Here is a 60718-nt window from a genome sequence, read left to right on the forward strand (position 1 = left end):
ACTTATGATGAAGTATATTCCCTACTTCCTGACAAAAAGGGGATGAGGTCAAAGCACAAAAAGACATTGGACACAGTAATTGTGTGGATTTGTTTTGCCTGACTATGCTTAATTGCTATAAAGGTTTTGTTTTCTTTTTAATTTTGGGGGGATGCCTGGAAAAGAGTGGGAATTAGCAATAGTGATGCCAAAAAAGGATCCCTGAAACATTTTAAAAATGCACAGAGGAAAACATAAGACAGTTCAGAATGAAGCACAGAAAAGTAGGGCAATTTTGAAAATAACAAGTTAAATTTAACATCTACTTTAAAAGCATCACAAAATGCAGGTTCCTGGTTTCATGTACTATCTTGTTTTCTATATGTACAGGGAAAAGCTCATTTTTTCTGGCGTTTAAGCTCAAAAAAAAATTAAAAACAAGAGAAAAGAATGAGGTTTATTGAAATACAGAGTACTTATAAGCAATATGCAAAAATTCATAAGCATTATGGATTTGTAAAGCACAAAAAAGACTAATACATTTTACATATTAACAAAAAGAGAAGAAAATTAAAACTTGTTGCTAGAATCTCATTTTCGATAATGTAAACAAAAGCATGACAATGCTAGATGAGATGTAGACTGATGGTACAATCAAATAATTTGGTCTAGCATTTGCATATCAAATTTCTTTTTTAAAAGAGCATAGGCACACACATACAAAAAGTCCCAAGCTTCATGATGGTAAGAGAATCAGTTAAAAGTAAAATAATTAATTATTTTTAAAATGTCATTTATTGAACATGTTTTTTAAAAACATACCTGTAAAACTGTTACTACTAACAGCTGCTATAACTAAAAAGTTCTCTACTAAGAATCCTTATGATTAAATCAAAGTATACTATCTTAAAGGGCATTCAAAGGGGAAAACAATGTCTTTTGTTTTTTCCTTTAAAAGGTGGCCAATGTGGAATACTAGTTTTTTGTCCAGCCTGGATTTTTATAATTTTGCTTGTCAATATTCATTATGCTGTCTGGAGCTATAAAACCACTCTCAACACCATTATTTTGTATCATTATTTTAATGGCACTTAACCTGCTTAAAAAAAAAAAGATATTCTACAAACAAATCAGTAATTAAGGCTGCAAATCAACTAGGAGATATGCAAGTTGCAAATCTGAGATGACTTAAAATTTTCAACATTATTTTAGAGAGAACAGCCCTTCAAGAACACTTATACAAATAACTGGACCAAATCAGAGTTTTGACCATAATGAAGCACTTGTAAGAATATCAATTCAAATGAGTTCAGTTTTCTAAGCCAATTTCTTTGGGATGTCAATGTGTCATCACATACTATTATCTCTCACTTTTTTTTTTATCACTCAAAGTGTTAGCATAGTGCCTAGTATGATATGTTGAAAGCAACAACTTAAAACTTTTCTTTCTAAACTTTTCTTCTTGACTAAAATTTAGAAGGTTTCTTTAGAGCTGAATTTCTTCCTACATCAACACAACTCCTACTCCACCCCCCCCCAAAAGTCCAAATAGCATTTATGATTCAGTTAGGGTATGGGGGCAGAGGGGGCAGAAGAGGGCAGGAGGGAGACTATATCACATTAACTGCATTTGTCAAAGTTCCTGTAATGAAAGCACCACATGAAAACCTGTTATAATGATGATCTCTGACAGTAGGACTTTATTTTCACTATGATTTTCTCTGTAGTGACATAGCTATATTTTGAGGGTTATTTTTCATTATGAAAAACTCTGCATCTTGGACTAAGCTAGGCCCAGATCCTGAGCCTTATTTTGTATAGCACAGCTAAAAAAATACCTTAATACTGGCCATTCCTGGCAAAATCTCATTCTCCAGCCTTACTTATAGGTAATAGCAGATGATTGTTTATAGAGAAGTAGAGGACACAGTCTTGACTGTTTTGTCTCTTTCTCTGTAAATTTTTATTGTAGGGTTGCTAAAGAAAATTGGAAAAGTGAGGCTGGCCCTTGTAGAGAAAAACATACACACATCCTTCTACATGAGATTAGCCCAGGAAACATAGTAGTTGCTGAGTTTTGTTTTTGTTTTGAGAAAAGGAGTCACAATTATAGAAGAAATATGCTCTGAAAACCTCTGATACAATTATTTTCAAATTTTTATTTCCAAGGATAATTTGTGAGGTACTTACTTTGTTTACCACTGCTTTAGAACAATATAATCCAAAGACTATATACTGGCAGATCCCAAGGCCTATTCTCTGTAATCTGTATGTTTATCATGAATAAGTCAAGTTTTGTTTCTGACCCAATATAATAGTTTACTTATGATATCACTCATTAACTGTCTTTATCAATAACAGCTCAATTCACCTAATTAATTCTGGTGAACTAATGGGTTTTGGTAGTATATAGTGAGTATGACATTAAAAGGGTCAAATGGTATCCCAGAGTTGGATCTGAGGATGAGAGAAACTGTACCTTAGATTCTAAAACTCTTTCAAGTTCTCTTAACTGGTGATTAAAAGACAGTAGCCCTGTACCCTATCTATATTCACCTAAAAAAAAATCTCTAGATTAACAGGAGATTTGCACTCAGAGAAAAAAAGTTGCTGTGATACCAGAAAAATCTGTCTCACATAGATTAAATCATTCCCATCCACCATGGACCATTTCTGATTTTAAAACTGTGATCCTCCAATTCAATTTACTGATCATTATGGTGACAATACTCAATTAAGTTCCTATGAAAGTGACAGCATTTGATTTCAGCTCAAAAGAGGAAATTCAAGCTGGCCAAGTAATCAAAGTTTTAATATCCTGCGTTTTGATATACGTATGATTCTTGTTAACTATATAACCATTTAAAATTTTCCTTGGGGGTAGGAGAAAGAAGCAAGGGGCTTCATGGGCCATATGTAAACTAAATTCAAATTCAGAAGGGTAATAATATCCAGCAATCATTGAAGTCTGTGAAAAGTTACCCCCAATTAACTTTTAATTAGCTCAAACACCTATCTATTCAAACCACCAAAACTCAATGTCTCCTCTAATCCAGAATCAAAACTGCAAAATGCATTTACGTCATCATGAAAATGATCCACTGGCTATTTTCTGTTATTAACTAAGCTTTACTGACTTCTACCATCAAAGTTTCCTCAAGTTGGTTTTCTAAGAGTACAATGGAAAAAAAAAAGCTAAGACTATTTCCTAAGCAGAGTAAAAAAAACATAGCATTTACTGCATTTAGAAGACTCAGGATCCAGATGTCAAATAATATTTACATGTAAGACTCAGATATGACTGTTAAGCATTCCTTTCATCAAGCCAAGGGTTCATCTCGGGTAACATGAAAATTTGTGTGGCTTCTTATTTCAACCAAATTACAAACATCATCTATCTACTAGTTGCAATTCACAAAAAGCAAATAAATATTTGTGTAGATGCCAAAAGGAAATCATATTCTCCATCAAAAAGGCACATTTCTTTCTTAAGATCAGTAAGGTATGAAATAAAGTACATACTAGTATTTTAAAACCCCAAATCAGTATACCTGCATCCTTCCTACCTATACAATGTCAATTTCATATACTTTATAAAGGCATTCAACAATGAGGTTTCTGAGGATAGGTAACTATATAAGTTGCTTCAAAAGCATCCTTTCCTTTCCCCACAGTTATTCCACCCTTGAGAAGGTGACTGTTCTTTTAACCTGAAAATTATAGCAGCTCACAAGAAGCTTGGTTAACTAATACTGTGAAGGTTTAAAGTTTTAATCCCTCTCCTCAAAAATTTTATTTGGGGGTGCTTAACTGCCATTTATCTGTTCAGTGAATTAGGTGAACTAGGAAGAGCTATTGCACAACTGCTAACAGTACAATTTCCATTCTTTGATGCATAAACTCTTTAAAAAGAAGAAATTTGGAAACCACTGGAGATTCACTTTTCTAACATATGGGCCATGAAACAACTGTTTACCTGCCATAAAGTACATGTTTCTGAGAAAAGGCCTGACCTGAATCATTCTTGGGGCTGAAATTAGGCTTTTAACACTAATGCGATTACTATACATGTATAACCTATATCAAATTTCTTGCCTTCTCGATGAGGAGGAAGAGCATTTGGAATTCCATTTTAAAAACTAATGTTGAAAACTGTTTTTACATGTAATTGGGGAAAAATAAAATACTAAATTAAAAAAAATTAATGCCATCTATTACAACTGTGAGTGAAAAGGCATCTCAAGTTAAATCTAGAAAACAAAAATCTTACAATTTTGGTTGAAAATAAAACAAAAACTAGACCTTCTTGCAACTTAAGTATGTGCTGTCATTTACAAATTGAAGTGTTTGTGTTAAGATACAAGAAGGGGCAGCAAACAAGCTAATGATTAACAACTACGTCTGAGTTGTTTGGGTGTTTTGTTAAAGGCTATGCTAAAAATATTCACCCATAAAAGTGCAAAATAAAAAGATTATTCTTAACTAAATTACAATCCTTACAATGGTGGCTAAAGGCAACATAATCAAAGTGGACCAAACCTGTGACCTGTCATCCAGCTATATACAGTAGTGTTCATGACAGAACTAGAATATTGTCACATATCTGATACCACTTGTCTGCAATAATTTTTTAAGTGTATTTCAAAATATACATTGAAGTCACATTACTGTGTAAGGCAAATATTTAGTGGAAATAAATGTAAATTTTATGATGTTTCATTTATAAAAGTATAGTTTTGCTTTATTACTATCAGAAAGCTAGACCAGTGAATGGCATTTCTTTAACTAAAACACATTTTATATTTTTTTTTAAAAAAGAAACATATGTTCTCTGAAGTTCCCACACTCTGAGATATTTTTTGTTCATTTAAAAATTGGTGACATTGAAGTAAAAGCATTTTCCAGTTTAAGATAAATGTGAAATCAAATAATTAACCATATATATATATGAACGGTCACAATACTTGCTCTGCATCTTTCAGGCCATTTTTGAGACTTCAACTACCATTTTTATAATACAACTATGAATAAAAACAGAAATTCATTACAAAATACAAATGTATTGGTCACAAGTAGGTAGAAAAAAGTAAGCTGTAATATATGTTCTCCATGTAAGCTCACAGTATCCATACTGAAGTATCCATACTGAATCTAAAATTAAAATAAGGTCACTAATATAGTAACTGAAGATAAGCCTTCAGCACTATGAAACAGAAGATATGGGATTAAGAGGAGAGCCCATTTGAGTAAGTACTTTATCCAACCATTGTAGAGGGCCATGAAGATGAATTTCAATCCAGCATGGAGTACTGGTAACATCTTGCCGGTGATATTCAGCTCCCCAGCCCTATAAAGATTAAGATAACTATATTAAATTCCTCCTCAGACTGTTACAACATAGTATGTTTTTGTTGAGATGTAATTTTAACTTTCTGATATACAAAATGTACTTTAAAAAAAACACTCCTGTAAAAGAGTGATGAAAATTATTACTTATGAATCTAAACAAGTGGCAGTTATAATAAATAAATCAACATGCTGTTCATACACATAATTGATTTTGGGGGGCAAGTCTTGTAATTTCAATGATGTAGGGGTACTCATAATGAGTAAATTCTCCTCACTAATGCAGATCAGCAACATTTTGCAATTTAAAATCTTAAGAGAGTTGAAAGGTATTATTAAAATAAAGACTAGAATTTAAGCCTTCAATAAATTACTCTAGGTAGAGCTATGACTCACTTAAAAAATGATCACTGCCCTTTAAGGGTGAAAGAAGCTATTTACTTAATTCCAATTCAGAAAGAATTTTGTTTTTTTCCTAACTTCCTCTAACCTTCCCTGTCTGGATCTATCCACTTGATGATATATGTAAATTGGAGGTGAGAACGCAAAGAAAATTAGCAGGCATGTTAAAATCATTTTCCTAGTTATCCTGTCTTCCTATAAAAAAGTAAAACATCCTTAACTAATATGCTATTATTAATAGAATAATACCAGCTATATGCATAGTGAAGGAACAATGGTCCACTCAGTCTTCAGAAAAGGGAAAACCAAAGCATGAAAGTATTTGGTAATTCTTCTCTGACTTTGTCCTCAGTGCAATGTAACAGCAGCATTAAAGTATTAATATGAAACAAAACCACTCTTCTCAGTTTTACTCATGAAACAACACTAATTTTGAAAAGCTTATATATTCATCTGAAAGCTCTCAGAACTGTGTCACTCTTAGAAAGCAGCTCTCAGCTACACAAAACAATTCTTAAGACAAAAGCCCACTTAAATAATATATTAATATTAAAATTACTGACAGCAAGATGGTCATTTTCCCATAGAGCTCCCAACTATACCTGGCCTCCTCAGTAGTTAAACTTAGAATTTTCTCTTTATAGTTTATGATCTGGAGCATAGCAATAAATTTGGGAATATCTTCTGCTGACATTTTATTTTATTTTTATTTTTATTTATTTATTTGTTTGTTTTTTAGAACAGGGATTGTTTAATTCTTTGAATTTGTATCCTCAGCACCTAGTATAGGGGACGCATAGCACATAGTCAATGCTCAATAACTACCTGCTGAAGCTCAGTTCAAATCCTACCTTCTTAAGCCTTTCCCTGTCCCTGTCTGTATCCCTCCCACTGAGATTACCTTTTCCTTCTACTCTATATAGCTTTATTATTCTTTTTTTATTAATTTATTTTGAATTATCAATAATCACTTCTATAAGCTTTTGAGTTTTAAATTTTTCTCCCCCTTCCCCTCCCTTTCTCCCCTAGACGGCATGCAATCTAATACAGGCTATACATATATTCCTATTAAAGACATTTTCACATTATTCTGCTGACATTTTAGAGACATTAAGTCATGTAAAAAGCAATACTCAGTATCTCAACTGCATTCATAGAATAATCAAATTTGTTATTTTTTTCCCATTAGAACTTACAGAAATCCAAATATTGAGGGGTGAAGCACCACATGGTAAATCAAATCAGGTCAAAACACAATCTACTCACCTTTACAAAGCTCATTCGAATTGTACACATTTTGGTGAGTTCATAGACTGCCTCAAATCCATGGTTGACAGACTGAGCCAAAAGCTGAGCAAACTCTTGATTGTTAAAAATCTTTAGGCTACAGCCACTAGGAATCTTACAAACAGTGGTAGGATGAAAGCCATGATGAAAGTTGCAGTTTCTACTCTGTACAAATATGCTGCTGTCACTCAGGCACTCGGCATAGACTTCCCCTCCAACATAATAAAGGTGAACCCCTTGCAAAGAAATTCATTAAAAATAAATATTTAAATAAATGTCAATTACTAAGATCACAAATATAATTTTTCTTTATGCAAGGTTTATATAACACATGCTCCAGGCAACCACTAGATGGCAATCTTGTGCCATTTATATAACAGGATGCGCTCTCTTGTCATACTCAAATGACAACCAAGTCAAATTTGTATCTATTCTGGTATTTTTGTTTCTCATATTTCTTTCTTTTTACCCTGAATAATCTTTAGAACGATGGAACAGAAGGCCTTTAGATGAGTCTTTAATGTTAGGTTCTATATAAACTACTTTTAAAACGGAATTTAGCAAAGCACTTCCCAATTATTTCTAATGGAAAAAATGTTATCTAAATTCAATAATTTTAGGATACACTTATATAATTTATTGAACAGATGTCCTAATTTGTTCTGGGGTAGATGTATATCAAAATTATTTCAGTCTCCAAAGGAACATGAATGAAAGGGTATGTTTCATAGGGCAAAGCTGCCATAACATTTAAGAAACTGCATATAATCCACATGAAAATCTACTCATGCTAATTCCAAATTTCATTCCATAAGCACGTGGATACATTACCCTTACTAGGCAGGAGAAGAAAATGATGCATGGAATTTCTTCTAAGTCTGAGCGACTAAGTAATACAGATAGAAATAAAAGTCCTTTTATTATGAAATTGATTTTTCTCCCACAACTGCTCTAACAGAGTAATGAATGTATTCTATAATATATTACTAGGTCCATCATCATATCTAACTAATATTTGAAACAAGACAGACAGCAGGAACTTTAAAACCAGTTGCCCCAACCAAAAACACTCAAAAGCTCTGAATATAAATAAAAACTCACTGGTAAGATAAGAACACAGGTCTCAAGTCAGGAAGACCAGGATTCAAATTCTACCTGATATAATAAGTTAAAAAAAAAGCTAGAAAAGCTTTGTGATCATAGTCACTTACCTACCCTAGTCCTCAGTTTCTTCCTTTAAAAAATGAATGGATTAGATTCTATGACTTCTAAAGCCACGTCTAGCTCTAAATCTATGACCTATGAACTATTAAGGAGGCAGTCTGGATTTCACATTGAATGACCTGGGTTCAAAAATCCTGGCTCTGTTACATGATTCTGGACAAGTTATTTCTATTCTCTGGACCTCAATTTCTTCCACTGTAAAAAATTAAGAGTTTTGAAGCAGATGATCACAAAAATCACAAATCATATTACCTTTTCCAATATGCCGCCTGGTGTTTTCAATTGTTGAGTTACGATTAACATTTGACAATAGACCTAAGCAGAATCTACTTTTGTTGTTGGACGGATCTGTAAATCCATCAACTAAAACACTTGTTGAAGATGCATGAAAAGCTTCTCCAACTCGATTATTTAATTCATAATAGACAATGGAACACCAGTGCTTGGGCTCTTCATAAGCAACAGGTTGGACATCTGTAAATGAATCACACGCAAGGAAATAATCAATATCTCACAACAAAAATTCTGTCATTTTTACTGTGGTTTCAACGCATAAAAATGAAACTTTTTTAAACTTTACTTTTTATTATCAGTTCCAAATCTCCAAATCATCTTTTTGCCTCAACCCGCTCGAGAAGGCAAGAAATATGATATGCATTAGATAAAAAAAGCAAAATAAAGAGAAAAAATTATGCTTCAATCTGAAACCATTAATTCTCTCTCTGGAGAAGGACAGCATTTTTCATCATGAATTCTTTGAAATGGTTTGGATTATTGAATTGATCAGTTGTTCAGTCTTTCATAGTTGATTATCTTTACAATATGGCTATAATTGTGTAAATTAAATCTTCCCAGGCTTTTCTGAAATCATCCCTTTCATCATTTCTTACATTACAATGTATTCCATCACTTTAATATTCCATAACTTGTTCAACCAATATCCAATTGATGGCATGCCCTCAATTTCCAATTCTTTGCCACCACAAGAGCTGCTAAAATATTTTTGTACATATATACATCCTTTTCCTTTTATCCTTTTGGGGCATAGGTCTATTAAGTATTGCTGGGTCAAAGGGAGTTTAATGGCCCTTTGGGCATGGTTCCAAATTGCTCTCCAAAATGGGCAGAGCAGTTCACAACTCCACTAACAGCACATTAATGTCCCTATTTCCTCACATCCCCACCATCATTTGTCATTTTCCCTTCCTGTCATCTTAGCCAATCTGATGGGTATGAGGTAGTACCTCACTTATTTTCACCTGCATTTTTGTAATTATTAGTGATTTAGAGCATTTTTATCAAGCTAGTGACAGCTTGGATTTCTTCCTCTGAAAACTGTGTCCATATCCTTTAAACCTGTATCTATCAATTGAAGCTAAACTTTTATCAGAGAAACTTGCTATAAACATATATCCCACAGTTTCCTGCTTTTTTTTTTTCTTTCTTTCTAATTTTGGCTACACTGGTTTTGTTTATAGAATATAATCAAAATTATTCAATTTACTACTTGTGAACCTATCTTTTGTGTGGTCAAGAACTTTTCCCCTCTCCACGGATCTGACAGGTAATTATTTCCAGGCTCATCTAGTTTGCTTATGATATAAACATTTTTTATTTAAATCATGTACCCATTTTAAGCTTTTCTTGGTATATGGTATGAAATTTTGGTTTATGCCTGGTTTCTGTCAGACTACTTTTCCCAATAGTTTTTGTGAAAAAACTATTTGTGAGTTCTTGTCCCAGGAGCTGGGATCTTTGCATTTATCAATCACTAGGTCACTGTATTTGCTTGCTTGTATACTGTGTACCTAATCTATTCCATTCTATTTCCTATCCAGTACCAAACTGTGACAACTACAGCTTTATATTATAGTCTGAGATCTGGTACTGGTAGGCCATCTTCCTTCACATTTTTGTTTCACTGAATCCCTTGCTATTCTTGAATTTTCGTTCTTCCAGATGTACTTTCTATTATATTTTTCTAGTTCTATATACTTTGGTAGTTTGAATGTTATGAAATTGAATAAATTTAGGTAGTAATGTCATTATAATGACTCAGTCTACCCATGAGCAATTAATATTTCTCTAATTACTTAGATCTGTCTTTATTTGATGGAAAAGTGTTTTGTAATTATATTCATATAGTTCCTGTGTTTGTCTTGGCAGGTAGACTCCCAAACATTTCATACTACATGCAGCTATTTTAAATGTAATCTTCTTTCTATTTCTTCCCCCTGCTGGGTTTTGTTGGTAATGTACATCATCATATCATTTGCAAAAAGTGACAGCTGTGTTTCCTCATTGCCTAGGCTTATTCCTTCAAATATTTTTATTGTCTTAATGCTATAGATAGCATTTCTAGATAGCACGATACTGAATAATAATGTTGACAATAGACAGCTTTATTTTACTCTTGATCTTACTGAAAAGGTTTCTAGTTTATCCCCATTACAAATAATATTTGCTCTTGATTTTAGATAAATATTTTAAGAAAAGTTCCATTTAATTCTATGCTTTCTAGTGTTGTTGTTTTTTATAGGAATGAGTATTGTATTTTATAAAAAATTTTCTGCATCTATCAATATTAGTCACATTAATAATTTTAGTGGTTTTTGTTATTGATGTGGTCAATTACGCTTATAGTTTTCCTAATACTGAATCATCCCTGTGCGTTTTCGGTATAAATCCAACCTGGTCTTAGTATATGATCTTTGTGACGTATTGCTGTAATCCCCTTGCTAGCATTTTATTTAAATGTTTTGCATCAACATTCATTATGGAAACTGGTCTATAGTTCTCTTTCTCTGCTTTTGCCTTCCCTGGTTTAGGTTATCAAAACCAGATTTGTGTCAAAGAAATTTGGCAGGACTCCTTTACCTATTTTTTTTCAAAGAGTTTAATAGCATTGGAATTAATTGTTCTTTAACTGTTTGGTAGAATTTACTTGTAAATACATCTGGTTCTGAATTTTTTTTTTCCTTAAAGCTCATCTATAGATCTGGTTCAATTTCTTTTTCTAAGATAGAGATGTTTAAGTATTCTATTTCCTCTTCTGTTAATCTGGGCAATTTATATTTTTGTAAATATTGCTCCATTTCAAAAAAGGAAACTTTCAAACATTTTCCCTAATCTAAACATGTTGGAAATTAGCAAAAGGAGAGTAAAGTATGTTAAAGCCCTATGATTGTATACCTAAAACATGAGGAAGAAGTCTCTCATACTTCTTGAATACCAAGTGAATATTAAATATAAACAAGAGAAGCAAATACAGGAAATATACATAGTACAAATAATTTATTTCTAACAAATATATTCTAACACATTTATTCTAACAAATATAATAAAATATAAATTATAAAAATATAATATACAAAGAAAACACAAAATATAATTATAATAAATATATAATAACTTGGCAGAAGTACCAAGTACAAATTCTATGTTGAGAATCAAACTGAAAACATGGATATTTTATGAAAATGTCTGCCACTTCCATTATGCCTTTTGACCAAATGTCATATTTTTCCCTCTATTATTTCATATTTGAAAGTTTTATTTAAGCTACAACTTTCTAGACCTGAGTAAAAACTTTTTGTCTTGATGCCAATTTTATACATACAAATAAAAGTATAAAAGAGACAACTAAAAGGTGACCACCTGACTAAAACAGGAACAAGCAACTGAGAGCATGTCGGTCAAAGGGCAGAGTAGCTCTAAAGCCAAAGGTAGTAAAATAACTTTCTGACACTAAAGCCAGATTCTTCTCTTTGCTCAGCTGGACATATTCCAGGGCCCACCAGATGACTAGTCATAGCCACTCTCACTGGACAAGGACAGTAAGTACCGACACACACTGTGTGTCACCAGAGATAGTTCATGTGAGCAAGTAAACCAGGGAGAGCTCTAAGTGGGTCCCAGAGTGTGAAATCCAGTCAAGTCCCTGTTATCCCAGCAGAAACTGAGCAAAGAAGGAATACAGTAGGAACTCCTATGCAACTGAAAGGAGAGGGCAGACACAGGTAATATTATAACCTCAAGTATAACGAAGGAAGCAGACAGCTGCATCCTAAGGCCACCAAAGTATGGGCAGGAGTTTCAAGAAGGTACTATTGGCACTTACTGCTTGTTTGATGTGTTCTGGTTATGGACTCAAACCTAAAGTGTATTGAATTACACACATACACACACACACACACACACACACACACACACACACACACGGGTGAAAAAGAACATTAAAGAGCTATATGTTTATTTTTACCTCTGTTGGATATATTCGGCATAATCTGAGGAATCATATTATTGCTTGTATCCATAGACTGAGAATTATCTTGACCCATCTGGTCATCAGGAGGCATATAAGCAGGAGGGGGAGTATCAGCTATAAGTAAAGAAAATAAAATTAATGAAGCATTCACAAAGGACAGCTAAAGTTTTGGGCTTTCTCTAAGTTATCAAGAAAGTATATAAAAATAAACTTCATGGAAAATGCTCAGTTTATTTTTACAGGGAAATCTTACTAAATTATAATTTTTAAACAGAAATATCAGGAATTAAAGTCAATATAAAATCATAAATGAATCTGTATATGGATTCCTAGCAAAAAGGGAACATTTCACAGTGCAAAAATGGGCATAATATAAGACAAAAATGGTAAAACCTTAACAGAAACTGAAGAGATTAAGAAGAGGTATCAAGAATACACAAAAGAAGCAAACAAGAAAGATCTTAACATCACTGACAACCATGATGGTGTGGTTATTGATCTAGAGCCAGACATCCTGGAGCATGAAGTCAAGCAGGCCTTAGGAAGAACTGCTAACAGTGAGGCTAGTGAAGGTAATGGAATTCCAGCTGAGCTATTTAAAATCCTAAAAGATGATGTTAAAGTGGTGCACTCAATAAGCCAGCAAATTTGGAAAACTCAACAGTGGCCACTGGATTGGAAAAGATTAGTTTATGTCTCAATCTTAAAAAAAAGGGCAATGCCAAAGAATCTTCAAATTGCCAAACAATTGTGCTCATTTCACATGCCAGCAATATTATGCTTAAGATTCTACAAGCTAGGCTTCAGCAATATGTGAACCTCCAAGAATTATCAGAAAAGCAGGCTGGTTTTCAGAAGGGCAGAGGAACTGGAGACCATATGGCCAACAATAGATGGATTATGAAGAAAGAAAGGAAGTTGCAGAAAAGCACCTATTTCAGCTTCATTTACTACACTAAAGCCTTTGACTATGTGGATCACAACAAAATATGGCAAATCCTCAAAGATATGGGAGTAACAGATCATCATACTTGTCTCCTGAGGAACCTGTATGAGGGTCAAGAAGCGACAGTTAAAACTGAACATGGAACAACTGATTGATTTAAGAATGGAAAAAGAGTACAAAGCTGTATATTGTCACCTTATTTATTTAACTTCTGTGCAGAGTACATCATGTGAAATGCGAGGCTAGAATTAAGGTTGCCAGCAGAAATATCAATAATCTCAGATATGCAGATGATACCATGGCTGAAGGTGAAGAGGAATCAAGAAGGCTCTTGAAGGTGAAAGAGAAGAGTGTAAAAGCTGGCTTGAAGCTCAACACTCATCAAAAAACTAAGATCTTGGCAACTGATCCCATCATTTCCTGGCAAACAGAGGGAGAAAAAATGGAAGCAGTGTCAGATTGTATATTCTTAGGCTCAAAGATCACTGCAGACAGTAACTGCAGCCATGAAATTAAAAGATTCTTGCTCCTTGGAAGGAAATCTATGGCAAATCTGGACAGCATATTAAAAACCAGAGATGTCACCTTGCCAACAGAGGTCTATATAGTCAAAGATATGGTTTTTCCAGTAGCAAAATATAGCTGTGAGAGTTGGACTATAAGGAAAGCCAAGCACCGCAGAACTGATCCTTTCAAGTTGGGGTGCTGGAGAAAACTTTTTTTTTTCTTTCTGATGAGGCAATTGGGGTTAAGTGACTTGTCCAGGGTCACACAGCTAGTGAATATCAAGTGCCTGAATCCAGATTTAAACTCAGGTCCTCCTGACTCCAGGGCCTGTGCCCTGTCCACTGCACCACCTAGCTGCCCCTGGAGAAGACTTTTAAGAGTCCCTTGAGCAGCAAAGAAATCAAATCAGTTAATACTTAAAGAAATTAATTCAGACTATTCACTAGAAGGTAAGATATTGAAGCTGAAGCTTAAATACTTTGGCCACATAATGAGAAGACAGGACTCACTGGGAAAGACTCTGATGTTGGGAAAGACTGAAGGCAAAAGAAAATGGGATGGCAGAGGATGAGACAGATAGTGTCATGGAAACAATGAACATAAACTTGAACAGACTTCAAGAGATAGTGAAGGATAGAAAGGCCATGGGGTCACGAAGAGTTAGACACAACTGAACGACTGAACAACAACAATCTTTGCCGTAGATAAGATCATGAGCAAAAGATTCTTTTATTTTGCAAGTTTTTCTCCTACTTATTTGCTCATAATACTTAGAACTACAGTCTTTTGCAAGTTAATTTTGAAGAATAGAGATTACCCCACTGTGAATATACTTCCACAGGGACAGACTGAAATGCTAAAAATGACTACCAAAAACATTAAGTAACCTAAAACTTACATTATTCAAATTTGCCCATAAAACTGTGCTACCAGCCCAATTCACTTAGGAGTTCAAATATTTCACTGTAAGAAAGCCGAAGAAATACTAAGGAAGTTCAGTCACAGTTCACTTCTTACCTATAGTTAATAACTGAATTGTTGTCAACATGTAAAAGATCTCAGTTTTAAAAATTTGTCAGTTTAAAGAAAATCAGCATAATGAAACTACTTAATACCAATGGCATCTTAAACCAAAAGTTTGCTTATGTGAGGAAGAAACTGTATAAAATGTTTTCATATAGCTAAATCCATTTAAGAATTTAACAAAAATTTTATTTTTATATGGAAAAAATTATATTTTAAAACATGTACATAAATATTTCTAAGACATACCCCTCACAACCACAAAAGTCACAGGTAACTTGAGGGATAGGAGAAAAATTACTTCAGGGTTCAACTACTGATTAGACTTGTGCCAAGGAACCATTATCCTTTATACTCAATTTCACTGACAGGATACCTACTGTCACTTTATCCATACTTTTGTTATAATTCAGTCATTTCATTCATGTCTGACTCTTCACTACCCCATCTGGGGTTTTCTTGGCAAAGATACTGGAGTGGTTTTCCATTTCCTTCTCTAGCTCCTTTTACAGATAAGCAAAAGGCAAACAGGGCTAAGTGACTTGCCCAGGGTCACACAGCCAGTAAGTGTCTGAGATCAGGTTTGAGCTCAGGAAGATGAGTCTTCCTGACTCCAGGCACAACACCACTTAGCTTCCCATAATGAACACTTATGTTATCTGATGTTTCATTAAAATGACAGGGCATAAGCCCTTAGATAAAATCTGTCACTTTGGATCTGAAGACCACAATCTCATCCTAGCCACCAGTCATACAGAATTCTCCTTCTGTATTAATATCAAAAGCTATTCACTAAGATCTCAAAATGCTTTGGAACCATCAAAACATTCTCTCTTTTAGCACTGTGCCGAGCACACAGTAAGTACTCAAATACTTTATCATTCATTCATTCTTCAATCGCTTTCCCCTCTTGCCCCCAATTTAGAAATAAAGGACACTAACTATTTGGATTTCCGTAATGAAAGTTAAAAAAGAATTTAGGATCCTCCTCTGTGCAACATAAAAATAAGTGTGCACTTTAAAGATAGTTTATTACAATACAGCAATTTTGATGTGACATTATTTTAGTTTAAATGCAAGGCTAACTATATATCATATACCCCCAAAACCTGATTTTCCTTTTGACTTGTGAGATTAGAATCATGTCAGTTATTAGCAATTAAGGAACGTTTAACAAACAAAAAGTCACCATAGGTAGGGTCAAGTGAAGGTTTCTGCAGAATGGGAGAGATCTGGTTATATTTATAGGCAGACAAAAAGGGGTCAATAGATAAAAGAGTATGAAATTTAGGGACAGAGAGAAGATGACTCAAGGGACAAGTTCCTGGAAAAGATAGCAGGGATAGGATCAAGGGCATAAGTAAAGGGGTTTATGTTTTTAAGAAAAGCCACACAGCATAATTCTCAAAGTAAAAAAGGATTCACTCCTCCTAAGTGAAAGAGAATTAAGAAAATATCCACAGCAATGATGAAAGGCTCACTTTTCCCTGTGATTCAGGTACAGAGTAAAAGATAAGGTCTGGATGACAGTTATAAAAGCCACAAGCAGCACTATTTACCACACACCTAATCTACACAAGACACTAGTAATGTTTACTAAACAAACATTTACCTTCCTTGGAAAAATGTTAGTAGTTCTCACAAATCATTCAGAATCTAAACCCAAGTACTGTATTCACAGCTGAAAGGTCTTCATCTTTCATCTCAGAGAAGGCATATGTTACATGTTAACAATGTAAAGCAAACAAACCTAAGCCATTAGCTAGAGACATAGCCATATTTTTTTTTTCCCTATTTCCAAACTCTTTTTCACTTGTCTGGCTATTATGTTACTGGTATCTCCACTGTACCCTGTCTACAACAAAAATAGATTATTAGCCTCCTCCAACTTCTACATACTAAGAAATATCCTTTAAGTGCAGTGACTTGCATATGCACTACAACATTCTGTTATCTATGGTATTCTCAATTTGAATGCAGCATTTATACTCATTGCAGACTTCAAAACTGTTTGGGGTAATTGGAAAAAACACTGGACTCAGATGAGACAGGCTTTTTTTTTTTACTTACTACTTGTATAACTTTGGACAAATCACCTTACCTTTCTGGTCCTCACTTGCATCACCTGCAACATAAGCCAGGCCTAGGTTATGGCTGTTCTTTACTTTCTCTCCTAATTCAAAATGTTATGTCCTATTTGCCTCTGTTTGTTTCTTGGTCATATTCCTAATTAGTTCAATCATTTTTTCAGCTGTGTCCAATTCTTTGTGATCCCCATTTAGGTTTTTTTCTTGGTGGAGTGGTTTGCCATTTTTTCCTCCCGCTTATTTTACAGAAGAGGAAACTGAGGCAAACAGGGTTAAGTGACTCACCCAGGGTCACACAGCTAGTATGTGTCTGAGGCCAGGTTTGAGCTCAGGAAGATGAATCTTCCTGACTTCAGACCTGGTGCTCTATCCATCAAGCCACCTAACTGCCTACACATTCCTAATACATGAATCCAAATGCCGCTTGTTCTTAATTTTAAGGTCACAATTCTGCCTGGTGTATCCTATGTCTCCCTATGGCCACATCCATACATTTCCGAACCTTCCTCACCTGCAAGGTAATTACTACTTATCCATATCAATCTATAAAACTGGGTATGGACCTTAAATTTGTCATTTTTATTCATATGTACTCAAATGTTTAAGATGCCATAGACATTAGACATAATCTGACATTACAGAAAAGAATATTGGGAACATCAGAAACCAGAGGCTACAAGAGATTAAATTACATAAAGAAAAAAATGTGAACTGGTAATTCATATATTATTTATTACTAACTCTTAAATATCTTATTGAAACATTCTAAGTGAAAGGTATAAATTCATTATCGAAGTATCTCACTTTCATGTTTTGAAATTTTCGTACAAGTAGAAAAGTTCAGTGCAATCATCTGAAATCCTGGTGGAATGGCATGATAATAATACTCATACAGTACCCACCATGTGCCAGGTACTGCGCTAAGCACTTCACGGTTATGATTTCTTTTGAATTTTCACAACAACTCTGGGAGGCAGGTGCTACTACTGTCCCCGTTTTACAAATGAGGATATCATGCTTAACTGAACATTTGGTTTCAACTCTTGCTGCTAAAATCTCATGACACATTATTATTCTGCTTTCCTGCTTTGACAAGTAGAATATATACTAAATATAAGCTTTCTATCTCAATTATCTTGTTGCCCACAGGCCCAGCCTTTATTTACCAGATCAAAGTGTAGACAGGGCTAACCAACCCTGACTGAAACAGATAATCAGGGATTTATAAGAAAAAACAACTTGAGAGTTTGTTCTTGTTTTCCATTGTTTTCTCCCATGAAAGGAAGGCAGTGACAAAAAAAATTCACCTAAATGGAGGTTCTAGACCAGGGGTGGGGAACGGCCTTGAGGCCACACGTGGTCTTTTAGGTCATTGGGTACTACTTTTTGCTTGAATACAAGTTTTACAGAACAAATCCTCAAAGGCCACACTTGAGGACCTAGGACTGGCCACCCCAGTTCTAGTCATTTGACTTTGCTATCAGTCTATACCTGCCTATTAACTCATAACTAGCAAACAATATACAAGTGACCTTTCAAATAATCTAGAAATTAGTGTCTCACTATTCAAAGCAAATTATTTTACCAACTACTAAAAATAGAAAACTGCTGCTTTTTAAAGCCAAATTTGAACTCTATGATGCTTATTATAAAAAACCCCTAATAGGAATACCAAAGATCAAATATTTTTATGACCACTTTTTAAAAGGCAGTGATCATAACATGTTAAATTTATTATATATACTTGTACATTCTTAAAGAAAAAAGCAGGCTGTAAGAGATTCATAATTTTACATGAAACTCTTTTTTCTACTTTACTTTGTTTATGGAAATATTGTGTCTGTCTCTCCCTGACACATCCCTCTCCTCCCCTCAGTGAGTTTTTTAAATTCAGAATTTTTTTTAAAGGCAAGAGTCAAATTTAATCTTTCTTAAATGAAAACAGATCATTTCAAAAAATAAAGTTAATTCTAGCATCCTCAGGTTATATAAGTTCTATCTGTAGGATGATCTGAGATTTAGAGAGATCAAATAAAATTAATTCTTACCTGGAAGTTGAAATGGACTTCCTGGTCCAGAACTGGCAGGAGAGTTGGGATATGTGCTGCTAGCTGGAGAAGGAGGATAAGGGCTATTCGGTGATAAGGGGAAAGGAGTGTTGTTGGGCTGCTGGAAAGAATCTGGAAATGTAGCATTCTGTGGCATATGTGGTTCATTGTGGCTTAGATTCCTGAACTGAACCAAAAGGCTGTGTTGCGGATTGAATTCACTATGTCGAGGCACTAATACTGGAGGTAAGACTGGAACAGAACAAAAGATAGTGTCAAAAATGTAAAATAAATACTCAACACATTACCATTGTGACTAATTAAATATTTGCAAAGGTTAAGGATTTAGAAACATATACGTTAAAAACTCCTGTCTTTTGAGAGGTATGCCTTACAGAATTAATTCAAGCCTGGGTTGAATCTAGCATCCAACAATTACTAGCTAAGTGACTATAACAAGTCCCTTTATCTAAGTCTCAGTTTCTCATTTGAAAAATGAGGATGATATTTATCTCTCTGATTGAGCTGTCAAGGTCAAATGAGATAAGGTAGGCACAATTCTTTGGAAACTATAAAGGGCTATATATTTCGGCTATTATTAACTTATTGTTCATATCTGCCATTTTTAAACTTATTCTTTTCAAAGACATGACTTCATCTTATTATTAAAGGCCCTGCCCACCCCATGTGAATCATGGAAAATTAGGAATTTAGCAGTACACTAAGTGAAAAATACCAGAAAAAACAATTAACTAGATAGAGTAAGAGCCAGTTTATAAACTAGAAATACAAGAAATAATACTGGACTAATTAGTCACTATATCTCTAGCAAATTCACTACATTAAATTAAATAAAATGAAATGTAGCTCTCTCCTAATTTTCCCCCTTCAGGGAAAAAAAAAACATACCTGGACTTTCCACTCTCTTATAGTGGTATGGATTGATACAAACTTCCTTTTGCTTAGATCCAAAGGGAAATTCACAAATATCCAATGGCTTCAGTTCATGATGACTCTGTAAATCAGGCCAACGCCAGACACGACAGTAAATAACATGGGGTAGGCCTTTTCTGTGAGAAACCTGCAGTCTTCCATCTAAAGATCTAGGAATAGTAACACACTTGCTGGGCTGCCCAGGGCTACTCAGTGCTTTTTCCAGTTCTTCCATAGCACCCTTTTTCTTTTTTAACTTTTTTACCAAAGCATCAACTGCTTTTTCTGCCCATTTTTCCTCTTCATCACCTTGTTTCCAGCCCAATAATCGCTTTACAGCAGGGCTAGTAAAAGAGAACAAACTGGCCATTGACGTCATTTGATATATATCTTCAAGAAACTTTCTTACCACTAAATGTCAATGTATATTTGAAGCAATTATCACAAATGATAAACAATGTACTATCTTTCTACAGAAGAACCAATTAACCAATGATGGGAAAACACTGATTTATCTTCAGGAAGGTTCAGCATTTCTTGCATCTGGTGTATCCTAAAGAAAAAATAAATGATAAATATTTAATGAATTTCTTTAAAAATCTGCAAGTACAAGTTATTTTTGATGCGAAACACAGAAACCATAACTGGTTTTTTTTTAAAGATTAAAAAAAAACCCAAGAAGTTTCCTAATTCAATACAATTTATTTTTTTTTTACTCTTAAAAATTATTTCTAACATTCATTTTTCTAAAAATTTGAACTCCAAATTCTCTTGCTCCCTCCCATCCCTCCTCCACCCATTGTGAAGGTAAGACGTGTGATATACATGTGAAACAATACAAAATGTATTTCCATATCAACCATGTTGCCAGAAAAATAAAGTTTAAAAATTATGCTTTAATTTGCAGTCAAAATTCCATCAGTTCTTTCTCTGGAGGTGGATAGCACCTCTGTATTAGTTCTTTTTTTTGTTTTGTTTTTGGCTGTATGCATTCCTGACCTTAAGAGCCATATCAGATTGCTAGTCAGAAGATATACCATGAGGGAAATCTACATCTTCCTTAAGGTCACTATAACCTTAAAATGTTCTAAAACTTTTAAATTTCTTCAGGACAAAATGCATGTTTTTAAATGCAAAGAGTGGTCTTTAAACTATAAATTATAGCAGATAACATACATTTTAGCTATCATCTTTTCCTTTCTTAAAATTTAATATTTTGTTTTAACACAACAAACTGTTCCTTATCTGAACACCCCTAACAAAATACACTACCTGAAAAATCTAAACAGAAATGAGGGGTTTATTCTTTTATTTTGATAGTATGCCACTAACTCTGACCACAGTACTTGATCAGTCTTGTTGCTTCTCCATGTATCCCCCACATTTTAGTATCAAGAGATACAAATGCTTTAAACTCACGTCCCTCCAAAAAACTGAGCGCATTTTGCTATCTCAGATACAGACAAATCTCAAGAAATACAGTTTTTAAACTGCCTGTAATTTTACAGCCTCCTATTTTATTCTTTAGCACAATGAAAAATGTTGAACTACTACAGGTTAGGCATTCTGGGAAATATTTAGCATACAGACTTTAGATAACAGAATCTTTTAAGCTTAGCTTATTAGGCCATTTTGCCTTAATTAAAATGACTTACAATGTGCCATTTTCTGTGTTTAATAATCAGTCTAGTAATTTATTAACAAATAATATAAGATTTTTAAAAAGTAGCCTATACAAACATACTACAAAAACCAACTTTAGAATACGGACACCAACAGAGAATAAAGAAAAGTCCTGTTTTACAACAATCGTAGAATTTATACTTTAAAGTATGTGAATGTAATCCTTTAAACTCTTCTGTAAAGGATCTACCAACAGGCTAGAAGTTTTCCTCTAGACTGGGATTTCTTAACTTTCTTGTGTATTTCATGGACCCCTTTGTTAATATGGTGAAACTTATGTACTCTCTGGTCAGAATTATGCCTTTAAATGAATAAAAAAATATATATAAGATTACAAAGATTACCAATTATACTGAAATGTACTGGTTAAGAATCCCTGCTCTATGTCTTCTGACAATTTGTAGGTACCATTGCAGCATCGAAAAGGTCCACTTATCCTCTCATTCTTGATACACGATTAGTCCATCTACATTTCCGATGACATCTGAAAGGTACTCAACTTGCCAGTCATCCTAACTTTATCTTGCCCCTGAACTCCCTTGACTCAGGAAGAGAGAATGAGGCTGATGGCTTTGTGCAACTCTGCCTCACTTAAATACAATTCATGTGCCAGTCAAGACGTCACCCAGAGACGTCACTGGTTATCTTAGAAAACACAGGATGAACAACAAGGACCTCTTCCACATGATAGAAGCTCTATCATTAGTATATAATGAATGAGAAAAACATAGTGACAAATACTATTATGCATTCAGTCATTCCGAATGAATTTCTATTTTATAAATTATAAGAGGGACCAGACCTCAATATTCCACACCGGGAATCTAACAACCTAAGGATTTCAGACAGTAACAGTGCTGCCCCAACTGAACCTCAGACAACTCAATAGGAGCGAGATAAACTGGAACCACAGGCAAAGGCCTGTGGCCCAAAAGGGACCTCATACACACTGAGCACCTAAAGGATCTGGGCCTCAGATGTAAGGTCCAACACAGAAAGAAAACTAGCACATGTTCTTCACATCTTCTGGATGTGCCTCATTCCCCAGAATCTTGGGATACAGTTACTGAGTTAGTGCCACTCATGAACTTGGTCCAGGCCATCAGGACTATATAAGACCTCTGTCTGAGGCTCTAGGCTGTGTGTCTTCAAGCCAGGTGTTTGTAAATATCCTAATTACAAAGGGGATGCTAGGGACTAGGGCCTTGGGAAAGCACTAGGGCCTCAGGTTTAACCCACCTTTAAAAATCCTTACCCTGTCACCCCCTCAAGCAATCACCTTCTCCCATTAAATACCACCGTACACCCAGAAAGAATAGTGTATCTAAGATGTATACCACCCAATTTCTTCTCAATCCCTTGCAACCTGACTTCCAACCCTATTCCCCAACTCAAACTGTTCTCTTAAATGAGGAATCATGGTACGGTAGAAAGAGGGGTGGACTAAGAGTCACCCTAAGCTTAAATACTGTCTTTGCTATTAATCATCTATAGTTGTTGGTTTAATCTTAGACAGTTCAATCTGAGCTTTGGTGTCCTCACCTGTGAAAGAACTAACCCAGGGGTGGGGAACCTGCGGCCTTGAGACTACATGTGGCCTTCTAGGTCCTCGGGTGTGGCCTTTTGACTGAGTCTAAGTTTTACAGAACAAATCCTTCTATTAAGGGGATTTGTTCTGTGAAGTTTGGATCTTCTAATGAGGGAATGAGTCTAATGAGGGAAACAACATGCAAACTACTAAGTACAAACAAGCTATATAAGGGACAAACTGAAGATCATCTCAGAGGGAACTCACTAAGGATCTTTAGGTGGGACCTGAAGAGAGCTAGGAAAACCAGGAGACAAAGATGAGGAAGGGATAATTCCAGACATGGAGGACAACAAGTGAAAATGCCTCAAGTCAGGAGATAGAATATCTCGTTTGAAGGGGTAGGGTGGAGAGATGGAGGGGTGGAGTAAAGTCTAGAAAAGCAGGAAGGGACCAAATTATGAAGGGCTTTGAATAGCAAACATATGATTTTATATTTGATCTTAGAAGTGACAGTCACTAAACAGAAGAGTGACACGGTCAAATCAATTTCATAGTTGAGTGGAGGATGGACTGCAGTGGGAAAATACTTGAGGCAGCGAGACCAACAAGTAGGTTACTACAGTCACCTAGGTGATGAAGTGATAAGGGCCTGAACCTGGGAGATGGCAGTGTCAGAAGAGAGAGGGGGTCCTATATAAGATATTATGAATATTATGAATCAACAGTACTTGGTGACAGATCTTTCAAATCAAATCATTTTTAATAATATCAGTAAGACGTTATATTCTCTATACTTTTTAGTCAACTTTATTTGCATTACATCTCCATGAAAGCAGATGAAACTCTTTGACGACTATGGCTAGGTGACTACTCAAAGCCTCTCCAAGTGTAGTAAGAACTACCAGAGCTCATACTGTCCTAGTTTTGAAAACCCAGAGACACCATTACACCACAACAAGGTACATACATTTTATGATTATTAACCAAGGTTTTGCAATATTGGCAAAGACTCTATAGCCTGTTTGTGGTCAACAAGAGTCTCACACTTTCATATCAGGGCAACCATGTATAAGTAATTGGACTTTATACACATCAGTCAGGCCAGAGTAAGATGGGTGATTGCCTGAAAGAACTGTATTGCTTGAAGCAAGGTATCCAACCCAGTAGTAGTATATCCAGTGAAACACAGTGGTCCAGGGACAGGACCTTGGGAGATGGTGACTCTTTGGTGAAGCAGGGGCCAACAAATGTGCTCAGAATAGCCTTTGTAGATCAGCAGCCTGCTATAATAGATAAGATTAGAACCTTTTATCTACAGGTAGTTGCTTCTACCTTGAGCAGTTGATCTCAGGCAAGAATGATGCAGCCAGTAATTAGTCCGGAGGACATTACAGTATTGGGAAAGAGATCATTGATCTGATGTTGGAACATATCCATAAGCCAGAACAGTACATAGGATTCTAGAGTTTCCTAATATTTCATACCTTTAGGAAGGCACTGATGCAGGATTCATCTCATAATCAAATCAATGGAGAGTTGCTCCATTAGCAGTGGCAAGAAGTTCAATAAGTATTTATTAAGCACCTACTATTTGCCAAGGACTGTGCTGAGTGATGAAGATACAAATAAGAAAAGGACAGTCCCTGCTCTCAAAAAGCTTACAATCTAATGGGGGAAGACAATACAAAAGGAGGCAAGAAAGCGAGGGCACCAACAGGCTTGGGGAAATCTTGTTCTGTGGAGTTTAAACCAGGGAGAGCAGCAGATGCTAAGTGGAGTGAGCTCAAAGTCCAATTTCTGCCCTCTATGAAGGAAGGCCTTGGAAAGTGTTTGGTACTCCACCTTCCAGCCTTTCAATCAGAAGTAAACAATGAGGAGATTTATGATATCTGTAAATGAAACATGGACATCAACTGCCCAACGTGAACCAAATTCAATTGGTTCACCAATCCGACACCTATTCATCTGTAATGTCTGCCCAGAAGACTCATCACAAAAACAACCTGGGCTGACTCTGACCCCTTCAACTATACTATGAAATGTGACCCATATATCATGGCAGGTACACAGCCTGTTGCACATCACTTAAACGGTGGTGACTTGGTATCAAGAGATGTTAATATGACAATTGCCACAGTAAAGAACAAGTGAACCAATTTGTAGACTGGTGTCCCACTGGCTTTAAAATTAGTTATCAATCATTAGACTCCAATTGCACCACCTAGAGATCAGGAGACAGGGGAAGAGAGGAGGTAATGAGGGAAAACAGGAGAACCTGGACAAAGTACACTTGGCAGAATGCATGCTCAGTAAGGTTTTAAAGCTTAAGCCCACATAGATCCTAAATTTGACTTATGCATGTCATTTGTGTACTGGTATGCAGATGTTGGGGGTTGGGTGAAGGGGAGGAAATGAGGGATAAATCAGATCAGAATTGTGAGGCAGAAATATAGGCGGACTGAAAGGTGATGAAGTAAGGAATTCTAGATAGAGACCCAGCAACTAGCTTTTTTATCTTTCACTTTTCTATCTTTCCTTTTCCAACTCAATAAATATCCTTCTTCATCTACAAAAATTAGAAAAGACAACCAAACCATACTCACTTTTATATCTTAACTAGAGCCAAAATAGAGGTAAAGTAAAATAGCAAAATGAATCTACAATTCCAGAGGCATAATGGGTATTTGCCTAGAAAATTAATCACAATACATATACAAAAATACATTTAAACTGTTTTGCTTAACTTTTTAAAAAACCAAAATTTACACATTCTGATATTTTTTCAAATAATCATATTAATTTTAAGAAAATCTCAGTTTTCTCTTCTGCAGTTCACAAAATGAAAAAAATGAGGAAGTTTATTTTTTTTCTAAATTCCCAACCAGTTCTTAAGTTATAAAGAACTGGTTTAATAGAAATCATTAATAATTAAAGACACTGGCACTATTAAAAGAGGGTTTGTAAGGCACTTTATGTACATTATCAATCAACAAGCATTTTATTAGCTACCTATTACGTGACAGGCACTAGGTTGGGGCTAGGGATAAAAATACAATAAATTATACCATCTCTACCCTGAAAGATATGTAAGGTAGATCCTTTAAGTATTAACCTCATTATACAGATAAGAAAAATGAAACTCAAGAGGTTAATTTGCTTGTAGGCACATAGCTTGTTAGTATCAAAGGCAGGATTCAAAGTGAGGTCTTTCTGACTTCAAATTCAGGGCTATCTGTATTTATTATGGTTTCACTGCCAGATACTTGAATGACTAACACTAGTGTACTAATAAGACTTATTTGAAAACATTATCATATATTTTTTAAGTCTCAGAATGTAATTGTTGGTGATTAAAGTCAGATAGTGGAGTATTATCATTCTTTAAATATTCTATATTTACTATTTATAAATGCTGTACATAGGTTACCAGTTTTCTGGCACAAATTCTGATACACTAAAAAACCACCACCATGACAAACTGCAATGACCATGACTGATTAAGAAAGCCTACAGAACTTTGGAGTTATAAATAAAAATAAGCAAAGTGCCAATTAAGAGAGCGCTCCAGTTGATCTAAAGTTAGATAAATCTGACTACTACTTCTCTCCCTCTCACTAGGTAAGACAAAAGACACAGCTACTAGATTCTCACATTAATGAAACAGCAGAAGTTAGTAATTTACACTGTTACAAAATATCGAGAAAACAATAAACTATAGATAGGAAAAATTTTCTTGGTGGGGCTGGAGAATGTGTGGGGTGGTGCAGACCTGACATTTAAAAATATTAACTTTGAAGCAGTGAGAAGAACACTTATCTCATTGTAGTATGGAGATAAAGTCTTAAATAACTGGGAAATATTAGGTAAATGTATATAGATTTGATCATAAAAACACAAAATAACAAATACATCAAAATGAAAAAATTACACTGATTATGCCTAAATAAAAAGTATATACCTTTGCAAATATCAATGACTAAACCAAGATCAAAGGGGTCATAAAGGAATTTATTATTAATGACAATGGCGGCTGACAATTGTATTTTAAATTTACAAAGAGCTTTACATATTTTTTCATGATATCTGTGATTTTATTGGGGTTATCACTTTGAACCCCTATCTTCCTGACTCTGAAGCCATTATCATCTCATGCTGAGACAAGTCTCTTAAATTTTTACTTGTCCTTCCTAACAACCCTGTGGGGTAGGTATTACAAGTATTGTAATCCTTGTTCTACAGATATAGAAGTAATTCAGAGAAATTAAGTAAAATGTTAAGGTTCTTGAAAGCAGGAACTTTATACCTTTTTTTTGTCTTTGTACCCCTAAGAAACTAGCATAGTGCCTTTTCTTGGGGGGGCGCTATGTAAATGAATACTTAATTTTATTTTAACTTTTTTCCAATTATGTGTAAAAACAATTTTTACATTAGTTTTTTTTTTATTTAGATTTCCAAATTCACTCTCCTTCCCTCTCCCTCCTCCCCCCTCACTGAGAAGGCAAGCAATTTGAGATAGGTTGCAATCAAGCAAAACATTTCCATATTAATCATGTTATGAAAGAAAATAGAAAATACAGACCCAAAACAAAGAAATGAAAACAAATAAAGTTTCAAAAAAGAAGACTTCAATCCACATTCAGACTCCATCATTTCTTTCTCTGGAGGTGGATAGCATTTTTCATCATAACTCCTGGGGAACTGTCAGATCATTGTATTGCTAAAAATAACTAAGTCATTCACAGTGGATCACTGTATAATTTTGCTGCTACTGTGTACAATGTTGTTCTAGTTCTGCTACTTCACTTCGTATTAGTTCATGTAAGTCTTTCCAGGTTTTTTCTGAATGCATCCTGCTTGTCATTTCTTATAACATTATGGCATTCCATCACAATCAGGTATACCACAACTTATTCAGCAATTCCTCAATTGATGAGAAGCCCTTCAATTTCCAATTCTTTGCCACCACAAAAAGAGCTGGTATAAATACTTTTCTACATATAGGTCTTTTTCCTTTTTTTTTTTTAAATCTCATGAGAATATAGATCTAATAGCATTATTCCTGGGTCAAAGGGTATACACAGTTCTAAAGCCCTTTGGAAGTAGTCCAAAATGCTCTCCAGAATGGTCGGATCAGTTCATAATCCCACCAACAGTGCATTAGAGTCTCAATCCTACCACATTCCCTCCAACATTTGTCATTTTCCTTTTCTGTTATATTAGCCTATCTACTAGGTGTGAGGTGGTAACCTCAGAGTTGTTTTAATATGCATTTTTTTAATCAACAGTGATTAAGACCATTTTTTCATATAACTATAGATAGCTTTGATTTCTTCATCTGAAAACTGCCTGTTCATATCCTTTGACTATTTGCAACTGAGGAATGACTTGTATTCTTATAAATTTGACTTGGTTCTCTATATGCTTGAAAAATGAGGCCTAAGATCAAAGAAACCTGCTGTAAAAATTGTTACTAGGTTTTGGCTTTCCTCCTAATCTTGACTGCACTAGTTCTGTTTGTGCAAAAACTTACTTTTAAAAAATAGTATTTTTTTCCAATTACATGTAAAGATAATTTTTAACATTCATTTTTAAAAATTCTTGAGCTTCAAATTTTCTCACTCCCTCCCCTCCCCCTCCTGAAAAAAGTAAAAAATTTAAATAGGTTATATGTGTGTAAACAAGTAAAACATTTCCATATTAGTCATGCTGTGAAAGAAACAGACCAAAAGTAAACACACACACACACACACACACACACACACACACACACACAGAGTAAAAAAAAGTGAAAATAGCATACTCTGATCTACATTCAGACTCCATCAGTTCTTTCTCTGGATGTGGATAGTATTTCGCAACATGAGTCCTTCGGAATTGTCTTAGATCATCATGTTGCTGAGAAGAGCTAAGTTATTCATAGCTGATCACCTCACAACTTTGCTGTTACTGTATACAATGTTCTCCTGGTCCTGCTCACTTCACTTTGCATCAAGTCTTTCCAAGTTTTTCTGAAATCTGCCTGCTTGTCATTTCTTATAGCATGACAGTATTCCATTACATTCATACACCACAACTTGTTCCGCCATTGCCCAACTGATGGGCATCCTCTCAATTTCCAATTCTTTGCCACCACAAAAAGAGCTGCTATAAATATTTTTGTACCTATAGGTCCTTTTCCCTTTCTTGTTATCTCTTTGGGATATAGACTCAATAGTGTCACAGCTGGATCAAAGGGTATTGTGCAATGACATTTTAATTCAATATAATCAAAACTAGCCATTTTATATTTCATAATGCTATTTCTTGTTTAACCTTATTGAATCTCTTATTTCTCTTTTCTGTTTACCATTTTATGCTTCTCTTGGATCTCGTGTTTGAATGTCAACATTTCTATTTTATTCTATTTCTTTTTATCAGGAATGCTCAAAAGTCCTCTATTTCATTAAATAACCACTTTTTCTCTCGAAGGATTATACTCAGGTTTGCTGGATAGATGATTCTTGGTTGTAATCCAAGTTCCTTTGCCTTCCAGAAAATCGTATTGCAAACTCTCTGATCCTTTAATGTGGAAACTGCTAAATATTGTGTTATCCTAACTGTGGTTCCATGATACTTGGCTTCTTTCTGGATGTTTGCAATATTTTCTCCTTGACCTGAGAGCTCTGGAATTTGGCTATAATATTCCTGGAAGTTTTCATTCGGTGATCTCTTTCAGGAGGTGATCAGTGGATTCTTTCAGTTTCTATTTTGCCCTCTAGTTCTAGGATGTCAGTTTTCCTGGATAATTTCTTAAAATATGACGTCCAGGCTCTTTGTTTGATCATGGCTTTCAGGCAGTCCAATAACTCTTACATTATCTTTCCTCAATCTATTTTCCATGTCAGTTGTTTTTCCAATGAGTTCCCATTTTCTTTTATGTTTTTTTTTCACTTTTTAAAACTTCGTCTTATTGTTTCTTAATGTCTCATGGAGCCATTAACTTCTACTTGCCCAATTCTAATTTTTAAGGAATTATTTTCATCAGTGACTTTTTGTACCTTCTTTTCGATATGACCAATTCTACTTTTTAAGTTCTTCCCTTCAGTGAATTTTTGTACATCTTTTTCCACTTGGCGAATTCTGTTTCTTAAGTTCTCTTTAGTAGATTTTTGTGCCTCTTTTATCATTTGGCCTAGTCTTGTTTGTGTGTGTGGTTTTTTTTTAAGGTGTTCCATTCTTCAGTACTTTTTGTGCCTCCTTTACCAAGATATTGACTCTTTTTTCATGATTTTCTTGCTTCACTCTCATTTCTTTCTCCAATTTTTCCTCTACCTCTCATTAGATTTTTAAAATCCTGCTTGAGCTCTTCCAGGAATTCTTTCTGGGGGGAGCCTGAGACCAATTCACATTTTTTTCCCAAGGCTTTGCATGTAGCTGTTTTGACAATGTTGTCTCCTATGTCTTCTCAGTGATTTGCTTTTCCTAGTCACTACAGTAACATTCTTTGATCAGGTCCTTTTTCTGTTGTTTGCTCATTTTCCCAGTCTATTTCTTGACTTTTAACTTTATGTTAAAGTTGGGCTCTGCTTCCAGGGTGGAGTAAGTAATGCCAAGCCTCAGGTTTTTCACGCTCCTGTTTTCAGAGCTAGTTGTGAGGGTCTGTAACTTTTCAGTTCTTCCAAGATGATATGGTCTAAGGAAAGGTGTGGTCGCTGCTATCTTGGCCTGTGCTCTTGTCTGTGAATGACTACAAGCACTCTTTTCTACCCTGGAATTGTATCCAGGTCCCCACTCCTGATAGTTCTCCTCCTCAGCTTGGGACTGTGACCCAGAACTGCTTACAGACAATGCGACAGAGTCCAGCTCCCAGTGTGAGCAAGGGGCCCCCTATAATCTCCTTCTGACCAGTTATCCAACCCTCTTACTGTACATGGACTGAAAGCCCCAGAAGCCACTAACATGAATTCAATCACCCCCAAGGCCCGTGCTGGCACAGTCTGTGCTCCACTTTCACTCCAGTGAGGCAGACATTTCCCTATCAACTTTCTAAGTTGTCTTGGACTGTAAAATTGTCTCACTCTGTCTTTTTGTTGGTTCTGCCACTTCAGAATTCATTTTGAGGCCTTATTTTAATGTTGTTTGGACAGGAATTTGGGAGAGCTCAGGCAAGTCCCTGCCTTTACTGTGCCATCTTGGCTCCATTTTATAGTATGTTACTCTTAATAAATGTTTGCTGAATTAAGTGACTTATACTTATCTGACACAGGATAGTACAATTAGTCTAGATTTGAACCTAGATATGCCCAGCCTCTACTGATCAATCAATAAACTATTAACGTTAAAGAATATTACTTAAATAAAAGTTTGACCAAATAAAAAACACAAAAATGAAAACTGTTCAGGGTAAGGTTTGGAGGGGCTGATATCTACACACTTATAAAGAAGTACCAACATTAATATAATCACAAAACTACCAAAGCACACACTTTTCAAGAAGAAGCACAGAATTTTTTTAAAGTTAAATGTGTGAATGTGGTCATTTATACATATTATAACTCGTACCTAAAAAAGAATTATCTCTACAACATCCCAGACAAGTAGTCATGCAGGCTCTGCTTGAAAACCCTCAATGTTAGAAAACCTAATGCAAACAACTTGCTCTGGGCCTATATCGTATCTATTCCCTGACATCCAATATTGAGAACTATTTGATCCACACTCCATACTCCTTTTCTTTTTCCCCATTTAAGATCACAGATCACTAGCACTGGAAGGCATCCAATAGATCAGAGGGTTCTTTTGGTAGTCTGGTGCAGCCTATGGATTCCTTAGAATAATGTTGTTAAATGCAAAAAACACACAGGAATACAAAGAAAGTAATTATATTGAAATAGTTATCAAAATTTGCTAAGTCTATACTCTATTCAAAGATGGTTAGGTCAACCAATAAATAAACATTTATTAAGCATTGTTTACATGCCATTCACTGTGCTAAGCACTGTGGATACAAAAAGAGGCTAAAGACAGTTCCTGTCCTTGAAGGACCTCACAATCTAACAGGGCAGACAACAAACAAATATATACAATCAAGACATGTACGGAATAAATAGGAAATATTTAACAGAGGGAAGGCAGTAGAATTAAGAAGGACTGGGAAAGGCTTCCTGTTGAAGATGGAATTTTAGTTGGGACTTTTAAGGAAGTCAGGAAAGCCAGAAGGCAGAAATGAGGAGTATATTCCAGACATGAAGAACAGTCAAAGAAAATTAGTGGAGCCAAGAGATGGAGTACCTTGTTTGAGGAACAGCAAGAAGGTTGTTGTTTATTTGTCTGACTTGGGGTTTTCTTGGCAAGGACACTGGTTTGCCATTTCCTTCTCAGCTCATTTTAAAGATGAGGAACTGAGGCAAACTGATTTAAACGATCTGCCTAGGGTCACACAGCTAGTAAGTGTCTGAGTCCAGATCTGAACTCAGGAAGACCCCAGCACTCTATCCACTGTGCCACTTAGCTGCCCCTCAAGGAAGAGAGGGTGATCAATAGTGTTAAAGCCTTGCAGAGGACTCAAGGAGAATGAGGATTGAAAAAAGGTCACTAGCAACTTTGAAGAGAACAGTCTCAGGGGAATAACGGAGTGGAAGTCGGAATGTAAGGGTTAAGAGAGAGGAAAGGGAGAGAGACAGTGGACGTACCAACAGTAGAGACACATTTTAAGGAGTTTAGCCACAAATGGCAGAAGAGATATAGGATGATAATTAGCAGGGATGAAGGATCAACTGAGTGTTTTTTGAGGACGGGGATGACATGGGTATATTTGTGGGCAGTAGGCAATGAACCAGTAGACAAGGAGAGATTAAAAATAAGTGACTGAGTGGGGATGACAGGAGGGGTAATCTGTTGGAGGAGGTGGGAAGGAATGAGATCATTTGAGCAGGTAGAGGGATTTGCCTTAGTAGGGAGTAGGACCACCTCATTATGTGAGATAGGAATGAAGGAGAAAATAGTGGTGGAAGACATGAGTGCTATGAGATGAGGAAGAGAGAAAAGGAAACTCACAGTGAATGGCCTCAATTTTTTTCCTGTAAAATATGAGACAAGGATCTCAGGTGAGAGGGTAGGGGAAGGAGGAGCTATGGGAGGTTTGAGGAGGGATGAAAAAGTCTGGAAGAGCCACTTTGGAAACAGAGATAGTAAGTTGACAGGATAGGCACAGAAACACTTCCTAGCAGCAGTAAGGGCCTAGTTGAGTTTACATAACATAAATTTGTAGTGAATGAAGTCAGAATAGTTGCATGATTTTCTCCACCTTCATTAAGCAGCATATTTGTAGCAGCAAAGGTGGTGAGTAATGGAAGTGATCTAAAGCTAAGGCTTGGCAGGGAATTCTAATATAACATGATATGATATAATAATAATATAATGTAATCACAAGGGGCCTAGGGATTTAGGAGAGGAGGGAAGTGTAGAATTGAACTTCTTCTTTCATCAACAAATCTAGATGGAGAAAAGAAGAAACAGTGGCTAGTGCAGGGAATAGATGCTTTGGGAGAGAACTGAGGGGCCAAGGGACAGTGTCACAGTGCAGATGAAATGCAGGGTTTTGTAAGGAAATGCAGAAGGTAAAAAGCCAATAGATTATGGTAGGACAACAGGATTTTCAAATTCTTTTAAGTGGAAGAGGTACATTTGTGGATGATAGTAAGATCAAAAGTATGACCATCTTAATGTATGACTGAGGCGGGGGGGAAAGAGTACCTCATGGGAAGTGAGTAGGTTGAGGAACTGAATGGTTCAATATTTAAGGACAGTCATTAATGTATGTTGAAGTTCCCTAATATGAAGACATAAGTTAGGAAGGAAAGAAAAATTATGAGCCATGTGCTGAACTCATTGAGGATAGATGGGATTTAACCTGCAGGTCTATAGACAAAAGCTATTAGGATTTTGATTGGGTGATACATATGAATAGCATGAAATTCAAAGGAGTAGAAATTACTGAGGGATAGAGGAGTAAGAGAAACTGGATGTGGCAAAAAAGAGCAAAGAGTGGTCCAATTCCTTCACTTTCACCAGTGAGTCAAGAGGAATTAACACTACATGAAAGTGTAGCCAGCACAAGCAAGAGTGGCACGGGAGGCTTTGTCATCAGGAGGAAGTTTGTTTTAAGTAATAGCTAGTAGAAGGAAGGAATGGGAGAAGAAAAACTTTAAGATGAAGGAAAATGTGTTGCGTATGGAACAAGCACAGTGAAAGGACTCAATAAAAGTTCAGAGGAGAATGGAATCCACATTAAGAATGAGATGGTCTAAGAGGAAATGAGACTTGATCTGACCCTTGAAGGATTAGCAAAGAGGAATAGGAAGTTCAATTACAAAGAGGGAACTATTAGAGCAGACTTGAGGAGGAAGTTTGAATGCAGAATATTCTAAATGAAGGTTCCAACACAATAAGGTAGGTATGGTCAAGATTTCTGGAGCCAAGAAATTTAATTTTCAGGCTAAAAGCTTGGACTTTCCTTTGCTTTCAGTAGGGAGTGTCTGAAGGGTTGGGAAGATGGAGAAAAAGGTCTAAAGCACTATGTGGAAAATTTTCATCTGGCAGGGGTGTCTATGATTGGAAAGCAGAGAAGAGAGAAACAATTAGAAGATTTGCCAAGTCCATCTGTGAAGTAATAAGAGTTTAAAGTAGGAAAGAAACAATATATGTAATAGATATTACAAAACCACTCAAAAGCTCAAAATCAACCTTTTTATGAGTCCTTCCAGTTGACATTGATTTTCTCCCAATGTTTCACTCACTTATGATAGTTTCAATGCTTGAGGAAGGGAGATATGTGATACCATCGGGACCAGCCAGGGGAATCCCCTTTATCTGTATTTTGCACCTGAGAAACCCCAAGAGCCAGAGGATAGGCTCTTAATATAACAAAAATCATGGAAAGAATCTTAAGACTCCATTGTTAATAAGGATTTTCTCATAAAATTTGGTTTACAGTTTCCAATTTTTTGTTAATATCTAGAGAATCTTGTTCTTCTTCCCAAAATCTTAATTCTCATATTCATTAGTGTTGAACCAATACTTTTCTCATGTATCATTTTTGTATCTGCATCCTTTTTACATGTGTTAAGCAAAAACAAATAAATAAATAACCCTCAAATAAAAAAAAAAGAATAAAAAAAAGTCTCTCTCCTACAATATACTCAAAAGGTGCTCATTCAGTTATTGCTTGGAGGCCTCCAGTAAGGGAAAATCCACCACCCTCCTGAGGCAACCCATTCCACTTCTGGATATCTCTAATGCAAAGGATTTTAACCTGGGGTCCATGAATTTTTTAAAAAATATATTTTGATAACTGTATTTCAATAGAATTTCTTTCCTTTGTGATCCTATATATTTTATTTAGTTCACTTAAAAACATTATTCTGAAGAGTTCATAGGTTCCATAACACCAAAGATGTCCACGACACAAAAAAGTTTAACAATCCCTACTCTATTTAAAAGAAGGATATTTGTCTCTTTGCAACTTTTACCTAATGCTTCTAGCTTTGTGTTTTGGATCCAAAGAAAACAAACCCAATCCTTCCTCCAGGTGACAGCTCTACAAATACCTGAATACAATTATTCATCTTTTCTTTTCCAAGCTAAGCATCACACTATTTCCTTCAACTGATCCTCATACAACATTTTACTTTTAATTGTTCCTCAAATATGGCTAACAAAATAATAACATATCTATTCAGCACTTTAAGGTTTGCAAAATCCTTTGTATACATTAAAGGCTACCAGGCAGATGGCATAAAGGACTAGCTACATCCTGAGGTTAAAACAAAATGTGAAAATTATAAACTGTCCTCCACTAACCAAGCTACAGTATCAGTTAAAGTAAAAGGTAAAAGTAATATATTACTTTAGTATTTAAAATATTATATAAAATAAGAGGGAAAGAATATAGTATAAAAAGATTCAAAAGTCAATAACCTGCTGAGAGAAAATACTCTAGTTTATACAATCTGCTTATACTTTACAATATTACATACAAAAATTACTTTATTAAAACATTTTTCTTCATAACCAAGGTGAGACTCAATAAAATGGAAAAAAAAATGAAAGTAATTCTAAGAACAAGGCCTCAAATTTAGTTTAGTCCATTGAGCTGTCCAAAGCAATGTCAAAACTAATGTAAAATTCAAGAACTGTCCATTCTCATGAAAAAAAAATGAACTCTAGGTATCCAATCTTTTAGAACTGGAAGAGCATCCCAGGAGCAAGCAGCCAATGAAAATTGAATCTGTGCTTTGACATTAGTAATCAAGCCAGTCTTTTAAAGAAATCACTGACTTCAACAATCCTTCATAACTACTTTTAGGTCCAAGTCTTCTATTTTATTAAACATAGATACTGAAACTATACATGTTACAGATAAGGTAAAAGTGCAGGATAAACAACAATCAAGTAACAAACATGTAGTGAAGATCAGATAAGATAGATATAAAGCATCTTAGCAAACCTCAAAGCACTATACAAATGTAAAGTATTGTGTGCTAAGTAATGTGGTGGACCCAAGAAGAAACAGGCTTTAAAGTTCAGGAAGGAAGAGATCTTCACTTACCCAAATTTTTGGGGGTGGGCAACAGGGAATAAGACACCAATAGACAGCTGTAATACACAATTACAGAACAGTATTATTAAACTACAATGTACACTGTGACGCCTACAGAAGAAGATCAATATTAAGGGTGAACAGGAGAAGCCTGCTGGAAAGAAAAGGAAGTCATTCAAGGCAAAGGGGCCTACTAAAATCAGCAAAGGTGTAGAGACAGAAAAATACAGGGTCCAATTTTACTGGTGCAAAATACCTAATAATACTTAACATTCGGGTAACACCAGTCAGTGGAGGCCTTTGAATGTAAATTATTTCCAAATTTAGTTTATTGATAATAATCTCTCTCAAATACAGACCTGAACATGCAATTACTCTGCTTAAAAAAAAAAAGTCAGCAGCTACATAGTGAATCAAGTATAATGATAAACTACCATAAGGGATTCTATTGCCAAAGGTACCAAGTGGCATCAGTGTTTAAAGGAAGAGCCAGCCCAGAAGTCAAGAGACCTGGGTTCCAGTCTTAGCTCTAACATTTGTTAGTCAAGAGATCTTAGACAAAAAGCTTTACCTTTGGGCCTCATAATTTTCTATCTGGTATAACATTTTTGTAATTCCCTATTGATATAATCTATTATGCAAATCTGATATGAAATGTACGCAAATCTATTGGACTTTAAGCCAGGGAAAGCACTAACAAAAACTACTAAAAATGAACAAATTTTTTTTCCTCTTTTAATACTGAAAATACTTTTAGAAAAATGAAAACTTATTCATGTAAAACTTATCAAATGTTTTAAAATAGAGGAGTTCAAATTTCCTTGCAGTTCTGAATATCAAGCTATTTAAGGGCCAAATACTAATATTTTTGGTATCATATTTTAATACTCATTATATACTACATATAAAATATAAAATATTAATACTTTCAAAACTCCAGAAAACAGCAGCTTGGAATACATAAAGTTACAGAAAGCAAAAGACTCTGTCCATTGCACAGAACAAAAAAGATTACTACAAAGCGGAGGTTTGAGTTCATAACAGGAAATAGAGCTCCCCAGAATTATGGCACTACTCAACATGTCTTCTGATTCAGCCAAGAATTAAAAATTCAAGAGTAAGGCAAGTAGAATTTACTTGTCTCTGCTTTACTATAGAATGAAGTTTTTAATAATTTTCCCAGCAACATGTTGCATAACTAATAATAAAAAAAATCTGACTCAAGTCTCATTAGTAAAACATTCTTACCACTGCCTCCCACTCAAATTAATAGCTTACTTTGCCAGAGGGAAAAGAAATGAAACATATTTCTATCTACCCGTTTCTATGGCGCCTGCAGGAGATAAGAGAGTAGTATACTTACGCAACATAAAAAAAAAACCCAACCCATACCTACGTTCTCATTCATGCCTCCACTCTCCCCACTAATGACTACCTAATTAATATATCAGTAGGTCAGTTCCTTGCGCTTATCTGGCTTTATCACCTATCAACTGTAACTGATACAGGGTGAAGAAGTGGTATACACTTTGCAGTAATGGAAGATGGACCTGCAATGTTGTGGTAAGGAAGATTTAAAAGGGATTTATTTTTCATGAGTCAAGTGTACAAAGAGAAGATGTGTACAGAGTGAGAATAAAGCACAGACATACCATACAAGCATAGGTGGTAAAAGCTGTCATTAACCAATGTCAAAAATAAGTCAAATCTAAACAGTCATTTTAATGAAGACTCCAAGACTCCTTTACATATTGGTGTTGAATAAAATTAACCAGCAATCTTAAACTCTAAATTGACAAATGCTTTGTGATGTTATAGAGGAAAATCATCACTAGCACTTATGAATTTGTAAACAGCTTCCTTTAAGCTCATGAACTTGAAACACACAACTACCTCTCTAAATTTTATAATCATGTTTGGATAAATGTATGTGGAAAAAAATTTAAGATCTTCCCCAATCTATTGCTGAAAATGCTGATAGGAATTCTAAAAGTTCCTCAGAAGCCCATTACTTCTGAACTTGCCAAAGGATAACTAACATTCAAATCACTACAAGTTATAGACCAGGTACTTTGCCTTGAATAGTGTCAGCCTCATTTTGATAAAACAGTGTGCTAGTGTTTGCTGCTAACATAACAACACTCTTCAGTGCTGGGGAACATGCAAGATGTGACACCCCAAACAGACTTTAAAACTTTTTCCAAAGAAAGATAAGGTAAACAAGATATAGTTAGCGCCACGCCCATTTATATGCACAAGCAGCCAAGAATGTTTTTTTTTCCCCCCAGATCACCAGCTGGTCAGGAAACAGTCTCTACAATCAAGATAAAGATCTGGCCCAAAGTTATCCAGGCATTCCTCACCTCCTGGCCTGACTACTACAATGTGTTCTCCTTTTTCATCAAAACCAGAATTGGAACTTACTGTTCAAATGAAGTGGATTAGTTCTCCCCAACTCCTCTTCCCACAAGTTATCTCCTATCTATTGTTTTAAAAGAGATGTATTATCAATAATAAACTTTATTTCAGTCTCCATTTATGTTTTCCAATGGTGAAATTCAATATTGTGTTGGATGTTAGACTTCATGGCTCTATCAGCTCTAAATTCTGTGATGTCTAAATACCTGGCTACACTTATTCCAGCTCTTTAACTGCTATCAAAAACCTCTTTTGGCTACGGGGCATGCTCGAATTCAAAACTAGACCCACAGGGAAGTTTCAAAGTTTACACTCCAAAAATCCATTGAATCAGAACCAACACTGAGGTTTGCGAAAGCACGTCACAGGTTTAAAGGCTGAGACTGGAAATAAAAGTTCCTGATGTAACTGAAATTAGCCAGAGAAAAAAGTCAGTAGAACAGGAAGGAAATAGCACTCAGAATTTTTGAGGACCAATCCCAAGTTGGATAAGCAAAACCATTAAATATTGATAACTATTTTTGAGACATTAAATGAATTGCATCAGTTTATCAAACTTTATTACTGAAAGAACAACAATGTCAATCCTTTTGAATGGATATAAGACGCCAGGAAGAATCTAAAACTCAATCAGTTGTGGGGAGGGGGAGAGAAGTATAAGGGGAGAGATATTACTAGCTATGACCTTGGGCAAGTCATTTAGCACTCCAAACCCAGGTAAAGCAAACTGCAAAATAAAGGTTAACTAGTTGATCTCTATAATGTCTCCACCTTGTTTTTGGTTTGTTTTTTTTTTAATTCTGATTCCAAAAAAGGGGGGAAAAGAGAACCTGTTTTAAACATCGAGGTCCATACGGTCCAAAAACACCTCTCCCAGCTTGACATCCCGAAGCAGCAGGGTTTTTATACGTCTACCTATTCACACCGGAAAACGCTGGAAGTCTGCCCCCCGCTCCCCCGCCCCAGCAACATTCCCGACACCAGGACTTCCCCCGCCCTAGCCACAGCCCGGTGTGCCCAGGCCACTGGCCCGAGGATTTCCAAGCTGGCCGTGGGAGGGCCTGGGCCTGGTAGGCCGCTCCAAGATTTCTCGGGCCGAGCCCTTCCTGATCTTCCCAAGTTCTTTTTAATCACAGGGCTCCCGTTTCCTCCTTTTGGGGACCGGGACACTACAGCTTGCCTCGCCTCTCTCCCGGCTGGTTGGTGGCGAGGCAGGCGCCCTCGGAATGGGAGCCGTTATTATCCTCGGTCAACTCAGAGGGGCCTGATCGGACACCCCCCACCCACCCAGGCCCCACTCCGCCTGACCTCTGAGTCCTCCACCTAGTTCCCCCTTTCTCCTTGGGAGGAGAGGGACCCGTCCCATTTCCCCGGCCCCAGCGCTGCCCCGAGCTGGGGCCCGACTGCGGGGCTAAAGCGCCCCGCTAGGAGCCTCGCACCTACTAGGCACTTGTTACACTGTGGCACAAGAGGAAACTCGGCTGTCGGACTGAGGCCGGACGCACAAGGGATCGGCCCGCGGGCGTTCCCGCCGCCTGCACCCGCTAACGGCCCGACCCCCCGCGGGTCCCGGAAGCCGACGCGACAGAACCAGGAGAGGTGGGGAGGGCAGCCGCGGCCTGGGAAGGAGCCGCCGCCGCCTACCCCTCACAGACCTCTGGAGTCTCCCCTCGCGCCCCACTCCCCACCCCAGCCCGCACTGGTAGGATACACTTACAAGCTGAGTGAGGCAGGCAGGGGGAGGGGAGCGGGGGAGGGTGTCTCCGCCGGTGCTCCGTGCGCTCTTGCCGGGCGCGGGCCGGTTTCCGCTCAGTGCAACTTTATTGGGATCCCAGCTGCGGGAGACACTGCGTCCGCTCCCGGCCCGGCGGTCGGCGAGGACCCGGATGGTGGGGGAGGGCCACAGCTGGAAAGGTTGCTGCCCCGGAGGCGCATGCGCACAGGTCCCGGCTAGTTGAAGCTGTGGGAGTTCGAGTAGCCTTGGGGGAAGGGTCGAAGTAGGGTTCTTCTCCAAAACTAGCCTTAATTCCCTAGCCCTGGAAGCCCCGTAACCCATTATCTGTATCTACGAGCTGAAATAGTAGTACTACTCCTAGTCCTGCTCAGTTTAAGTCAGATCATCACATTGCTCGAGAACTGACTAAAACCACAAAACCTCACTGAAAGCCCGGTGAAACGCTCTTCGACTTTCCCTAGCAGATTCAGGAAATACACATTGGGAAGCGGGGGAGGGGAGCCGTAAAAGGGGGTTAGGGAGGTATTTATAAAAATGAACATTCTGTGCTGAAGCCCCTCTCTGCTCAGCAACTACTTCATTGTAGTTTTTAAAATCATCTAATCCACCCTTTTAATTTACAGATGAGGAAATTTTGAGGTTTACCAAGGTGAAGTGATTTAATCCAGGTCCAGTTCTGAAATTAGAACCCAAGTCTTTTGACTCCAGATCCAGTATTCTTCATACTGGCACATGCTTCCAACACTACATTGTATCACCTCCCTCCCCCAAATATATAGCACAAAGTTAATAAATAACAATTTACGTATCTGGACATTTAGATTAGGAATAGATTGGTATTTCAAAGATCCAGGTTGTCATTGATTCTAGTATTCTTTATCTTTGCAAATCAAAATACTTCACATCTTAGCTTATTTCTTTTAGTTTTGATGGCTACAGGAGAAAAATAATTACCTATTAGATAGCCTTCTGGTAATGAACTTTCCCTCAACACACAAAGCTAATTGTCCCAATACAAACATATAGTCCTTTTCAGGGGCACCTAAAATCCTTTTGAGCTTGCAGATCCTGTTAGCCATATTTATTAAATCCTAGTCATGAGCTAAGTTTTATTTTGGAGATTTCCCTAGAATAGAACTCTAGAGTTGTATGTGTGTTTGAGGGGCCAGAGAATGAATCAAGGTGAGAAAAAGACCCACTTTGAGTTAGGCTGTGAGGATTTAACCTAATCCATGTGAGCCCATGGTTGACAAATGATTACAATTATGCCCATAAAGTTAAACTTCCATTATGTATAAATTTTAATATATTAACTCTAAAGAAGGCAGTAACAAAATTGTCCCACTTTCTGTGATTTCATTGCTATTTACAGTGTTATTTTTATAGGAAGGAATTTTCTTAGCCATTTTAGATTTCATCATTAAACTCCAGCTGATTCAATCTATTCATTGTCCTTTAAATAACTCCAGTCCTTTGCTTAGACCAGAGGTGTCAAGCCAAGGACCCAAGGGCCTCTGAGGCCCATAAAGCTCCTGAATATAGCCAGGACAAGATTAAAATGTAATTGGGAAACATTTAACAAAATAAATAAAAATATAGTACAACATAGATAATGCTAATTTGTGGTTTTCTAAGTTAAGATGCCACTGGCAGGGATCCTGGTCTATTTGAATTTCATGTCGCTGGCTTAGACTACTTACCCATCTTTAGAGCTTTCCCTCTGACTGCATGCATACCTAGTGTTTAACGGTCCAGTTCAAGCCCTACTTTCTTCAAGATATCTCCCTCCTCTGTACTACAATATTTATTTATTCGTTGTCCATCTCCCTTATTGTCCACTTAAATTTTCCCATGTAAATCTTAATTCCTTAGATTACATGTTCCCATATGTTAGGGCCCTTAGAGGGCCTTTTCTGTTTCTTTGTAAAGCAACTGATAGGGTGGCTTGCCCATAACATCAATAAACAAGCATTTATTTGGTTATCTAGTGTATGCCGGGCATATTTCATACAAAGACCAAAAAAGAAAAAGTCCCTACTTCCAAGGAGCTTACTTTCTATTGGGGAAGACACATGTATGTATACCTATATGTATATGTGTGTCTGTGTCTGTGTGTATGTCTGTGTGTGTATGTACAGAAGTCATACAAAATAAATCTGAGTTAGTTTAAGGAGGAAGATCACTAGAAGTTGGAGTGAAGGGGCAAGAAAAAGGTTTTTTACAAAAGATAGTGCTTAAGTTCAGTCTTGAAGGAAGTAAGAGAATCTGTGAGGCAGAGATCTGAAGGAAATATATTCCAGGCATGGTGTGGTGGTCAATATAAAGGCATGGAGACAGGAGATGGAGTGCTCCATGTGAGGAATGACAGGAGGACCAGTGTAGTAAGACCATAGAGACCAAAGAATTTGAGAAGAAAGGAAGCCTATAATGAGGCTAGAAGTATAAGCTGGGGCCAGGTTGTAAATGGCTTTAAAAGTAAAACAAAGAAGATTATGTCTTATTCTAGAGGCAACAGCAAGTCACTGGAGTTTGAAATAACATGGTCAGATCTGCATTTAGGGGAAATCACTTTGACCACTGACTAGAAAATGTGTTGGAGAGGGGAGAAGCTTTAAGAAAAGAGACCAATTACAAGAAAATTGAAATAGTCAAGGCAAGAAGTAATTACAGCCCAAGCTAAGGTGGTACTGTAGTAGCAGTGAGATTAAGATGTAGTGCAAGAGATGTTGTAGACATAGAAATGGCAAAGTTTGGCAACTGATTGAAAATGTGAGATGAGGAAAAGTAAGGTGTCAAGGATAACACTGATGTGAACTATGGAGACTAAAAAGATAGTGATAGATTCATCAGAAATAAAGAAATTGTTGACATCCAGTTTGAAATGTCCAGTATGCAGGTGGTGATTTGGAAGCAGAGCCAGTAAAGAGGCTGGGACAGGATATAGAGATCTGGGAGTCATCTGGAAAGAGATGATGGTTAAACCCATGGAAGTTGATGAGGTCAAGTCAAAAGTGTAGAGAAAAGAAAAGGCTCGGGGCAGAGTCTTGGAATATATCCACAGCTGGAATGAGGGGGTAGGAGGGTGGAGAAGATCTGGATGATGAACCAGCAAAGAAGACTGTGAGGTCTGGAATTCCCCTGGCTGGGGAACCCTGTACCTCCCCCATAACTGTGTGATGTTCTTGATACCAAAGGAAGAGGCCAAGGAGCTCCAGACTGAATATAGGAGTTTAACCAATCATTATAATTACTTACAAAACAGGGGCAATCTGGGGTGCCCCTGCCAGACAGTTCAGTGGATCCCCCTCAAAATCTCTGTGGTAATTACAGAAAACACACAAAGGAAAGAGGAGCTAGAGAGTGCATCACTACTGATTTGTGGATATTTTTGGTTTTTGTGCATTAAGCCAATGTTATGTTCAAACATAAGTTTGTATAGTGATCATGTACTTGTCACATATGGGTCACGATATTCTTGTTATGACTTTCATAGGTCATAGGTTTTGACTCAATGTCTAAATTATGATTCAGTATCTAAGTTATGATTTTTAACAGGTCACCATATCCAAGCTTCCGCATTTCACAGAGTTTAAGTTTTTATGGCTTTTCACTTACAACTGTGGTTCATGGCTTTTCCCCAATCGAGACCCCACAGAGACAATAGGAGAACAGGAGAAAATAATGACAATCCCAGGTAAGAAGAAATATCCAGGAGAAGAGGGTTGGGCTACAGAGAAGTCAGAAAGATGAGAACTGAGAAAAGATCATCGGATTTGACATTTAAGAGATTGTTGGTAATTTTGAAGAGTGAAATTTCAATTGAGTGATGAATTTGGAAGTGAAACTAGGTTGATGTGAGTAAAAGGAGATCATCAAACGTCTCCTCAGTTCAATCTATCCTCAATTCATCAGCCAAAGGGATTTTTCAAAAGTGCGGATCTGACCTTATTACCTCCCTTCTCAGTAAATCCCAATGGTTCCCTGTTGCCTCAAGGAACATATATAAATTCCTTTGTTTGTCACTTAAAGTTCTTTATAGCCTGGTCCCTTCCTACCTTTCTAGTCTTACACTTTACCCTCCTCCACACATTCTGTGTTGAAACTACATTTGTCTACTTGCTGCTCCTCATACACCACACTTTTCTCACATCTCCTTAACTTTGTGTTGACTATTTTCAATCTTTGGAACTCTCTACCTGCTCACCTCAGCCTCTTAATTCATCTGGCTTCCTTCAAGACATGGGTCAAATCCCACCTTCTGCAGAAAGCCATTCCTGGTCTACCTGGTGCCTTCCTTTCTTACAAACACACACACACATATGCCTTTGATGGATACATAGAGATAGATAGGAATATGGATATAGATATACACACACATATATATTGTTATATGTACACCCATAAGGGTGTGCTAGTAAATGTTTAATAACTGGCATTTTTTTAAGTACTTGCTATATATCTTTGAGTTTAATCTGCCTTATTAATGTTTTGCCCATGACTTTCTTAAGTCCTGGCAATCAAGAAAACAATAAATAAAGCCTTTACTTGTAGTTTTTGCCCATTTCCAAGGTGTCCATGTTCACACTGAAAATTTAACAATCAGTTCTTCCTAGATGGTAGAAACTAACTCCATCACATTGCAGTTAAATCTACTTAATTATTTATGTATTGTCTGGTAAGACCATGTTTGTCTTTGTATATTTATTAACACATTTGTTCAGTCATTTTTCAGTCATGTTCAACTCTTTATGACCCTATTTGGGGTTTTCTTGGCAAAGATAACTGGAGGGATTTACCATTTCCTTCTCCAGCTCATTTTACAGATGTGGAACCAAGGCAAACAGGGTCAAATGACTTATCCAGGGTCACACACCCAGTAAGTGTTCAGATTTGAACTCAGTTCCTGCTGACTCTAGGGCCAATACTCTATCCATTCTTCTACCTGATGTACCATAGTGAGTGCTTACTAGTTAGTCAATAAACATTTATTAGGTATTAGGATACACAGAAAGGTAATACACCAAACCTGCCCTCAAGGACCTCACAGTATAATGGGAAAGACAATGTGTAAACAATGATGTATGTATAAACAAAGTATATACAGGATAAACTGGACATAATCAATAAAGAGAAAGCACTAGAATTAAGAGGGATGGGAAAGGACTCCTATAAAAGTGAGATTTTAGCTGAGACTTGAAGGAAACCAAGGAAGTTAGGAGGCATTCTAAGTATGGGGAATAATCAGTGAAAATGTCTGGAGTAAGAACTTAGAATGTCTTGTTTGAGTGTTAGTAAGTAGGGCAGTGTCATTGAATTGCAGAGTATGTGGTGGGGAGGGAGGAGGGAAGAGATAGAGAGCAGGAGGCTTTGAACACAAAACAGAAGATTTTTATATCTCATCTTAGAGGCGATAGGGATCTAATGGGGTTTACTGAATAAGGGTGAGGGTGGGGAAGTGACATGGTTAGACCTGAACTTTAGAAAGATCTCTCTGACAGCTGGTTGGGAAGAACCTGAAACTTTGTTGGCAGGGAGACCAACCAGCAGGCTATTGCAACAGTCTAGGCATGAGGTGATAAGGGCCTGCACCAGAGTGGTAGCCATGTCAGAGGAAAACAAGAGGTGTATACAAGAGATGTAACAAAGGTAAAATCAACAGACTTTAGTAATAGATTGGTTATAGGGATGAGAGAGAGTTGAGGATCATACTTAGGTTGGCAGCCTGCATTATTGGGAAGACCTTACCAGCAGTAGGGAAGTTTGGAAGAGGGAAATATAATGAGTTCAGTTTGGGACATGTTGAGTTTAAGATGTGTACAAGACATGCAGTTCTAGATGTCCATTAGGCAGTCAGAAATGAAAGACTGGAGGACAGCCAACAGTTTAGGACTGGATAAGTAAATTTGAGAGTCATCAGCATAGAGATGATAATTGAATCCATTGGAGTTGATGAGATCATCAAATGAAATAGTATAGAAGGAGAAGAGAAGAGATCCCAGGAAAGAGTCCTGTAGGACGCCCAAGGTTGGTAGATGTGATCTGGATGAAGATCCAGCAAAGAAGACTGAGAAATAGCTGATAGGTAGAAGGAGAACCAAGAGAGAAGAGTATCATGGAAACATACAAGAACGAATCAAAGAGAGGAGGATCATCAACAGTGTCAAAGGCTGCAAAGAGATCAAGAAAGTTGAGGCTTAAGAAAAGGCCATTAGAAATAGCTAAGATAGCATTAGTAACTTTGGGGGCAACAGAAGAAAGACTGAAGAGATTTAAGAAGAAAGTGAGAAAGAAGGAAGAGGAGGCACCTATTATAGCCATTCTCCACAAAGAGTTTAGCCACAAAAGGGAAGAGAGAGATGGGATGATAGCTAGCAGGGATGGATGGATCAACTGAGGGTTTGGAGGCATAAGGGAGACATCCTTGAGCATCCAGTAAACAGAGAAAGATTGAAGATAAGTGAAAGAGTAGAGATGACAGAGGGAGCAATATGCTGGAGAAAAAAGGATAGAATGAGATCACTTATTTATGTAGAGAGATTTGTCTTGCCAAGGAGAAAGGGCCACCTCTTCATGTGAGACAAGAGTGAAGGAGATAGTGACAGAAGATATCTGGGTGATGTGAGAAAAGGAGAAGAGAAGAAGTAGCTTTCACCACATCACCTCAATTTTTTTTCCAGTAAAATGTGAGGTAAGATTTTTAGCTGGGCTTGAGGAGGGGAAACCACGGGAGACTTGAAGAGAGATAAAGGTTCAGAAAAGCCACTGTAGTGAATGGGATAGTGAATTAATCACAGATATGTAAAAAGATTGCCTGGCTTCAGTGAGAGCCAAGTTTGTCACTTAACATAAATTTGTAGTGGACCTAGTCAGCATGATTTCATTATTTGCTCTAGATGCATTCAAGCAGCTTTCGTATAAGAGAAAATACAGCAGATGGCGCATTGAAGGCTGAGGCTTGGCATAGCAAGATAGGTGATAGGATAAGGGACTCAAAAGAAGAGAACAGTGTAGAGTTGAACTGGTTCACCCAGGATTGAATCACCAAGGATTCAAGTTGGGGAAAGGAAAAGAATATAACTAGAACAAGGATCATGCTGGCAGAGAAGTGAGAAGTCAAGTGATTGAAGATCATAGTATGGACAAAGTACAGGGTTTGGGGTTGCAAGGTAGAGGGAGAGGCAGAATGACAATAGATTGTAATCAGATAAGGGAATTTCAGATTTCATGAGAATTGAACACTTATGTGTGGTAACAAGATCAAGGACATGATCGACTTTTTATGGCTGAGGTAGGTTTGTAGAGTAGGTCATTGTGAAATGAGTAAGTTGGTGGACTTAGAGGTTAGGTTGTTTGATGGAGTATCAATATGTATGTTGAAACCAAACAAGATTTGATATTTGATGCTAGAGGTATTATGCTAAAGTCTATTGATTGGGGAGGGGAGGGGGGGCATGGTCAAAACTGAACTTTAGGAAGATCACTTTAATAAGTTAGTGGAGAGTGGACTATTGCAAATAGTCCAGGTTTCAGGTGATGAGAGCCTACACCAGAATGGTGGCAGCATCAGAAAAAAAAAAGATATATATAAAAGATCTTATGAAAGTAAAATCAACATATCTTAGAAACAGATTGGATATGGGGGTGAGAGACAATGATGAGTTGATGATGACACCTTGGTTAGGAGATAAGATTAGAAAGATTGGATGGCACCAGATGGTGGAAAATTTTGAATGGCAAGCAAATAGAGTTTCAGCTTTAGCCCTATTACACATAAATCTGGCCATGTAAATTCTCTACTTAAAAAGCATTTGACTCCATGATAATTGGGACCTTGGGCCATTTGTAGAGCTCAGTGCTGAAGCTCTTAGCATTTAGGGATGATATAGTAGTTCCTTGGTCCCATGACAATTGTAAGGACAGGGAAGCTGTTTTAAAGAGGATTAGTTACTGAGCCAGGAAAAGTCCACTCATTAGACTTTAAAGAGAGAGAGAGAGAAAGAGAGAGAGAGAGAGAGAGAGAGAGAGAGAGAGAGAGAGAGAGAGAGAGTTTCTGCTCTTGCTCTCTTCCCTTCCTCTTTCTGGATATGTGAAATGGAACTATTTCCAGGAATTCCCAGCAACAGTATCAGCTGCTCACACATGGCAACAGCCGAATGGTTTACCTTGGCAAGCCTGAGCCTGGGCCTTGGTCCCCTGGCTGCCTCTTTTCCTTTGTGTTTCTTTTCTTGAACAAAAGTTATCAGTGATACTGAGACAAAGGTTTCTACCCTTAGAGATAACCTCATGAATGTGAGGTCAGTCAGTCAATATGCATTTATTAAGTGCTTGTTATATACTAGACACTGTGTTAAGCATTGGGGACAAATATAAGCAAAAATAAAGACAATTCTTGCTCTCGAAGAACATATATTCTAATAAGGGAAGATAACAGTAAAAGGCAGCTGAAAAATGGGGGGGGGACAGAAGAAGAGAGGGACATAGTAGTGAATGAGAGAGAATGAAGGAAAGGGTCTGGACCCTTCCTTAAAATGGAAGTTCTAGGAGAAATTCATCATTGGGAGAAGAGTCTCAAAAGTCAGGAGTGCTTGGATCCTTTAAATGGTATCAGCTGCATAGTGTGTATGTTTGGGGGGGGGTCCCAATTACTCTAATGTCATAGGACAATGAATCAAAGCACCTGGCTAACTGCAGATAGGAATTTTGAAGGAATCGTTCAAATAGTGAAGACCTGAGGAAGGTGAAATGCCTATTGAACAGTCCCACCAAATGACCTATTTTTAATGGTTTGATTATCAGTTTCCTGAAAGAGTATAATGAGTATAACAGAATTTTAAGTTACTGTACCATGCTGTAAGTCTTTGTAAACATGTGCTGATGAGTCATTTATGTGGAAGAAATAAATAGCTGTCCTATACCTGACCTACATTGTGCATGGAGTACCCTTTTCTTAGAGAAGCTGCAGGCATGAGTTAAATCTAAGATCTGAGTGATTTTCCCTGGACAAGTATGGGGGAGAGTACAAGATAGGAAATGTTAAAGAGACTTAAATAGCCAAGTGAAAAATGAGCTAGACTTCTTACTTTAGAGATCACGTTTCCCCAAGACTGAACCTTAGTCTGTATGTATTAAGGGCCTTAGTGCTAGAGCTAGTACCCCCACTCTCCCGGCCTGGTGTTTGTTTGCTGTTTTATGCATAAGGAGGAATAGTTTGACAGTAATTGAAAGAGGATAAACTTCACCCACTAGGGTGGAGAAAGAGTGAGGAGTTGGAAGAAAAAAGGGAATATAATAGAGATACCAAATGTGCTATTGAAGTACAGTCATCCAAACAAGTCCCTTAACCTCTTAGAACTCTAGGCAACTCCCAGAATCTAAGTTGTAAAGAAAGTGTATTGGTAGAGGTCAGGTCCTATGCCTGTCTGCAAATGCCGATTTTAAGTGTGTACTGTGTATCGTCACTGTGCTAGGCTCTAAACCTAACCTACCAAATACTTCATCAATAAAAATAATATCAAACAGTAAACAATCTGACCTTCCAAAATTATGGAATGAGAGAATAGTTACATTTTAAGATTAGAACCTGCTAACGGCTTTTTCAATATTTAATTTAATCTCTTCTGTAGAAATATATAATTTTAGAACTATGTAGCAAAAATGCTTTTGGCACCCTGATGCCAATATCTTGGGCAATTATGGATTTATCTGAATTAGCAAGATAATTGCATCTTTTCACCACTTCAGTCTCACATAATCTCACAGCTGATTAAAGCATTTCTCCCTCTGTCCACCTTTACCTCCATAAACTGAAGCCATTTTCAGGAACATTAAGGGTGTGTTATTACAAAGTAGAGTATTAAGATAATTAGTCTGATTATCCAAATTTATAAAAAATTTTACTTGAAACTTTTCCAACTCTTGATTCTGTGATCTTAAATATCTAAATAATGGGGCAAAATATGAAGCAGAAAAGTTTGAATCAACCCAGTTACTTTAATTTGTAACTTTGTGTAAACTCCATCTGAGAGACTCCTCCATGTGAGAAATGCACATCCAGAGGAATCAGGAGGATGTTGTAATTTAATTGCTTATGGAACTCAAGACCAAATTCATCAGAATCTTCAATGCTATTGCATTATATCAGAGACTTGAAAACAGCTACTTGAGTCTTCTTCCTTCTTCAGACTGTCGTGACACATTAACACAACAGGCAAAATTCAAGCTTTATTTCTCAAGACCTTGTCTTTGGAAAAAAAACAATTATTATAATTTGCAGAATCTGAAAATCTAAGTTAATATCTTCAAATCAGAAAAATTCTGCATATTTAATCCTCAACAAAAGAAGCAGCTCAGTAGCCAATGTTGAAGTCACATATTCCTCCTTCCTTCCTTCCTTCCTTCCTCTCTCTGTCTGTCTGTCTGTCTCTCTCTCTCTCTCTCTCTGTCTCCCCCCCCTCCCCCCCCTTCCCCCAAGACTTCCTATCTTACCCAGTCTAGAAGTGCGGTGGCCATTCACAGGCCCAATCCCATCACTACTAATTGGTATGAAAGCTTTGACCTGCTCCATTTCTAACCTGGCCTAGTTTACTCTACCTTATGAATCCCTGTTTCACAGCCTATTCTCTTCCCTCCACACTGTAGTGGTTTTAGCCCTACTGTGATTCAGAACTCCTGAACTCAAGCAATCCAGCAGCCTCAGTCTCCTCAAGAGTAATGACCACAAGCATGCACCACCACACTCAGCGTGTCTAATATTTCAAAGATGTTTTTTCAACAATAATTGCATGAGCTAAGCCTAACTTTTCTTGAGTTCTCAGGTACTTCATTCTCAAAACTTATGTTGTTTTTAATATTCTAATTGCACATTTACCAGGGTCTCTGAATTTTGGATGATGAGATAAACTTCAGTACTCGAAAGCATCTATGTGAATACTTTCTCTAGCATTGCATATCACAGTTTAGTCTTTAAGTACTACTATGGCTGATAAATTTATGACTTGCAGGGAAACCTGGTGAGAAGTTTTTAATTAGACTGATCTTCCAATACCAGCTAGAATCCAGAGTTTGTGTCTTGCTAGCATAGACTTCAGAAACCTAAGGTGTTTTGGGGCAGGGTGCTATGATGCAGTCCAGAGTAACTTGAGTTAATACTCTCCTCTCAGGCTATTGGGAACCAGAATGTCACAAAACATCACAGCTGGACTGACTTGAAATCCATCTCTGGGGCCTTTGGGCAAGGAGCATAAAGGCTGCTCCAGGTATGGAGCAGGAAGCTTTCCAGACTGTATTTAAAAAATCTCCTTGTTGGCTCTTTTTTACTGTGTATGTGGGGGGGGGGAGGGAGGGATGGTAACAGAGTGTGTTTTTATAGAACATGGAGGGAAGCTGTTCTAGTCTTTTGTATTTCTTCTCAGCGTAATTGTTTATTTGAACCCTTAGGCTACCCTTAGGCTGAGAATGGTCCATCGCACCAGGTGTCGAACCCCTCCTGAGACAAAGGGTCAACTCCATACCATGATGAGGTACTGGTGAAAGACTAGTGGAGGATGAAGGAAAAAAGCATCTGCCTTTTCTGTATAGATATAGCCACAATATTCATTCTGTGAATTTTTTTCATTCTTAAAGAGTTAAAACAATGAACAATTCGTTCTTCATTAAAGCATTTAACTAATGCCTACTGTTTCCCAAGTTCTGGAGATATGAAGAAAAAAAATTACTTCCTTCAAGGAGCTCACATTGTACTGGGGTAAAGCAATATGTACATAGATAAATAGATATAACATAAGTGAAGAATATTAACACCTTGGGGATCAATCAAGACTTGATTGTACCTCAGTTGTTCCTTAAAAAATGCTATGAATTCTAAGAATCAAAGGTAAGGAAGAAATGTCATCTAGGCATGTGACACAGCCTGTACAAGGGCTTGGAAGCAGAAAATTCTCAGTTTGGGGAGCAGCAAATGGGCCAGTTTAGCTGAAATGTAAAATATACAAAATGTGAAATATTATGAAAGGTAGATTGGAGTCAGACTGAGAAGGGCTTTAAATGCTTTGGTGAGTTGTTTGTATTTTGTTCTAGAGATAGTTAGGAGCCATGGAGGAGTCTAAAGAGTGGAATGACTTGGTCAGACCTGTATTTTAAGAATATTAATTTGGCATCTGTGTGTAAGATAAATTAGAGAGAGATGAGAAAATGGAAGCAAGGAGACCAGTTAGCAAATAGTGCAATAATCCAGATTAAAGATGATAAGGACCTGAGCTAGAGCAGTACCTATGGCTCATGGAGAATAGAGAGCAGAAAGTCTGTGGAGGTAGAATTTACAAGACAGCTATTAATTGAATATTGAGGGTTTAGAGGTAAGAAGGAGCAGAATGAGTGGGAAGCATCAAAGGTGACACTTTCTGAATGATAGGAAGAATAGTAGCATCCTCAACAGAAATAACACCTCCAATAAAACAAATCTCAGCCCATTTATAGCTTTTCATTCTAGGTGATTCTTTTACACTCTTTGAATAAATCATTCAAGGAATTGATGCTGGATGTTCTAGAGACCTTCTTCAAGATTCTTGACAATGTATGGGTACCAATGGCATACATGTACTGTCTACCAGTTATCCTTGACTCTCATCTTTCTTTACGTTATTTATCCTGAGCATTTTATTGTTAATATGCTGTAGTCTACTCATACCCACCAAGTGCCTAAATTACCCTTTAAGTATAACCAGATGAACACTCACATTAAAACATAGGTTTTAGGTCCAAGTGTAGCCACAGAGCATAGAGCTCATATGATAGGAACTTGGACACTAATAATCCTTGCAACATGGGCAATTAACTGTCAGAAGGGCAGATTGTAGAATTCAGAGAAGCCTTGCCGCTATTTGACAATGATAGGGATGGTATAATAAAAAAGCAGTTGAGGACTCTAACAAGGTTACTTGAGAGGAACTCCATGGAAACTGAGTCACAGAGTATGTTTAATGAAGTAGGGGCTCATGGTAATGGTGCAGTTGGCTTTCCAGAATTTCTCACAATGATGGACAAAAAAAAAAGCAAAGTCAAAAAGGAGTCCTTCCTTGAGGGTGACAAAATATAGTACATGCTAATTTTATGATGGACAATTGTATGATGATAAACTTCAGTGGTGGGTACAACATGTGGCTCACAATCTAAGATTTACAAGGTTAGGGAAATGGCAAAGGGGGAAAATAATAACTTTTTCTCCTTCATTTTCTGCCTTGGGAAGCATTCCTACCGGTACCCAGGTGGAAGGAAGGGAATCTTAATTCAATACTTCCATCTACCTGGTGGAAGATGCAAGTTTTATATATAATTTTCAAAAGTCTTTCCACTAATCTATATATTCTGCCTACAAACACACACACCCAAAGCTTTCCTGGGGCAAAAAGATGAGAGAAAAGCTGTTCAAAGATGGGACACTAAAGAGTCTTATGGGGAGGGAAAGCCCAATAGACCAATGGTTAAATGAAACGAGCAGATAGTTTTCTTTTTTTAGTTATTACTTTTTTAGATTCTCAAGACTTTGTTTTCTTTCTCTCCTGTCTACCCCACACTGGAAAAAAACAAAATAAAAGCAAAACTCTTGTATAGTCAAACAAAATAAGTTCCTACACTGGGTATGTGCAAAAATATATTTCATACTGTATATTGAGTATATTACCTCTTTGTCAGGAGATTGTTAATGTGTTTCATCTTTGGTCCTCTGGAATCTGGTTGGTCATTACATTGGTCAGAATTCTTAAGTTTTTCCAAAGGTTTAGTGGTTTTTTTTAAGAATGTTGTTACTGTAAAATTGTTTTCTTGGTTCTGCTCACTTTGCATCAGATCTTACAAATCTTCCAGATTTCTCTGAAATTGTACCTTTTATCATTTCTTACAGCACAATAATATCCTCTTATATTCATATACTATAATTTCTTCAGTGATTAGGCAATTATTGGGCACTCCCATAATTTCCATTTCTTTGGCACCAAAAAAAGAGCTGCTACAAATATTTTATGTATACATAGATCCAACAATGCAGTAATGTAAATAGGTTGCTGTGAATTGATCCAGTCTTTCTGGAAAGTTGTTTAGAAATATATCCCCCCAAAGTCATTAAATTATGCATACTCTATAACCCAGTGATTCCTCTATTACTTCCCTACACCAAAGAGATTATTAAAAAAAAAAAAAAGGAAAAGCTCTATATGTACCAAAATATTGATAGTAACTCTTTTTGTCATAGCAAAAAGCTGGAAACTAAAAGGGTGCTCATAAATGACAATGGCTAAATAAATTATTGTATGTGAACATCATGGAATTTGTACAATAATAAATTATGAAAGGGACAATTTTATAGAAATCTGGAAAGATTTGTATAAACTGAGAGAGAGTGAAGTGAGTAGAAACTAGAGGGCAATTTATTGAGTAATAACAACAGTGTAAAGAAAAATAATTTCAAAAAACTTAAGAACTCTGATTAATGCAGTGACCAACCATGATTCCAGAGGACTGATGATGAAACATGCTCACCTTCTTCTCCTTTATAGAAGGATTTATGAACCCAGAGTGCAGAATGAGACATACATTTTGGATATGATAGAATAAAAGGAAAAGACCATGCAGGTAAAGGCATATTTGAAATAAAGTATTAAGGTGCAGAGCCCTGACTAATACACACATACTAAGTGCAACCATACTTAACTTCCATAAAATCATAGACTCTAGAATAAGAAAAGATCTCAAAATTAATGTTGTTCAGCCCTCTCATTTTAGAGATGAGGGGCCTAGGAGTTTGCCCAAGGACACTAGTAATAAATAAATATCACAGGCAGGATTTGAACAAAAGTCCTGTGATTCTACAACCAGCAATACTGTACCCTAATTTTGATAATCATTGGATTTATTCCTTCCTTTAAGATACCTTACAAATCAATTCCCTCCAGCACAAATTACTTCTATGTGTACTTGATCTGGGCTGGTGTTCTACTCGATGTCACCATCCTAAGTATATTTTCTACTTTTTCTTATAGCACATTAGGTTTTGGGGTGTTCAGATCCGAATGTGGTGGTTCTGTTGTAGTTCATGAGGCTCTATCACTGTTTAAGCATTGTCTATTTTTCATTTTCATTTTTTTTGTCCTCATTTCTATTTCATCTGCAAATATTTTCAGTATAAGCTGGCTTGGTTGGATTCCACATCAAGCTTTCAATAGACTTGTTTTTCGTTTGACCACCTTTGCTGTTTTATGAAATACCATTGCTTATCATCTCTGTGATCATCCTCTATGACACACACACACACACACACACACACACACACACACATATATAAATATATGTAATATATATTTTTTATTTTAATGCAGATACTTCACAATGAACACAAACTGTTCTCCATGCCTAGAATGATCTCCTTCCTCATGCATATGTTTCCTATCTTTATCCTTTGCTCCAGTTCAGTGTTTATTTCAATGTTGGTCATATTGTACTTAGATAGTTTATAAGTACATAGATAGAATAAATACACTTTACATTACTTTTTTCAGGCATGAAAGAGAAGTACTCCATGATCAAATAATAGGACATAACAGATCCCCAAAGGTTCAGTATAACTGAGTTTTCTGTAGTCTCAAGTCCTTTTTCTTGCCAACATGCATTAGTTGAACATGTCTTCCTAATAAAGTGGCCTTTACCTTTCTTTTTTGCCAACAAAGATAGATAACCGGCTTTTTTGTCACTACTATACCACCCAGTTTGTTTATCTTTCCTCATTTCTTCTACCAGGTTTGATGTAATTCCTTCCCTGAGGAAGAATTTCAGAGAATAGTCTTCCTCATGTACCACTTCTAATAATAGATCCATATTCATAGTCTGTTTTTTCATCAATTAAATGAATATTAATAAGCTAGAGAGTTCTAGGAATATGGAAATCTATTTAGAAAACTTGTTTGCTGAGCAGGGAGCTTGAAAAAGATTAGTTTCTTGGAATAGCCTTCAACATGATGAGAAAAATAACACCAAAAAAGGAAAGTTTTTCACTCAGTCATTATAGGACAGTTGCAAATGGGCCTCTCACAGCTGGAGAGTGGAGTCAGCATAAGTGTCCTACCATCAATATTCGGATTGGGAATCACAAAACATTTCACATTCAAATTGTTGAGTCCAATTAAATAGGAAATCCTTTGCACAACAAAAGTTATATCACCAGGATTTATCAGCAAGATCCAGTGGCCAGGAAGCCACTTTTATTCAAGGTTATGAGCCCTCAGACTAGCAAGGGATTAGTAGATATTTCACTCAGATTTACTTCTTTGCAAGTTCCCAATCCACATCTCTTTCCCTCCTCTTACACAGTGTCCAGCATATAATAAGTACTTAAGTATTTGTGTTGGTGATAGATCATCTTCTCCCCACACCCACTAATTTGCTGCCTGATGTAGACTTTACCCATGCCATTCTTCAGAGGTATGTGAACATACTATGCTGTTTAATTCACCTAGCCCTTATTGAACCCAGTATTGAGGACTAGGATAGAGTGGCATGGTAATTTGGTCTCCCAGCTGATTGTCACTTGGAACTACCTGTTAAAACGGTCAGTGTTCAGATTTTACCAGTATAGCTGATACAGATTTCACATTAAAAAAAAACTTACCCAAATTCTCCAGTTACAAGAGATTCCTTTCAGTTAAAAAATAAAATAAATTGAGAAACTGCAAAGCAATAATACCAGAAGAATTATTGGAAAAAAAAAACAAGCCAAAGGGCTCTGGGGAATATTCTCATTATTCAAAAAACCCAGCAGACCTAATTTTTTATACGGTTGGAGTTTTTTTAGAACTTTGACGGGATTTTTTTAAAGACAAAAAAAATCTTAGTTTGTCGTTCTTTCCAACAGATGACTATATATATATATATATATATATATATATATATATATATATATATATATATATATATATATGTATATATATAGCTTCTCAAAACAATAGCTGACCTTGTAGCCTGTTGAATTTGGACAGCTCTGCTTTTCCATTGTCCTTCACTATTCCAGCCCAGTGGAGAAGCTGGTTGCTGTTATTTTTTCTTTGCCAACACCAGAAGGCCAAGGGAGAAGAGTATGAGGAAATAGAAACTGGAATCCAGCCAAATCAATGTGCTTCAATTTAATTTGATTAAACAGAAGCCACAAAAGTAGCTTTATGTGACTGTTATGTTCTTGGCACTGATACAAACATAAAACTGAAAATCTCTCCCCTCAAAAGGTTTATATTCTATTGGAATTATAATCCTATTATGTTTCTTTTGGAAACACAGAATTATTAACAACCATAGAGGAGTCACACACACACACACACCTCAATATGCCTTCATATTTGCTTGGCAACTTTCTTATTAACTTGATTGAGGGAGGGGTGCAGAGTCAAGATGGAAGACTAGGAGGAAGAGGTAGTGAGATCTGCCCCCTCAAACTCTTCCAAATAGATCTAGAAAATATATCAAACCAAATCCTGATGGGAATATCCCCCAAAAGTCACAGTGAGTAATTTTTCTAATCCATGCCATCATAAGGAGACAAAGAGAGGTGTCTATCAACACTAAGGATGGGGTCTGACCAGGACCTTGCCAATGTAAGAGAGGCTATGTACCAGGGCAAGAAGCTATTGAAGATTTATAAAAGGGCATCTCAACCTCCTGTGGGGTGTGGGAACAAGTGCCAACTGTCAGCTTTATTTCTCACTGCTCAGTTCTGGACCACAGATCCAAGGCGGTCAGGAAAAGGGATCTGTACTGAAGGGAGCCTGGGTGAGGAAAGGACAGTCCTGAGTGAGGAGAAGTCATAGGCCGTGGGTGATCTATCCAGTGAGGAAGAAGTTCAGAAGTAAGCAGCAGCAATGTGGCTCAAACCCCGGAGTGGAGTAGAGTCTTGGTTCCAAATTTTAGCCCAGTCTGAACCCTGCAGAGAAATAACCAGGGCAGGAATCCCAGAACAAAGGCAACCTCACAATTCCATCATTCTGAACAAGCAAAGCTTTCCAGATGGCTAGTAGTGGCTGAATCCAGGCAGCAGTGTACTTTTGCACAGACCCAAACCCAAGTCAGGAACTTGCAGAGCTCAAAGGAGGGAAGGGAAAGTGATCAGGCTTTGCCCTGAATTAAAACACTTTCAGAGCATTGATAGCACTTGAAAGTCCCCTGCCTAAGCTATTCCTGGGAGCCTAAAATAATACAATATTCAATATCCCAAGAAAACAGCAACAGGACCAGCCCAGACTTTTCCTACTAAAGTATGCAAAGCCAAACCCTGACACTGAGTCTGAAGTCAATTGGAAGAATGAGGGGGGAAAAAAAAGAATTTCACTATAACCCAAGAAAAGAGAATAACTCCAAAGCATCCATAAGCAAAGCCTCAAAGAAAAACCCAGATTGAGCACAAATTCAACTAGAATTTCTGAAAAAAAAGATAAAGCAAGAGTTTAAAAAAGGAGTTTTAAAATGTTTTTATAAGTACAATGAAAGTGCTAAAGGAAAAAAAATGAAAAAGAATTGAGAACTATGGAAGAAAAAGTTAGAAAGGGAATTAATAGCATTGGCACAAAAAGTACAAAACTTTGCCCAACCAACAAACTCTCCAAAAATTAGAATGAACCAAAAAGGAGCAATGAGACAATTTAAAAATATTAAAGTAAATTTAAAAAAAACCAAAACAACCCCTAGAAAATATAAGATATCTGATCAAAAACAACCGATCTGGAAAGCAGATTGAGGAAAAGAAAATATAAGAATATTTGGATTACCTGAAAATCATAACCAAAAAAAAAATAAGAGAACCTAGATATTATATTCAAGAAATTTCAAAAGAAAACTTCCCAGATCTCTTAGACCAAGAAGGCAAAGTAAAAGTAGAAAGAATCTATTGGTCACCCCACAAAAAAAAAAAAACTCAAAATGAAAAATCCCAGGATTATTATAGTCAAAATCCAGAGCTTCTAGATCAAAGGAAACATATTGCAAGCAGTCAGAAACAATTCAAATACGGAGGAGCCACAGTCTGGATCACATATGATTTAGCAATCATCGCAATGAAGGAGCAGAGAGCTTGCAATACAATGTTCTGAAAGGCAAAGGCTATAGGCTTAAAATAAAATATAGGAACCTGAAAATCTGAGCATAATCCTCAAGGAGGAAAAATGGATCCTTAATGAAATAGAGGGCTTCCAAACACTTCTGATGAAGGGAACAGAAGTCTGTAAAAACTTTTAAAGTCAGGCATAGCAGTTAAGAGAAACATAAAAAGATAAACAATAGTGAACAATCATAAGGGATTAAATAAGGGTATACTGCTGACATTTAAATATGGGAAGATGATGTGTGTCCCCTCTCAACCCTGTCATCATCAGGGGTCATAGAGAGAGTCTAATCAGATAAAATTACAACATAATCTGGGATTAGTTATGTTATATCATGTGATTATTATCTTAAAAGAAGAATGGAAAGAGAGAGGAAAAGGAATATATTAGATGGAATGGAGAAGGAAAAAGAAAGAGAAAATTAACTCACATAATCAGGGGTGAGCAAGTAGAAATCTATGAAAAAGAAAAGGAAGAGTATCAGAGGCTGACACTTGAACCTCATTCTCATCTGGACTGGTCAGAGCAGGAAAGAATACAAACATACATAGTTGGATATAGGAATATGTTTCTTTTTTTTTCTTTTTTTGGTA

At 36.7% G+C, this 60718-nt stretch overlaps 1 protein-coding gene and 1 long non-coding RNA gene across 3 annotated transcripts; one reads left to right on the top strand and one right to left on the bottom strand.

Annotated features, from left to right (window-relative positions):
- Positions 1 to 422: 422 nt before the first annotated feature.
- Positions 423 to 41416, bottom strand: SMAD5 (SMAD family member 5). Of its 2 annotated transcripts, XM_020991244.2 has the most exons (8): positions 40978 to 41416; positions 36852 to 36898; positions 20026 to 20602; positions 19117 to 19368; positions 12500 to 12619; positions 8491 to 8712; positions 6994 to 7250; positions 423 to 5326 (listed from the first exon to the last, which is right to left on the bottom strand). In XM_020991244.2, the coding sequence occupies exons 3-8, from the start codon at positions 20426 to 20428 to the stop codon at positions 5183 to 5185; spliced, it is 1398 nt and encodes a 465-aa protein (XP_020846903.1). In that variant the 5' UTR covers positions 20429 to 20602; positions 36852 to 36898; positions 40978 to 41416; the 3' UTR covers positions 423 to 5182. The 2 variants fall into 2 exon arrangements, with proteins under 2 accessions (XP_020846903.1, XP_020846902.1); XM_020991243.2 differs by lacking the exon at positions 36852 to 36898.
- A 10744-nt stretch (positions 41417 to 52160) lies between these two features.
- Positions 52161 to 52664, top strand: LOC144455652 (uncharacterized). The gene is made up of 2 exons (XR_013484368.1): positions 52161 to 52250; positions 52443 to 52664. It is a non-coding gene; the product is annotated as an uncharacterized LOC144455652 (long non-coding RNA).
- The last annotated feature ends 8054 nt before the right edge of the window (positions 52665 to 60718 follow it).

The sequence above is a fragment of the Phascolarctos cinereus genome, unplaced genomic scaffold (assembly GCF_003287225.1).
Source record: "Phascolarctos cinereus isolate Bilbo 61053 unplaced genomic scaffold, phaCin_HiC Scaffold_2;HRSCAF=192, whole genome shotgun sequence".
Classification (NCBI taxonomy): Eukaryota; Metazoa; Chordata; class Mammalia; order Diprotodontia; family Phascolarctidae; genus Phascolarctos; species Phascolarctos cinereus.

What these genes read in the sequence shown, in the direction of transcription:
- SMAD5 (XM_020991243.2), bottom strand. Translation starts at nt 20,428, where the DNA reads ATGACGTCAATGGCCAGTTTGTTCTCTTTTACTAGCCCTGCTGTAAAG. An exon ending in AAGTCCATTTCAACTTCCAG is followed by an intron (nt 12,620 to 19,116) that starts GTAAGAATTAAT and finishes CTTTACTTATAG; the next exon opens with CTGATACTCCCCCTCCTGCT. An exon ending in CAGGCGGCATATTGGAAAAG is followed by an intron (nt 7,251 to 8,490) that starts GTAATATGATTT and finishes TTTCTTTGCAAG; the next exon opens with GGGTTCACCTTTATTATGTT.